The following is a 72,089-nucleotide window of genomic DNA, read 5'->3' on the forward strand; positions in this document are numbered from 1 at the left end:
ACAGTCCTCTTCCTCCTCCTGTTTCTCTCTGTACCTACCTGTCTCATACTCTATTTGATAGTTGATAACCTCAAGAAATATATCTCTTGTACATAATTAACCCCTCTCTCTCTCTCTCTCTCTCGCCCTCTCTCTCTCAGGTATGTGAACTGTGCTCGTAGAGAAGAAGAACAGAATCTGGTGGCCTTCCAGTACAGAGGAGAGATTCTATACCGCTGCTGTAAGCCTATAGCTGTTGGAGAGGAGCTATTGGTTTGGTACGGAGAGGAGTACGCCAGAGACCTGGGCATTGTCTTCGACTACCTCTGGGACAAAAAGAGCTCTGCTAAAGGTACTTGACTCTCTCTCCCCTCTTCCTCCTCTCTTCATCCCTCTCTCTTCCTCTGGAACATTAAGAGCACTGCCCTTACTAAACTCAGCAAAAAAAGAAATGCCCTCTCACTGTCAACTGCGTTTATTTTCAGCAAACTTAACGTGTAAATAATTGTATGAACATAACAAGGTTCAACAACAGACATAAACTGAACAAGTTCCAGACATGTGACTAACAGAAATTGAATAGTAACAGTCAGTATCTGGTGTGGCCACCAGCTGCATTAAGTACTGCAGTGCATCTCCTCCTCATGGACTGCACCAGATTTGCCAGTTCTTGCTGTGATATGTTATCCCACTCTTCCGATGCTGTGACACACTGCCCCAGACCATGACGGACCCTGCACCTCCAAATCGAACCCGCTCTAGAGTACAGGCCTTGGTGTAACGCTCATTCCTTCGACGATAAACGCGAATCCGACCATCACCCCTGGTGAGACAAAACCGCGACTCGTCAGTGAAGAGCACTTTTTGCCAGTCCTGTCTGGTCCAGCGACGGTGGGTTTGTGCCCATAGGCGACGTTGTTGCCGGTGATGTCTGGTGAGGACCTGCCTTACAACAGGCCTACAAGCCCTCAGTCCAGCCTCTCTCAACCTATTGCGGACAGTCTGAGCACTGATGGAGGGATTGTGCGTTCCTGGTGTAACTCTGGTAGTTGTTGTAGGCATCCTGTACCTGTCCCGCAGGTGTGATGTTCGGATGTACCGATCCTGTGCAGATGTTGTTACACGTGGTCTGCCACTGTGAGGACAATCAGCTGTCCGTCCTGTCTCCCTGTAGCGCTGTCTTAGGCGTCTCACAGTACGGACATGGCAATTTATTGCCCTGGCCACATCTGCAGTCCTCATGCCTCTTTGCAGCATGCCTTAGGCACGTTCACGCAGATGAGCAGGGACCCTGGGCATCTTTCTTTTGGTGTTTTTCAGAGTCAGTAGAAAGGCCTAAGTTTTCATAACTGTGACCTCAATTTCCTACCGTCTGTAAGCTGTTAGTGTCTTAACGACCGTTCCACAGGTGCATGTTCAGTAATTGTTTATGGTTCATTGAACAAGCATGGGAAACAGTGTTTAAACCCTTTACAATGAAGATCTGTGAAGTTATTTGGATTTTTAGGGTCCTGAAAAAGGGACGCTTCTTTTTTTGCTGAGTTTATATCCTCCTCTGTTCACTCCTCTTACATTGATTTTTTTTAACCTCCTATTACATAATTATTACTTATTTCTCAATTGAAAGTCATCATTGATGTTAAATATATTTTGTGTTGTGTATTATCATACTGGTCCTGCATTTTCTCTGTTCATGTCAAGTGGGCTGGAAAAATAATGATCATGCATGCACCTTGTGAACTTCATTTCTCTTATTTTAATTACTCTCTCTTTCTCTCTCCCCTCCATCTCTCTCAGATGTGAACGCTGAGTCGTCCCAGTTCCAGATCTTCTCGTGTTCTGGCTGTCCGTTCTCCTTCACCTCTCAGATCTTCCTCCTCAAGCACATAAAGAGATGTCACCATGATGAGTATGTCAGACTGTTGAGGAGTGGAGAGATCAGATCAGAGAATCTCATGTCCTCCAGCAGCTCACAACACCATGGAACCACATCAGGTTCCTCCAATCCAGCTCCCACCAGGAAACAGAGAGAGACGGACAAGCCACGACCACACCGCTGTTCTCAGTGTGGGAAGAGCTTCATTAAAGATCATCTCAGAACACACCAGCGCAGTCACACAGGAGAGAAGCCGTTCCACTGCTCCCAGTGTGGGAAGAGTTTCAGTCGGTCAGAACATTTAAAGACACACCAGCGCATTCACACAGGAGAGAAGCCGTTCCACTGCTCCCAGTGTGGGAAGAGTTTCAGTCAGTCAGAAGATTTAAAGACACACCAGCGCATTCACACAGGAGAGAAGCCGTTCCACTGCTCCCAGTGTGGGAAGAGTTTCAGTCGGTCAGGACAATTTAAAGACACACCAGCGCATTCACACAGGAGAGAAGCCGTTCCACTGCTCCCAGTGTGGGAAGAGTTTCAGGGGGTCAGGAGAGTTAAAGAGACACCAGCGCATTCACACAGGAGAGAAGCCGTTCCACTGCTCCCAGTGTGGGAAGAGTTTCAGTCGGTCAGAAGAGTTAAAGAGACACCAGCGCATTCACACAGGAGAGAAGCCGTTCCACTGCTCCCAGTGTGGGAAGAGTTTCAGTCGGTCAGGAGATTTAAAGAGACACCAGCGCATTCACACAGGAGAGAAGCCGTTCCACTGCTCCCAGTGTGGGAAGAGTTTCAGTCGGTCAGGAGATTTAAAGATACACCAGCGCATTCACACAGGAGAGAAGCCGTTCCACTGCTCTCAGTGTGGGAAGAGTTTCAGTCGGTCAGGAGATTTAAAGATACACCAGCGCATTCACACAGGAGAGAAGCCGTTCCACTGCTCCCAGTGTGGGAAGAGTTTCAGTCGGTCATACAAGCTAAAGAAACACCAATGTTCTAAAAAGAGTAAAGAACTTTAGAATTCTCTTGAAATTGGACGGTGATGTATGTAATGTTCTATCAAGAAATATAAATGAAAAGCATTCCAGGTGAGCTGGTTGAGAGATTGCCAAGAGTGTGCAAAGCATCAAGGCACAGGGTGGCTACTTGAAGAATCTCAAATATAAAATATTTTTTTATTTGTTTAACACTTTTGGTTACTACATGATTCCATATGTGTTATTTCATAGTTTATGTCTTCACTATTATTCTACAATGTACAAAATAGTAAAAATCAAGAAAAACCCTTGAAAGAGTAGGAGTGTCCAAACTTTTGACTGGTTCTGTACATAGACACTGTTGAATTATTTGTATATAAATTATATTCATAGAACTATCAACACCAATAATGTTTTCTCTCAATGTAATGTGTAATTGTAATATAATTTGATAGGCAGAATTGTATTTTATAGTATGAACATTAAAACAATGAACTCTTACATAAATTATGTATAAAAGTGTTTATTAAACTGAAACGTATACCTCCCAAGTTATAAACATGACAAGGTTTTAATCCAATTTTATGTTTAATAATAAAATACGTCTTTACTCTGGGTGAGTTGTTAATATCTGACACTAATTACACAAGATGAACACCAGAGGAGGATCCACTCATCTTCTACATCCTTATCATTCCATGAATTCACTGTTGATTTCCTGATGATGATGATGTGCACTCCATAAGTACATTTAAACTTTGATGATCCATGTTTACTAGAAGTCTCTCTTCAGCCTTGCAACATTTATCAACTGAGCAGGAATGGTCAATGAACTTACCTGTGTGTGACCCTGGATGGAGATAAAGTCATTTCATTTGACCATGAATTCAATTAATATAAACCATTTAATAACACCTTTCAGTTGTTTATAATATTTCAAATAAAAACCACTTGAATACACACTACAGGAGGACTGCTGCTTTATGGCAGATTAGCATTTGATTAGCTCCAAATAAAAACACACATTTTTGTTGTAGCCGAAGACAGAAACACCTGATTCAACTCATCGAGGGATTGATGATTAGTTGACAAGTTGAATTAGGTGTGCTTTTCCAGGGAGGGCTACAATTAAAATTAGTACTGTTTAAATCAAATTTGATTTGTCGCATATGATGAATACAACAGGTGTAGGCTTTACCTTGAAAAGATTGTTTACGAGCCCTTCCCAACGAAATCAGGCCACACCCGGCCATGATTATAGACACCTGTGTGTGTCCTTTGACACGATATAAACTTGTGACCCACAGTGTTTGTCACCTGATGAAGACAGCTTGTCTGTCAAAACGTTGGTTATAAAAATAAAAAAATTAATTGCTTACACACTAAAATTACAACTTTCCCACAATTAAAACCTTACACTCAAGGAGCAAAACACCGGCCTAGATTTGCACAACTAAGCACATTGTCAGCTTCACACTTTTTGCAAAACATTACACACAGTAATTTGCAAAACACTAAACACACTTGTATGCATTTGACACAGAAATGTATCATGATGTCATTTCCTTGCAATTTCAAAGCAAAGGCTTTCAAATGAACACACCCATGAACCAATTGGTTAAACACAGCCACCAGGTGTGCACACACACTGGTGCTTAATTGTAGACACACCAATCAGGTTTAAGCACTATAAAAAGGCAACAGGTAAGTTCACCTGTCTTCAAAAAAAAATGGACGGTGTCAGAGGAAGAGGAAGAGGGAGAGGAAGACCTGGAGGAGGGGTAGGACATGCACAAAGAAGAAGACAACCAAATCTGTGTAACGAAATTCGTGCTACAATTGTGGACCATGTAATAAACCACGGACTAACACTGAGAGTACAGCCTAACCTAAGCAGGTACACAGTGGCATCAATAGTTCAGACATTTCGCCAAGAGCACAGGTGAGAAACGTATCTTCTGTCAACAGAAAATCCATAGCTTACTGCATGTACTATATCAACAGTTTTGGTATTGTTGGGATCTATTTTCTTATAATTAGATGTGATGCCTAGCTTAAAAAGAATACATTAATGATCAAACATAATAGGTTTGTGCTGTACTGATATAGATTGTTTAACATAACAAGCTGTGACTAATGTGAGGAACCGTTAGGGGGGAGGCTGAGATAGACTTGTGACACACACACACACTGCCTCTTTGTTAAACCACTCAAGGACATGTGTACTGCAACAATGAAGAAGAGGAAACTATGTCTGTGGTTGCTGACTCTTGAGACAAGTTGCAAAAACAACTGATGCCCGGCAACCGTGAAGCGCCAAGAGGCTGTGACCAGCCTGTGCGCCAACGATAGGCTGAGTAAGTTTAAACCACGCTCAGCCTCTACTCTGACAGGCCCGCTTTGAGCGGGAACTATCTCTGTCAGAGTATTAAAGAATAACTTTGTGTTTGAGCAGTTAGTTCTCTGTTAGCCCTGTGAGGTGTTACAGTGAGCCCGTATATACGAAGATTGCATTTACCATTTATTCGCTTGACTAATTATATTAATAAAAAAGCTGAGAATATATTCAGTGACTTAGTGTTAAATTCTGTTCTGATACCAGATTCGAATGACACAACTTAACAATTGGTGACCCCGACGTGATCTGGTAGAAGGACTTCGCTGGAACTTGTCCGGCCGATTGGCCATTGCTGTCGTCGGACGGTGTGCCTCACAAATCCTGACCGGTCAGACAAAAAGGTAAGCAGACACCTATTGTGAATAACTAAAGTTCTGCATATTGGCATTATCCAAATTTATTTTGTGAGACACCTGTTTGATGTAAGCTACCAAATTGTATAATTCATAAAGTTGAAAACGTAATTAACAATTATTAGTTGAATGTATGAAGCGTGTATTGTGGTGAATGCAATTTTAAAACCGATCGATCGTTGATGATATAACGAGTGAATGAAATGTGCTAGGTAGTAACTACCAGTTGTGTATGTGGTTAGTCGGCGTACTTAACCGGAATGTGTGTGGGTAAACGTAGGTACAGTGGGGAGAACAAGTATTTGATACACTGCCGATTTTGCAGGTTTTCCTACTTACAAAGCATGTAGAGGTCTGTAATTTTTATCATAGGTACACTTCAACTGTGAGAGACGGAATCTAAGACAAAAATCCAGAAAGTCAATTGTATGTTTTTTAAGTAATTCATTTGCATTTTATTGCATGACATAAGTATTTGATCACCTACCAACCAGTAAGAATTCTGGCTCTCACAGCCCTGTTAGTTTTTCTTTAAGAAGCTCTGTTCTACATTACTTATTAACTGCACCTGTTTGAACTCGTTACCTGTATAAAAGACACCTGTCCACACACTCAATCAAACAGACTCCAACCTCTCACAATGGCCAAGACCAGAGAGCTGTGTAAGGACATCAGGGATAAAATTGTAGACCTGCACAAGGCTGGGATGGGCTACAGGACAATAGGCAAGCAGCTTGGTGAGAAGGCAACAACTGTTGGCGCAATTATTAGAAAATGGAAGAAGTTCAAGATGACGGTCAATCACCCTCGGTGGGGCATCAATGATCATGAGGAAGGTGAGGGATCAGCCCAGAACTACACGGCAGGACCTGGTCAATGACCTGAAGAGAGCTGGGACCACAGTCTCAAAGAAAACCATTAGTAACACACTACGCCGTCATGGATTAAAATCCTGCAGCGCACGCAAGGTCCCCCTGCTCAAGCCAGTGCGTGTCCAGGCCCGTCTGAAGTTTACCAAAGACCATCTGGATGATCCAGAGGAGGAATGGGAGAAGGTCATGTGGTCTGATGAGACAAAAATAGAGCTTTTTGGTCTAAACTCCACTCGCCGTGTTTGGAGGAAGAAGAAGGATGAGTACAACCCCAAGAACACCATCCCAACCGTGAAGCATGGAGGTGGAAACATCAATCTTTGGGGATGCTTTTCTGCAAAGGGTACAGGACGACTGCACCGTATTGAGGGGAGGATGGATGGGGCCATGTATCGCGAGCCAACAATCTTGGCCAACAACCTCCTTCCCTCAGTAAGAGCATTGAAGATGGGTCGTGGCTGGGTCTTCCAGCATGACAACGACCTGAAACACACAGCCAGGGCTACTAAGGAGTGGCTCCGTAAGAAGCATCTCAAGGTCCTGGAGTGGCCTAGCCAGTCTCCAGACCTGAACCCAATAGAAAATCTTTGGAGGGAGCTGAAAGTCTGATTGCCCAGCGACAGCCCTGACACCTGAAGGATCTGGAGAAGGTCTGTATGGAGGAGTGGGCCAAAATCCCTGCTGCAGTGTGTGCAAACCTGGTCAAGACCTACAGGAAACTAGAGTAATTGAAACAAAGGTTTCTGTACCAAATATAAAGTTCTGCTTTTCTGATGTATCAAATACTTACAGTGGGGAAAAAAAGTATTTAGTCAGCCACCAATTGTGCAAGTTCTCCCACTTAAAAAGATGAGAGAGGCCTGTAATTTTCATCATAGGTACACGTCAACTATGACAGACAAATTGGGGAAAAAAAATCCAGAAAATCACATTGTAGGATTTTTAATGAATTTATTTGCAAATTATGGTGGAAAATAAGTATTTGGTCACCTACAAACAAGCAAGATTTCTGGCTCTCACAGACCTGTAACTTCTTCTTTAAGAGGCTCCTCTGTCCTCCACTCGTTAGCTGTATTAATGGCACCTGTTTGAACTTGTTATCAGTATAAAAGACACCTGTCCACAACCTCAAACCGTCACACTCCAAACTCCACTATGGCCAAGACCAAAGAGCTGTCAAAGGACACCAGAAACAAAATTGTAGACCTGCACCAGGCTGGGAAGACTGAATCTGCAATAGGTAAGCAGCTTGGTTTGAAGAAATCAACTGTGGGAGCAATTATTAGGAAATGGAAGACATACAAGACCACTGATAATCTCCCTCGATCTGGGGCTCCACGCAAGATCTCACCCCGTGGGGTCAAAATGATCACAAGAACGGTGAGCAAAAATCCCAGAACCACACCGGGGGACCTAGTGAATGACCTGCAGAGAGCTGGGACCAAAGTTACAAAGCCTACCATCAGTAACACACTACGCCGCCAGGGACTCAAATCCTGCAGTGCCAGACGTGTCCCCCTGCTTAAGCCAGTACATCTCCAGGCCCGTCTGAAGTTTGCTAGAGTGCATTTGGATGATCCAGAAGAGGATTGGGAGAATGTCATATGGTCAGATGAAACCAAAATATAACTTTTTGGTAAAAACTCAACTCGTCGCGTTTGGAGGACAAAGAATGATGAGTTGCATCCAAAGAACACCATACCTACTGTGAAGCATGGGGGTGGAAACATCATGCTTTGGGGCTGTTTTTCTGCAAAGGGACCAGGACGACTGATCCGTGTAAAGGAAAGAATGAATGGGGCCATGTATCGTGAGATTGAGTGAAAACCTCCTTCCATCAGCAAGGGCATTGAAGATGAAACGTGGCTGGGTCTTTCAGCATGACAATGATCCCAAACACACTGCCCGGGCAACGAAGGAGTGGCTTCGTAAGAAGCATTTCAAGGTCCTGGAGTGGCCTAGCCAGTCTCCAGATCTCAACCCCATAGAACATCTTTGGAGGGAGTTGAAAGTCTGTGTTGCCCAGCGACAGCCCCAAAACATCAGTGCTCTAGAGGAGATCTGCATGGAGGAATGGGCCAAAATACCAGCAACAGTGTGTGAAAACCTTGTGAAGACTTACAGAAAACGTTTGACCTGTGTCATTGCCAACAAAGGGTATATAACAAAGTATTGAGAAACTTATGTTATTGACCAAATACTTATTTTCCACCATAATTTGCAAATAAATTCATAAAAAATCCTACAATGTGATTTTCTGGAGAAAAAAAATCCAATTTTGTCTGTCATAGTTGACGTGTACCTATGATGAAAATTACAGGCCTCTCTCATCTTTTTAAGTGGGAGAACATGCACAATTGGTGGCTGACTAAATACTTTTTTTCCCCACTGTATGTCATGCAATAAAATGCAAATTAATTACTTAAATATCATACAATGTGATTTTCTGGATTTTTGTTTTAGATTCCGTCTCTCAGAGTTGAAGTGTACCTATGATAAAAATTACAGACCTCTACATGCTTTGTAAGTAGGAAAACCTGCAAAGTCGGCAGTGTATCAAATACTTGTTCTCCCCACTGTATAACAACGAATGTAATGTACTAGATACCAGGTATCAAGTTTGATTGTGGTTAATAAGTCTGGGACTATTATTAACGAGACTGAGTGAAGTTTGGGAGGCTGTTATGTGAATTATTTAACAAACTATTTTAGTGTCTCTGTGCGTCTCCCAAAAGGTTGTAAGTCTTTTGGGATTTAAGTAACGGCCAGAGTCCCGGTCTGCATGGTCAGAGATATTTATTCATTGAGAATTCTGCCATCACAATTTCAGAGTCCATCTTTTATACTCATACTTCATACAAAAAGAAATCCCTTCCCTCTGTAGGCGGGCTGTAGTTTTCCACTCTAAAACTGCTCTACTGACCTTCAGTTCACACACACACACATATACACACATGCATACACACATACACACACACACACACACACATATCCTACTCCCTGCATTACTCAGTTATTGCCGTTCTCACAATATTCTGCACCATGTTTTCATAACAGTTTCTCCCCTCCCTAAATTGGGAGGCCTCTTTATCTTAGTTTCTCAGTTGTCTTTGTTGTCTGGCCTAACTCTTACTCACATTGCTTAATAGTGGCTCAATGCCATAGCCTTTACTGGTCCTACACTCACACATTTCTAACACATTATATACAGTTTCAGGGTGTAATAATTAGTCATTAATAATTAATCTATCAGAGGCCAACCCAATCGTGTGAATGAAGTACATTAGATATTAGTCGGCGCACTAATATCGGTTTGAATGATCCACGGATAATAAATACAGGCAAGGTCCCGTAGCTGTACGGGCTAGGTTCTCTCCAAGGCAAGGTCCCGTAGCTGTACGGGCTAGGTTCTCTCCAAGGCAAGGTCCCGTAGCTGTACGGGCTAGGTTCTCTCCAAGGCAAGGTCCCGTAGCTGTACGGGCTAGGTTCTCTCCAAGGCAAGGTCCCGTAGCTGTACGGGCTAGGTTCTCTCCAAGGCAAGGTCCCGTAGCTGTACGGGCTAGGTTCTCTCCAAGGCAAGGTCCCGTAGCTGTACGGGCTAGGTTCTCTCCAAGGCAAGGTCCCGTAGCTGTACGGGCTAGGTTCTCTCCAAGGCAAGGTCCTGTAATTGTGAACATATTACAGGCCAGGTTCTAGGTTATACTGAGGAGGTTTACTGAGTGTATGTAGTACATTTGATATTAGTCAGAGATCTAATATCGGTTTGGTTGACCTACGGGTAAATAAAAGGTCGGGGACCTGAGTTATATCATTCAATTCAGTGCTAAGGAAATAGATCACTAGGAGTAATAAATAAACTTGGATAGTTAGATCACCGTAGATTAACAATTAAATATGACCAACCAGGAGACCGAGAGGGTGCTGAAAGCATTGAAGTCAGCACTAGAAATGAATGGGGGTAAAGACGGTAAGGATTGGAAAGAACGGGGGGAGATTCGATGGGGATGTTCACCATAAAAGTGCTGCCAATAACCACCACCAGCCCCGACCGGATAGGGACAGATCCAGTCGAACCACCACCAAAGGTACCAAACCCCGTTCAGCAATACCAGTCCTGACGGGAGTATCTCTAAAGCCCTAGTTGGTTTAGATAAACTATCAGCTGAAATGAAGAGCATGGCTGGAGTGGAGGAAAACAGACTGTTTTCTTGGTTGGGTGAGTGGTTTGGTAAGTATGCTGCACTGGTGGTTACTGGATTTCTGACCTTAATTGTTATGTTTTTAATTTTGATGCTGTGCTGCCTGTATTATCCCTTGTCTGAGAAAGTCTGTTACAGATGTCGTGCACGTTGCTGGTATGATGTCGTGCATGCTGCTGGTATGATGTCGTGCACACTGCTGGTATGATGCCTTTGCTGGAGGCACAAGAAGGAGATGCAGACACTGAGTCTAGCTTTCGGAGGAAAATGGGGTTGACAAAGGATGACCCTTGGTTTGCTATTGGTGAGGTGGTGGAGTGACACCCTAGTGGGTGTCTAAAGGGGGAATCAAAATTCCCTGTTTGTGTTTTTATGTTTTAATCCATTTTAACTATTGTGAATGTTTGTCTTTCCTTAGGTGAAGGTTTGAAGTTCCTGGGTGGCCGGTAGCCAACCTAGTACAAGTTAGGTGTAGATGGAAGACTGAAGGCCTTTTTATTATCATTATTGCCTATTAATAAAAGTGTGATTATTTTTGTTTGTATTGTATTTTAATGAGTGAAACCCTAGTCGGTGTCAAAAGGGGGAATCCTAAATTTCCCTGAAATTTCTTATTTTGGGTTCACACTCAGCGGATGTGAAAAGGGGGATTGTGGGGATCTATTTTCTTACTAGATGTGATGCCTAGCTTAGAAAGAATACATTAATGATTAAACATAATAGGTTTGTGCTGTACTGATATAGATTGTTTAACATAACAAGCTGTGATTAATGTGAGGAACCGTTAGGGGGTAGGCTGAGACAGACTTGTGACTCACACACACACTGCCTCTTTGTTTAACCGCTCAAGGACATGTGTTCTGCTACAATGAAGAAGAACAAACTATGTCTGAGGTTGCTGACTCGAGACAAGTTGTAAAGATAACAACTAATGCCCGGCAACAGTGAAGCGCCAAGGGGCTGGGACCAGCCTGTGCGCAATCGATAGGTTGGGTAAGTTTAAACCACACCCAGCCTCTACTCTGACAGGCCCAGCAGGGAGCGGGAACTATCTCTATCAGAGTATTTAAAGAAGAACTTATAACAAAAGCTCAGTTCTCTGTCTGCCCTGCGTGGTTTTTCAGTGGGCCCGTATATACGAACATCATATTCACCATTCAAGTGTTTGCATTAATTAAAATACTAGTCTATTTTAGAAGACGTGTATTGACCTCTTTTTGTTCCTATACCAGATTTGAATTGACGCAACTTGACACTAGCTTCACTATTAACTAGCTAACTTTATCAGGCAGCTTTAGATGCGAAGGGAAAATGAATATATTTGCTAGTTAGTTAACCATCTGATTTGATGAAGTTGATTATAAATGCCATTTGCTAGCTAGATAGCTAAATTGAAACTACTGTGGGAAAGCTAGCTAACTCCCACCATCATCACTGCAGTGTAGCTAATGTTAGCTAGTTTTCTAGAAAATAAAAAATATATATTTGAAGCTATATTTTAAAGACTAGTTACTGACAAAATGGTTGGATTGTTGAGCAATGTGCAGTAAATGCTAACACTGCTTTGGTGGTGAAACGTACATCATGTATTTATTGTCATCTCCCTATCAGGCCACTGCATGCTGTAACAAGGACCTGGATGGTGACACACATCTGCTTCAAGCTGCCTGCCTGAATACTGGGGCATTCAGTGCCCTTTGATTACAGCACGTTTCCATATCTCTGTCTTGTAGCCATTTAACATGTACTGAATATACCCACTCAAATTCATAGGAACTGCTACGTACACAAGAACTGACTTATTCACTTGTCCCTAGCTGCGTTTTAGACAGGCAGCCCAATAGTGTTTTCCACTAATAGGTCTTTTGACCAATCACATCAGATCTGTTCACATCAGCTCTTTTTCAGAGCTGATCTGATTGGTCAAAATACACTTTTGTGAAAAGAAAGATCAGACTTGAGCTACCTATATAAATGCAGCCTATTTGTCCTATTCTTCAGTCTTGTCTGGGATATACAGTGAGGGAAAAAAAGTATTTAGTCAGCCACCAATTGTGCAAGTTCTCCCACTTAAAAAGATGAGAGGCCTGTAATTTTCATCATAGGTACACGTCAACTATGACAGACAAAATGAGAAAAAAATATCCAGAAAATCACATTGTAGGATTTTTAATGAATTTATTTGCAAATTATGGTGGAAAATAAGTATTTGGTCAATAACAAAAGTTTCTCAATACTTTGTTATATACCCTTTGTTGGCAATGACACAGGTCAAACGTTTTCTGTAAGTCTTCACAAGGTTTTCACACACTGTTGCTGGTATTTTGGCCCATTCCGCCATGCAGATCTCCTCTAGAGCAGTGATGTTTCGGGGCTGTCGCTGGACAACACGGACTTTCAACTCCCTCCAAAGATTTTCTATGGGGTTGAGATCTGGAGACTGGCTAGGCCACTCCAGGACCTTGAAATGCTTCTTATGAAGCCACTCCTTCGTTGCCCGGGCGGTGTGTTTGGGATCATTGTCATGCTGAAAGACCCAGCCACGTTTCATCTTCAATGCCCTTGCTGATGGAAGGAGGTTTTCACTCAATCTCACGATACATGGCCCCATTCATTCTTTCCTTTACACGGATCAGTCGTCCTGGTCCCTTTGCAGAAAAACAGCCCCAAAGCATGATGTTTCCACCCCCATGCTTCACAGTAGGTATGGTGTTCTTTGGATGCAACTCAGCATTCTTTGTCCTCCAAACGCGACGAGTTGAGTTTTTACCAAAAAGTTATATTTTGGTTTCATCTGACCATATGACATTCTCCCAATCCTCTTCTGGATCATCCAAATGCACTCTAGCAAACTTCAGACGGGCCTGGACATGTACTGGCTTAAGCAGGGGGACACGTCTGGCACTGCAGGATTTGAGTCCCTGGCAGCGTAGTGTGTTACTGATGGTAGGCTTTGTTACTTTGGTCCCAGCTCTCTGCAGGTCATTCACTAGGTCCCCCCGTGTGGTTCTGGGATTTTTGCTCACCGTTCTTGTGATCATTTTGACCCCACGGGGTGAGATCTTGCGTGGAGCCCCAGATCGAGGGAGATTATCAGTGGTCTTGTATGTCTTCCATTTCCTAATAATTGCTCCCACAGTTGATTTCTTCAAACCAAGCTGCTTACCTATTGCAGATTCAGTCTTCCCAGCCTGGTGCAGGTCTACAATTTTGTTTCTGGTGTCCTTTGACAGCTCTTTGGTCTTGGCCATAGTGGAGTTTGGAGTGTGACTGTTTGAGGTTGTGGACAGGTGTCTTTTATACTGATAACAAGTTCAAACAGGTGCCATTAATACAGGTAACGAGTGGAGGACAGAGGAGCCTCTTAAAGAAGAAGTTACAGGTCTGTGAGAGCCAGAAATCTTGCTTGTTTGTAGGTGACCAAATACTTATTTTCCACCATAATTTGCAAATAAATTCATTAAAAATCCTACAATGTGATTTTCTGGATATTTTTTTCTCATTTTGTCTGTCATAGTTGACGTGTACCTATGATGAAAATTACAGGCCTCTCATCTTTTTAAGTGGGAGAACTTGCACAATTGGTGGCTGACTAAATACTTTTTTTCCCCCACTGTATATCCAGAGAATGCCAGACTTTGACAAAGTTTGATGACAAAATTTGCCCACAAAGAACTGCCACGCCACCTTCCTGTTCAAGTGAGCACAGCACAACAAGGTGAGTCCAAAAAATAGTTATATTGACTACGTCCGTCCTAGCTCGCTCATTAATGTCTTAATCGAAATTACGGATTGCCTCTTATCCGCTCATCGTCCCCTTAAGCCACATTTTGTACATCTCAATTGTCAGTAGAAACCACATTTGTTTAAGCAAGTCAGCCATATCAGCTATGTTTTTTTTAAAGGCAGTAAATGAGGCTGATGAACTGTTTCGCAGACAGACAAGGCTCTGCTGATGTAGCAGTGGTAAGGTGTTGGGAGTGCGGTTGGGACAGCTTTATGTAGGTCCTAACAGTTTGTGGGCACCATTAGTCACCGTTATAGTGCAGTTAATGTATTGTTTAGTGTTGTGTAGTGGCTTTGCTGGCTTGCATAAAAAAAAAAAAAAATTGTTTGCCCCACCAAGATTGACATGCTAAAATCGCCACTGCATTTACCTCACTCATCCTCTCTTGCTCATGTGGGGAGCTACTTCCTGAGATTTGATTGATGCAACAATCCAGCCAATGGTTAGGTGGTTGTGGTTTTGGCAGAGGGAACTGATTGGTCAGGAGTAAAAGATCCTGCCCCCAGAGCTGCATAAATCAAATTTTTACTTGCAAATCTCTTTCTACAAATTTACAAAACATTTTACAAGTTCATGAATCTTTTGGTAACATGACAACAGTTACAGAACTCTGTGTGCGGCAGATTCAAAATCTGCAAGTGTATTTTTTTATTTACAGCAGAATATTCATACTCATAAATGGACCTGTAATAATTCTGAAAATAAATTATACTTGCAAATCTTATTGAATGTATGAACAAATGTCAAGTTACAAGTTTGCGACCATTGTTAAATCTTTCACATATGATACAAGCTTGCTAAATTAAATTACACATTTGCAATCATATTTGCAACCACGAATGTCAATGTACTACCACGAAATTCAAAATACATGCTCACATAGTTCTGTCATCATTATAATCCTATAGATTTGGAGCACAGTTGAAAGGTTAATGCGCTGTACTTTTTAAAGCATGAGATATAATGCCTTGAGAGCATGAGAATTTGGTCAAATGCATGTGACTCATGGCCAATGCTTGAGAGTTGGCAGCTCAGACTAAATGTATAATTCTACATAGAAAGAAACAGTCAACCATTGAGCTCTATCAGATAATGAAGAGACAGACTGGCTGGACTGTCAGCACCATGGGCAGACAACAACAGCAACACTGGCAAGTGGCAACTGGGCAGAGAGAGTTCAGTCAGTGATTTTCCACCCTCTTTCCCGCCGTTGTATGTTTGGCGCCAGAAGTTGTCTCGCGGACCAGTGGGCTTTGTTTGGCGCCAGAAGTTGTCTCGCGGACCAGTGGGCTTGTTCAATTGCTCGCGAAATTTACCTCAGTTTAGAGTGACTGAACTGTGGATGGTCGGATTATATTGGCTCGTTTTTCCAAACAACGGTTTCAAAAGGCAGGTAATTTAGCTAGCTAGAATACCAGGCTATAAATAGTAAAATATTGCTATGTTATTAGCTATATTGAGAATAATTTGTTAGCTCGGTAATGTACAGTAGCTAACGTTAGCTACGTTACCATAAACAAGTTTGCAGCGCTAAATTACAGAAGTACAGTACTGTAACGTAGCTAGCTAGCGAACGTTACTGTGTTAACTACTATATATGTACCTAGCTAGTGGTAGCTAGCTAGCTAAAAGACTAACGCTAACGTTAGCTAGTTAACCAAAATAGTCAAATTAGCTACCTGCTGCCAAATTAACACTTGATAATGATATTAACTATTTTCCTATATTTCGCACTTGTAGCTACAAGTTCAGGGGCAAAGAACTTCGAGGGAAGACAGCTAAAATGAGTTCTTCGGAAGAGGTGAGTTGAGAAATGCCTAGCAAGTTTATCAGCTAACAGTAGCTAACTAGCATAGACAAAGATACTGATGATGGGACTAGAGGACAGGGGAACAGGACTCCCACGGGTCTTGCGGGTCCCGCAGGATTCTGTCAGGAATGGGAGTCAAATTCTAGAGTCAAGTTCGGGACAGGATGGGACAGTATCAAACAGTCCACAGGAAAGGTCAGTACAGGAATAGTGTTAAACTATTTTGGGAGGAAATATGTAATGTATGTAGCATTTCATAAAAGAAAACCAACAATGTAGGCTAGGCCTAATATAGTTTACTTAATAGAAATCGATAACAAAATAAATTGTAATTTCTCCTCTCCCAGTTCGCTCGCTGTTAGGTCCAGTTGTAGCTTCTGTAGTTACTAGGCTACCTCAATTGCCAACCTACATCAGGTGCAGCCAAGGACCCATCACTAACATTAACATTAAACCCAAGGATAGATGTTTTAGCTCAATTTGATGGAGTTCAGTTGTCTTTGACAACAAAGGAACGAAGTACATGGCTTGTAAAAACACAATAGCCTACATATTTCTGCGCGCAACGGGATGGGAGTGATTTTTATCGGGAAGGGACAGTAATATTCCAGGGATATAGAACTGTTGCGGGATCAGGACAGCACAGGAAAACAAATTGCAGGACAAGATGGGACAGGAATTCATTTTCACTCCCATGTCAACCTCTAGATGGGACCACTTAAGATGGAGAGGTAGAATTTAGCCATCTATCTAGCTAGGTAGCTACTGTATCTGATATGGTGGTCCTCTGTAGCTCAGCTGGTAGAGCACGGCGCTTGTAACGCCAGGGTAGTGGGTTCGATCCCCGGGACCACCCATACACAAAAATGTATGCACGCATGACTGTAAGTCGCTTTGGATAAAAGCGTCTGCTAAATGGCATATTATATTATGTTATATGTTCAGGTGATTTCTGCTTGTGCCATTTGTACATGAGCCAACATTATAGCTACACCTGCACACTCCCATTAGGATGATTTCGATGATCTGAAGACCTATTTCTCAAAGATGGAATGGACCCATCTAGTGAAATGTGAGAAAGTTCGGTACAGAAACTTGAAGAGGAACCACCTGGCTATGCTTACTATAGGTAAGTGTCCCAGATGTAGCTGAACAGTGACAAAATGACAATTTTGCAAAGATATTTATAACTTAACCCACGATAGTTAATGTGTGTCGTTTATAGTGGGAGCAAATGACGCATAGTCAGGGTTGCCAGGTCTAGCTGAAATTTCTAGCCCAATGACCACTCAAACCCCGCCCACAAGGGCTGAATAGCAGGCCAAAAATGTTTTTCCATAATGTTATCGAGCGAATTATGAAGGAATATCGACGTAATATGTATCGACGTAGGCTAAGAAGAAAATTAGGTTTCCATTTAAATAATAGTTATTGTGAGCTTAAAAATAGATCGCAAGAGAAAATAGAATTTGCCCTTATTAAACTGGCCAGATCATTTTCCATCAATGGATGTTGATTTAACTTGTTTTGACTGCTATGATTAAGCAATAAGGCCCAAGGAGGTGTGTTATATGGCCAATATACCACGGCTGTTCTTAGGACGTATCCCTTAGCCGTGGTATATCAAAAATCAAATAAGTCGGAAGTTTACATACACTTAGGTTGGAGTCATTAAAACTTGTTTTTCAACCACTCCGCAAATGTCTTGTTAACAAACTATAGTTTTGGCAAGTTGGTTATGACATCTACTTTGTGCATGACACAAGTAATTTTTCCAACAATTGTTTACAGACAGATTATTTCACTTATAATTCACTGTATCACAATTCCAGTGGGTCAGAAGTTTACATACACGAAGTTGACTGTGCCTTTAAACATCTTGGAAAATTCCAGAAAATGATGTCATGGCTTTAGAAGCTTCTGATGGGCTAATTGACATCATTTGAGTCAATTGGAGGTGTACCTGTGGATGTATTTCAAGGCCTACCTTCAAACTCAGTGCCTCTTTGCTTGACATCATGGGAAAATCAAAAGAAATCAGCCAAGACCTCGGGGAAAAAAATGGTAGACCTCCACAAGTCTGGTTCATCCTTGGGAGCAATTTCCAAATGCCTAAAGGTACCACGTTCATCTGTACAAACAATAGTACGCAAGTATAAACACCATGGGACCACGCAGCCGTCATACCGCTCAGGAAGGAGACGCGTTCTGTCTCCTAGAGATGAACGTACTTTGGTGCGGAAAGTGCAAATCAATTCCAGAACAACAGCAAAGGACCTGCCATAAAAACGCCAGACTACGGTTTGCAACTGCACATGGGGACAAAGATCGTACTTTTTGGAGAAATGTCCTCTGGTCTGACGAAACAAAAATGGAACTGTTTGACCAAATCAAATCAAATTGTATTGGCCACATGCGCCGAATACAACAGGTGCAGACATTACAGTGAAATGCTTACTTACAGCCCTTAACCAACAGTGCATTTATTTTTTATAAAAAAGTAAAATAAAACAACAACAAAAAAGTGTTGAGAAAAAAAGAGCAGAAGTAAAATAAAATAACAGTAGGGAGGCTATATATACAGGGGGGTACCAGTGCAGAGTCAATGTGCGGGGGCACCGGCTAGTTGAGGTAGTTGAAGTAATATGTACATGTGGGTAGAGTTAAAGTGACTATGCATAAATAATGAACAGAGTAGCAGCAGCATAAAAAGAGGGGGTGGGGGGCAGTGCAAATAGTCCGGGTAGCCATCGTTATGTTTGGAGGAAAAAGGGGGTACCTTGCAAGCTGAAAAACAACATCCCAACCGTGAAGCAAGGGGGTGGCAGCATCATGCTGTGGGGGTGCTTTGCTGCAGGAGGGACTGGTGCACTTCACAAAATAGATGGCATCATGAGGAAGGAAAATTATGTGGATATATTGAAGCAACATCTCAAGACATCAGTCAGGAAGTTAGCTTGGTCGCAAATGGCTCTTCCAAATGGACAATGACCCCAAGCATACTTCCAAAGTTGTGGCAAAATGGCTTAAGGACAACAAAGTCAAGGTATTGGAGTGGCCATCACAAAGCCTTGACCTCAATCCTATAGAACATTTGTGGGCAGAACTGAAAAAACGTGTGCGAGCAAGGAGGCCTACAAACCTGACTCAGTTACACCAGCTCTGTCAGGAGGAATGGGGCAAAATTCACCAACTTATTGTGGGAAGCTTGTAGAAGGCTACCTGAAACGTTTGACCCAAGTTAAACAATTTAAAGGCAATGCTACCAAACACTAATTGAGTGTATGTAAACTTCCGACCCACTGGGAATGTGATGAAATAAATAAAAGCTTAAATAAATCATTCTGTCTACTATTATTCTGACATTTCACATTCTTGCAATAAAGTGGTGATCCTAACTGACCTAAGACAGTGAATTTTTACTAGGATTAAATGTCAGGAATTGTGAAAAAAAGAGTTACATGTATTTGGCTAAGGTGTATGTAAACTTCCGACTTCAAGTGTACGTCTATTTATTCTCAGAGGCTACCCGGAACATATCCCAGTCCGCGTGATCAAAACAATCTTGAAGCGTGGATTCCGATTGGTCAGACCAGTGTTCAATAGTCCTTAGCAGGGGTGCTTCCTGTTTGAGTTTCTGCGTATAGGAATGGGAGGAGAAAAATGGAGTCGTGGTCAGATTTGCCGGAAGGAGGTCCGGGGAGGGCGTTGTATGCATTGCGGAAATTAGTGTAGCAGTGAGCTAGTGTTCTTCCAGCCGAGTGCCACAGTCAATATGCTGATAGAATTTAAGTAGCCTTTTTCTCAAATTTGCTTTGTTAAAATCCCCAGCTACAATAAATGCAGCCTCAGGATATATGGTTTCCTGTTTGCGTAAAGTCCATTGAAGTTCCTTGAGGGTCATCGTGGTATCTGCTTGAGGGGGGATATACACGGCTGTAACAATAACCAAAGAGAATTCTCTTGGGAGATAATACGTCGGCATTTGATTGTGAGGAGTTCTAGGTCAGGTGAACAAAATGACAATTACACCATGAGTCGCTAATCATGAAACAACCCCCCCCCCCCCACCCTTCTTCTTCCCGGAGAGATGTTTATTCCTGTCGGCGCGATGTACTGAGAACCCAGATGACTGTATGGACGGGGACAGTATATCCCGAGAGAGCCATGTTTCCGTGAAACAGTATGTTACAATCCCTGATGTCTCTCTGGAAAGTAACCCTTGCCCTGATCTCGTCCACTTTGTTATCTAGGGACTGGACATTAGCAAATAATATACTCTGAAGTGATGGGCGGTGTGCGCGCCTCTCATCCCGCGGCGTTGTTTTGGGTCGGCATCTGGTATCAGTTCCAATGCCCTGGTTGGTGCGGACAAAGGATCCGCTTAGGGAAAGTTGTATTCCTGGTCGTAGTGTTGGTAAGTTGACGCTGCTCTGATATCCAATAGTTCTTCCCGGCTGTATGTAATAACACTTAAGGTTTTCTGAGCTAACGATGTAAGAAATAATACATAAAAAAACAAAATACTGCAAAGTTTCCTAAGGACAAGAAGCGAGGCAGCCCTCTCTGTCGGCGCCATTTCTACCATGGTGTGACGTCACGAGAGGCTACACAGCTTTCAGCGGGATTGCTCAAGTAGTGCAAGGAGGCAAGGTTCAAACAAAAAAAGTATTTTTATTATAGGTCTTGGGAAATTAACGAAAATATAACAAAATTCTGTTCTCTTGTGGCTCTTTAAGGGTTAACAGTTCAGGGATGTCTCTTCCACATCCAAAATCATAATTCTCACTCGCCCAGATAACTTTCCCCCAGCCTTACTGTAGTCCACGTTGCAGCTAGTGGCCAACCCAGCAAAAAGTCCTTCCAAATGTCTCTCACGTATTTCCACAGGTGCATATATCCAAAGGTGAGTATTTCCCAAAGGTAAGTATCTCCAAATCCTTATATTCCTCATGGAAGTGGACGTGCAGCACTCTTGTCCTCCAGAGAGCCCAGGTTGGAGACTGTGTCTCTTCCCTTCCCCCCACCTTCAGCTCATCAGCTCCTCATTTGTTTCAGCTGCGTGGGAAGATTGGCCATAGAGGGGTGGGAGTTCCCGACCATACCAGCAGATGGAGCCATAGCTGTCTGGGTTTGCAGCCACCTCAGGGGGATGTACCGTCCCTCCAGGACACAGCCTCTCGTGACATCCACATCCCCCTCCCTCGGGACCGACGTCCTCGTCGGGGTAAAGGCAGCGAAGAAGGCATCACGCCGGGAGAGGGCGTCCGCATTGCCGTGGTGCTTGCCAGACTGCTCTCTCTTCCACTCCTCCAACTCTAGGACCAGGGACTCAGCCTCCTGTTGTCTCTCCTTGAGTTTCTTACTGAACGCATCAGCCTTGGTTTTAGCAGAGTTTAGCTTCTGTTGAGCAGCTTTCAGTTCCTTCTCTCTCTCTGCCTCCGCATTCTTCATCTTGTTCTCCAACACCTTGTACTTCTCCTCTGCCTTCTTCTGGACCTCCTTACTACTGCGCAGGGTCTCCTCACACTCCTCGATGGTCCTGCGCAGCCTCTCCAGCTCCTCCTGTTGCTTAGGAAGGAGCTCTGTTGGAGTTTAGCCTGGAGGATATCTAACTCTTCTGTCTTCATGTCTAACTGTTGCTTTAACAAACGATACCTCTCAGCGGTCCCCTTCAGACCAGACAGTTCTTTGTCCAGATTCTGTAGCTCCGTCTCTGTGTCGGTCTGGGCACCTGCCATCCCTATCAGAGCCCGGGCGGGAGTGAGCAACTCGGAGGATTGCACCGGAGCCTTCCCAGGATGAGTCTTGCCTCTCCGTTTCCGAGGTACTCGGGTTATCCTCTCCTGAGACTCTCTCCAGAGTGGGTAAAAGGCTGGGCAGTCTCGTCCAATTAGGACAGGGACGGGAGGGAATCAACCACCCCGCCGTCGTGTGTATGGTTCCCCGTGTGCTGGTCATTGTAAGTTCAGTAATGGGGTATTCTCTGGTGTCCCCATGGACACAGGAAACTGGGAGGACTTTCCCCGGGGTCAGACACGTGGGGCCCACCAAATCCTTACGCACCAGGGTGGCCCGGCTACCAGAATCCAGTAAGGCCTCCACATCATGGTGATTCACAGTTACCGGGCAGGTGGGGGGGTCGATCTGGGCCGCCATCTACGACTCCCAAGAGCGAGGCAAAAGCGGTGTGTGGGTGCTGAGCTGGAGGACTCCGCAGTGGGCATAGGTTCATCGGCTGGTTTCCCACACTGCCAGGAGATATGTCCCATCTCCCCACACCGGTAACACTGTCGAGTTTCCCCCCTCCTGGTGTACTCTTCTTGGACCCGCCTGGTTTCTGGCTCCCCCTGGAGCCGGGATAAGTCCTGACGTGGCTGGGTTCGAGACCTTGGGGTCCTTTGGACGGGTTCTTCCCATTTGTGGTGGGGGCCGCACTCCTGGGGTCTTTTTCGGGAAGCATTCAGCATCTCCGCTGTGGCCTGGTACTTTTCCACAGCTTCCACGGTCAGATCAGCCGTGGTCAAGGCCTGTTGACTGATGAACCGTTTTGCCTCATAAGGCAGGGCGCGTGAGTAACGATCCACCACAACGGCCTCCCCACCACCGCCGCTGCTGTATTCCTCTGCGGATCCAGCCATTTCCTTGCGATTCGGACAAGTTCATGCATCTGCGCCCGAGGAGGTTGGTCTGGTTGGAAGGTCCAACTGTGAAAGCGCTGGGCCATACCAAACTTTGTGAGTCCATATCTGCTGAGGATCTCAGACTTCAGGGCATCATAGTCAGTAACCTGGTCAGGGGCCCAGGTCCCGGACAGCATTCAGCGATTCCCCGGTTAGAAAGGGGGCTAACAGACCAACCCACTGTTGCTTGGGCCAGGCTTCCCTAGTGGCCGTGGCCTCAAATGCATGCAGGTATGCCTCAATGTCATCGGTAGCTCCCATCTTAGATATAAAGTCACTTGCCTTTATTGGGCGGGTATTTTGGACAACCCTCTGTCTCTGCAACTGCAATTCCTCTGCCTTCAGAAGGTTGGCTTTCTTTTGCTCCTCCAAGAGAGCCACGTTTGCTTGCATCTGGGCTTGCTGGCCAGCAACAAGGGCTTTCAATATGTCCTCCATTTCAGTCGGCGGGAGCCTACGGCCAACTTGGAAAACTGGGTGATCAAACCTTCGGTATCCTCCTCTGACATGCACTATTAACGCTTGAGCTTGCCTGTATTCTCCACCATCTGTGACGTCACGAGAGGCTACACAGCTTTCAGCGGGATTGCTCAAGTAGTGCAAGGAGACAAGGTTCAAACAAAACAAGGATTTTATTATAGGTCTTGGGAAATTAACGAAAATATAACAAAATTCTGTTCTCTTGTGGCTCTTTAAGGGTTAACAGTTCAGGGATGTCTCTTCCACATCCAAAATCATAATTCTCACTCGCCCAGATAACTTTCCCCCAGCCTTACTGTAGTCCACGTTGCAGCTAGTGGCCAACCCAGCAAAAAGTCCTTCCAAATGTCTCTCACGTATTTCCACAGGTGCATATATCCAAAGGTGAGTATTTCCCAAAGGTAAGTATCTCCAAATCCTTATATTCCTCATGGAAGTGGACGTGCAGCACTCTTGTCTCCAGAGAGCCCAGGTTGGAGACTGTGTCTCTTCCCTTCCCCCACCTTCAGCTCATCAGCTCCTCATTTGTTTCAGCTGCGTGGGAAGATTGGCCATAGAGGGGTGGAGTTCCCGACCATACCAGCAGATGGAGCCATAGCTGTCTGGGTTTGCAGCCACCTCAGGGGGATGTACCGTCCCTCCAGGACACAGCCTCTCGTGACATCACAATGGCCATATACCACAAACCCCGGAGGTGCCTTATTCAGATTCAGAAATCGTGAATGTCCTCAGAGGCAATTCACATATAAAAAAGTATACTTTTTTAAATAGCAAAGGATGTTTACAATGAAGTAGGCTGGGTAAGTGCAATTTCATAGTTAAAGTGCAAGTGATAAAGGGTAATTAGTCCAACATTTTGTTAAGTTGCAGAATTGCATTCGGAATAAAAGAGTACCTGTGGCCAGGAGCTGGAATTCAGGGTGGAGTGGGTGGGAAGAGTCAACCGCTATTTTATTTGCCTTCTGGAGGGCTCTGCCCAGGCAGAGAGATGACAGTTCTTGCTGTTGCTGCCCCATGATTTTTCTGCGAGTCCTGACTATCCTATTCTATCCACGTAGTCTTCAGATATACTATATATTCTATCCACATACTGTCCATAATGTCTATACACCCATCACATATATACAGTACCAGTCAAAAGTTTGGACACACCTACTCATTCAAGGGTTATTTGTACTATTTTCTACATTGTAGAATAATAGTGAAGACATCAAAACTATGAAATAACACATATGGAATCATGTAGTAACCAAAAAAGTGTTAAACATATAAAAATATATTTTATATTTGAGATTCTTCAAAGTAGCCACCCTTTGCCTTGATGATGGCTTTGCACACTCTTGGCATTCTCTCAACCAGCTTCTCCTGGAATGCTTTTCAAAGGAGTTCCCACATATGCTGAGCACTTGTTGGCTGCTTTTCCTTCACTCTGCGGTCCAACTCATCCCAAACCATCTCAATTGGGTTGAGGTCGGGTGTTTGTGGAGGCCAGGTCATCTGATGCAGCACTCCATCACTCTCCTGCTTGGTCAAATAGCCCTTCCACAGCCTGGAGGCGTGTTGGGTCGTTGTCCTGTTGAAAAACAAATTATAGTCTCACTAAGCGCAAACCAGATGGGATGGCGTATCGCTGCAGAATGCTGTGGTAGCCATGCTGGTTAAGTGTGCCTTGAATTCTAAATAAATCACAGTGTCACCAGCATAACACCATCACACCTCCTCCTCCTCCTCCATGCTTCACGGTGGGAACCACACATGCGGAGATCATCTGTTCACCTACTCTGCGTCTCACGAAGACACGGAACTAAAAATCTCAAATTTGGACTCATCAGACCAAAGGACAGATTTCCACCGGTCTAATGTCCATTGCTCGTGTTTCTTGGCCCAAGCAAGTCTCTTCTTATTATTGGTATCCTTTAATAGTGGTTTCTTTGCAGCAATTCAACCATGAAGGCCTGATTCACGCAGCCTCCTCTGAACAGTTGATGTTGAGATGTGTCTGTTACTTGAACTCTGTGAATCATTTATTTGGGCTGCAATTTCTGAGGCTGGTAACTCTAATTAACTTATCTGCAGCAGAGGTAACTCTGGGTCTTCCATTCCTGTGGCGGTCCTCGTGAGAGCCAGTTTCATCACAGCGCTTGATGGTTTTTGCGGCTGCACTTCAAGAAACTTGACTGACCTTCATGTCTTAAAGTAATGATGGACTGTCGTTTCTCTTTGCTTATTTGAGCTGTTCTTGCCATAATATGGACATGGTCTTTTACCAAATAGGGCTATCTTCTGTATACCACCCCTACCTTGTCACACCACAACTGATTGGTTCAAACGCATTAAGAAGGAAATCAATTCCTGTTAATTGAAATGCATTCCAGGTGACTACCTCATGAAGCTGGTTGAGAGAATGCCAAGCATGTGCAAAGCTGTCATCAATAAATATATTTTGATTTGTTACTATATCATAAAAATAAAGAAAACCCTTGAATGAGTAGGTGTGTCCACAAACTTTTGACTGGTACTGTATATACTGTATATTGATACTCCGACATTGCTCGTCCTAATATTTATATATTTCTAATTCCATTATTTTACTTTTAAATTTGTGTGTATTGTTAGATATTACTGCACTGTTGGTGCTAGGAACGCAAGCGTTTTTTGCTACACCCGCAATAACATCTGCTAAACGTGTGTGCGACCAATAACATTTGATTTGATTTGACTATCTTGCCCAATCTATTTTTCTGTGCAATGTTGATATTCCCAAACTAGCAGGTCAAGCAGTAGAACAGAATGCTCTCAATTAATGGTTTATAAAAGATAACTATGATGGTTAGATCAACATAAACAAAAGTGCAGTTTCCATAGGAAATACAGTCTGTTGGCCTTTCTTAAAAGTAGTGTCAGGACACTGATCCCAGGACAGCTTGTTGTCAATGACTAGCCTAAGGTATTTTTACTCCTCCACTATTTCGATGGGCTCACCTTCTATAAGTGATGGTGTGTACATGGTAGTGTTCCTTCGAAAGTCAATCACCATATCCTTTGTTTTTGATGTGTTTAATTTTAGATGGGATGACTCGCACCAGACAGTAAAGTCATACAGAGCCTGTCCGTGCTTGGTCTCATCCCCTTCGAGGAGACTGACCAAAGCAGTGTCGGCAGCATATTTGACCAGGTGGTGCCCTGGGAACTGGCTCCGGCAGCTGTCTGTATACAATATTAATGCTATTATAAACTTGTTACCAAAGTAATTAGTAAAAAAACAGTAAAAAAATATATGTTTTTATCATACCCTTGGTACACCGTCTGATGATATACCACGGCTTTCAACAAATCAGCATTCAAGGCTCAAACCACCAAGTTTATAATTAAGCAATAAGGCCTAAGGTTTTGTGGTATATGGCCAATATACCACGGCTAAGGGCTGTTCTAAAGCACGACACAACTTAGAGTGCCTGGATACAGCCCGTAGCCGTGGTATATTGGCCATATACCACAAACCCCTGAGGTGCCTTATTGCTATAATAAACTGGTTACCAACGTAATTAGAGCAGTAAAAATAAATGTTTTGTCATACCTGTGGTATGTGGTCTGATATACCACGGCTGTCAACCAATCAGCATTCAGGGCTTGAACCACCCAGTTTATGAATGGAAATAAATCCCATTTGCTCATGTGCACAACTATAGATAAATCCGACAGGAGAGTTTGAGTGATGAAGTTGGACATAGGATCTCGAAATCTGTGCAAGAAACACTTAGACGAATTTCAAAAAATGAATGTTAGGCTATTTCCTGGCAATTGTGCTGTTAATATGTGCCAGATGTTAAGACTACAAACCGTTATAAATGGCATATTTGCAAGATTTACTTGTTATTTCAATAGGCATAGGCTGCTGACAAAAATCTGGTTTATAATTGCAATTCAATGTTGCCATGGTTTGCTGAGCTAGATGCAGGTAGCCTATAGCCAACATCTAATTTCAGGGAAAAGTCCACAATGAAACTGACATTAAATGTGGAGAATGATACATTTGCGAAAGAGCTGTAACCATGGTCACAATTGATAACTTCAAATTTAATTAACTAAACATGGCCATTAATAATTGCATAATAACACAAGGCTACAACAAACTGAAGTTATAGAATATTTATTATCTATCCATTTGCCAGCTCCAGGTAGGCTACACAAGTGGCACAAATTGATTTGGTATTACTCCAGTGATATCGTAATTTCAACATAAACTCAGCAAAAAAAGAAACGCCCTCTCACTGTCAACTGCGTTTATTTTCAGCAAACTTAACATGTGTAAATATTTGTATGAACATAACAAGATTCAACAACTGAGACATGAACTGAACAAGTTCCACGGACATGTGACTAACATACATGGAATTATGTGTCCCTGAACAAAGGGGGGGTCAAAATCAAAAGTAACAGTCAGTATCTGGTGTGGCCACCAGCTGCATTAAGTACTGCAGTGCAGATTTGCCAGTTCTTGCTGTGATATGTTATCCCACTCTTCCGATGATGCTGTGACACACCGCCCCAGACCATGACGGACCCTGCACCTCCAAATCGAACCCGCTCTATAGTACAGGCCTTGGTGTAACGCTCATTCCTTCGACGGTAAACGCGAATCCGACCATCACCCCTGGTGAGACAAAACCGCGACTCGTCAGTGAAGAGCACTTTTTGCCAGTCCTGTCTGGTCCAGCGACGGTGGGTTTGTGCCCATAGGCGACGTTGTTGCCGGTGATGTCTGGTGAGGACCTGCCTTACAACAGGCCTACAAGCCCTCAGTCCAGCCTCTCTCAACCTATTGCGGACAGTCTGAGCACTGATGGAGGGATTGTGCGTTCCTGGTGTAACTCGGGCAGTTGTTGTTGCCATCCTGTACCTGTCCCGCAGGTGTGATGTTCGGATGTACCGATCCTGTGCAGGTGTTGTTACACGTGGTCTGCCACTGTGAGGACAATCAGCTGTCCGTCCTGTCTCCCTGTAGCGCTGTCTTAGGCGTCTCACAGTACGGACATGGCAATTTATTGCCCTGGCCACATCTGCAGTCCTCATGCCTCTTTGTAGCATGCCTTAGGCACGTTCACGCAGATGAGCAGGGACCCTGGGCATCTTTCTTTTGGTGTTTTTCAGAGTCAGTAGAAAGGCCTAAGTTTTCATAACTGTGACCTCAATTTCCTACCGTCTGTAAGCTGTTAGTGTCTTAACGACCGTTCCACAGGTGCATGTTCAGTAATTGTTTATGGTTCATTGAACAAGCATGGGAAACAGTGTTTAAACCCTTTACAATGAAGATCTGTGAAGTTATTTGGATTTTTACGAATTATCTTTTAAAGACAGGGTCCTGAAAAGGGGATGTTTCTTTTTTTGCTGAGTTTATTTATTGTATCAAATGGTAGGCTACAGTAGCCTACAATGGCATCGAAATTAATAGCCTTCTTGATGGCCAACAGATGCAAATATATCATTCTCCACAGTTTCATTGTGGACTTTTTCCCATTACAGAAGGATGGGAGGGATTTCCATCATTTCCATTTCAAATTTCCACTCGTGCAGCGCTCAAGACCGAAGAACTGAGAAGGCGTAAAACACTTAACTTCTCTTGATACGGTTTTCCATAAGAAAAGTCGACATTAGAATGCATTTTACTTTAAACCACCTCTGAGCGAATGTATCTAAAGCGCTCTAGTGTGCCTAAAGTCGTTTTCCAGTGCTTTGTCGCCTTTATATCAGTTCTAGCGCGCTAATATGTTTTTTGGAAATAGGTGTCTCCATAATGACCAATCTAAATAGCCTGCCTGCAACTGGTAAAAAGCTGTCACGATGTCCGTCTCTGTGACTCCGCTGCCTGCTGCAGCACTCTGTCAACCAGTGCTCTCAACACACACACCCCTCTGGCCCTCCCCCTCCCCACTCACTCACTCACTCACTCACTCACTCACTCACTCACTCACTCACCAGTAACAGCCTGCCTCACTGCCTGATAGTCAGCAGCAGCAGGTCACAATGAATATATTTAAACAAAAAAATTACCTTGAGAGAGAAATGCCATCGTGGCCGTGGTGCAATTTAGAAGTAGCCCAAAAACCCGCAACCCGCAGCCAATACATTTTCACCTGCGACATAGTTTTAAAAGTAGACCAATTTAGCGGGAAAACATGGCAACCCTGAGCATAGTGGGCAGAACAAGCAAGGAGGTGGGCAAAGCCAAGCAAGAGCTAGCGAGATCCTATTGGCTTGTTGTAGCATGTATTTGCATATTTCCGTTAGGGAACGCCTCCTCTGTGAATTATGGGTGTGTACAAACTCAATTACACTTTGCACTCCTTCTAAACAATGCATTTTTTTTTTTTTTGCCAAAGCGTCAAGTCTATACAACTTAGTGCACTGTGTTTGTAACAGATTCTAGATTTGGGAACAGAAACATTTATTGAGATCAGATGTTTCATCGATGAGACAATGAGCAGAATGTGGGCCCAGTTTCACCTAATTCAATCCTCTCCCTCTAGACTGGACTTCCTCTCACTACCATATTTGGTGGTGAGAACGTTCTAAACAGACGCTTCATCGTTATAGCCCCTGTGATGTGTCTGGTTTACCCCTTCTGTCTGTGATTTTAGATTCATCACTATTATTATTATATATTGTTTACTCCTGTATTGCGCCATGTCTCTACTGTGTGTGTTGTATAGAGCAGAGTGTCTCTACTGTGTGTGCTAATGTGTCCCTCAGGGCTGAACTCCCCGGTACCTGCGTTTATGAGGAGAGGCAGACCTAAAATGGTAAACACTGCTCCGCTTCTCGCACCCAGCGACTCCGAGGAGGATGAGTGGACCCCTCGACTGGAGAGATGCCCACCAGGTAGAGCAGTAGTAGTAAATTAGGATGTTATAAGAAGTATCGTGTTAGTAGAACGATAGGACCTACCCAGATACCACTAGGCTAGTAGACTGGTAGGACCTACCCAGATACCACTAGGCTAGTAGACTGGTAGGACCTACCCAGATACCACCAGGCTAGTAGACTGGTAGGACCTACCCAGATACCACTAGGCTAGTAGACTGGTAGGACCTACCCAGATACCACTAGGCTAGTAGACTGGTAGGACCTACCCAGATACCACTAGGCTAGTAGACTGGTAGGACCTACCCAGATACCACTAGGCTAGTAGACTGGTAGGACCTACCCAGATACCACCAGGCTAGTAGACTGGTAGGACCTACCCAGATACCACTAGGCTAGTAGACTGGTAGGACCTACCCAGATACCACCAGGCTAGTAGACTGGTAGGACCTACCCAGATACCACTAGGCTAGTAGACTGGTAGGACCTACCCAGATACCACCAGGCTAGTAGACTGGTAGGACCTACCCAGATACCACTAGGCTAGTAGACTGGTAGGACCTACCCAGATACCACTAGGCTAGTAGACTGGTAGGACCTACCCAGATACCACTAGGCTAGTAGACTGGTAGGACCTACCCAGATACCACTAGGCTAGTAGACTGGTAGGACCTACCCAGATACCACCAGGCTAGTAGACTGGTAGGACCTACCCAGATACCACCAGGCTAGTAGACTGGTAGGACCTACCCAGATACCACTAGGCTAGTAGACTGGTAGGACCTACCCAGATACCACTAGGCTAGTAGACTGGTAGGACCTACCCAGATACCACTAGGCTAGTAGACTGGTAGGACCTACCCAGATACCACTAGGCTAGTAGACTGGTAGGACCTACCCAGATACCACTAGGCTAGTAGACTGGTAGGGCTAAAGGAGTGGAAGGTATGCTAAAATAAGTGAAATGGTCTGTGTTACGTTTAGGGCAAACCCGTTTTGTTGATATCTGGTATATCATGAAAATAAATTAAATAGAGCATGTTTTTGGACTCATTCAGCATTTATATTACTAAAACTTAAATTTAAAATGATGCTGTTGCTGCTTCCTGTTGACAAGACATATTGAGAAATGGCCCAATGTCAAAACACAGTTTGTGATATATTGAAAACATAAACTTTACTATCTACACATACATTTACAACAATAGTAATCATGTTACTTGTATTGTTTTAAACAAGCAGCTAATAAACTGCACACGCACCAAAACCCCTGTTTTGACAAGTGGCAATAAATTACTCATCGATATGGGGGGAGGGGAGATATGCTCTGTGGAAACTACCACAACTCAAAAACCACATGGAGCTGGATATATTTTTAGATCACTGGTTAGAAGACAACCTGCAGAACACATTCAGCTATATTTTAGAATGTTTCATTTTGATATGGGGGTCACCAAAACAGAAAGAGAAACGCAACACTGTTCTGTCAATCACTCATTGACTATCACAGGGAGATGAGGTTGCACGTCCTGTTAAAAATAACAGCTCAAAAACCACACAGAATCTAGGAATAACGTGGTAATCACTGGTTAGATAATTTGTAGAAGACAGCTAGCTACATTTTGAAGTGTTGCATTTTGATTAAAGTGGTTTGCCAACACGGTAAGTGTAACGCAATGCTTTTTTTTGTTAATCACTTCCATCGATATCACGCTGTAATCAATAGAAAAAGGGGCAAACGCTTGGGTTGTAGCACTGTTAAAACGAACACTATTCAAAGGCCACACGGAAACTTGGCAGGTAGCCTAGCTGTTAAGAGCGTTGGGCCAATAACTGAAAGGTTGCTAGTTCAAATCCCCAAGCAGACTAGGTGAAAAATCTGTTGAAGTCGCTCTGGATAAGAGTGTCTGCTAAATGACCCCCCAAAAATATATACATGGTTGGTTAGATGAGAACTTTTATAAAGCTTCTATCTAGATTTTGAATTGGTGTGGCCGCTCCGAATTGTTGGTGCCATTTGAGAAAGAAAATGATAGCGAACCCCAGTGCGTATAACAAAACCAAAGATATTCATCTGTTTTAAGTAATTGATCTTTTGTCATCGTGTTGACTATAAATATTTATACTAACATCACCAATCTGAGGTAAAAAAAAAAAAGGCATGTAATTCCCCCCAATTCGATGTGGTTGTATAAAGTACCGTATTTTCCGCACTATAAGGCGCACCGGATTATAAGGCGCACCTTCAATGAATGGCCTATTTTAGAACTGTTTTCATATATAGGGCGCACCGGATTATAAGGCGCATAGAATAGAAGATACTGTAGTCAAACAAATTGACTGGGGTTGCGTTATGCATCCACTAGATGGAGCTGTACTAAAAGGAATGTCAACAAAACAGTCAGATAAAGTCAAACTTTATTAAGCGTTCTGACAACTCCGTTCACTCCCATGGTAATGTTGTTCAAACGTTAATGTGCATATTAACAATATCTCCCAGCCTTGCTCACTCTTCTCCCAAACGTGGAGGGGAACCTTTCCCTGATTCAGTAAACACGTAGTAAAAGAAACAGTCTGATACCACTAAATCAAACGTTAGTGCATAACTCAACATTGTTCAGTTACATATAACACGTAAAGCTCACTTTTTTCAGTTCATTCCCCATCCACGAACCCCTCGAATTCTTCTTCTTCAGTGTCCGAATTGAACAGTTGGGCGACTACGGCATCCAACCTGCCCGGCTCCCTCTCGTCATTATCCGAGTCAGTGTCGCTGCTGTTGCCTGGCAGTTCAGAGATTATTCCTGCCTTCGTGAAAGCTTTGACCACAGTTGAGACCGATATATCAGCCCAGGCATCCACGATCCATTGGCAGATAGTGGCGTAAGTCGCCCGGCGCTGTCTCCCCGTCTTGGTGAACGTGTGTTCGCCTTCTGTCATCGACTGCTCCCACGCAGCTCGCAGTCTAGCTTTGAACGCCCTGTTGACACCAATATCTAGCGGCTGGAGTTCTTTAGTTAATCCACCCGGAATGACGGCAAGCTCCGAATTAGTTTGCTTCACTTGTTTTTTGACAGCATCGGTGATATGGGCGCGCATTGAGTCGTAGATCAATAGGGACGGAGCTGTGTGGAAAAAGCCACCCGGTCTCTTGATGTAAATTTCTCTCAGCCACTCACTCATCTTTTCCTCATCCATCCATCCCTTCGGGCTAGCTTTGATGACGACGCCGGCTGGAAAGTTCTCTTTTGGCAAGGTCTTCCTCTTGAAAATAATCATGGGTGGAAGTTTCTGGCCATTAGCCTGGCAGGCGAGAACTACAGTGAAGGATGACTTCTCATTCCCTGTGGTGCGTACAGACACCGTACTGGTCCCCGTTTTCTCCACAGTGCGGTTCATGGGAATATCAAAGGTGAGTGGAACCTCGTCCATGTTGGTGATGTGCTCTGGCCGGATCTTCTTTTCAGTGATCTTCTTTTTGCAGTTTGCGCGGAAAGTGACCAGCTTTTTCTTGGTAATCTTTTGGCAGTTGCTGCGACGGTAGTTCGTGTGCGGATGGAGAGATTACGTCTTTTCATAAAACGAAAGCACCAAGAAGGACCGCCTCGAAATTCACCGATTGTCATGTCCCGTGCTAGCGCTGTTGCCTTCATTCGAATAGTGACTGTAGAGACGCTTCTACTTGCTGCTCTCTGTTCAACAACCCACTGTTCGAGTTTGTCCTCTAACTGTGGCCATCTCGCTTTGTTCCCTCGGAAACTCTGTTTAGTCTTCTTTACTTGGCGCAGGTCATCTTCTTGCTTCCTCCACTTCCGTACCATTGATTCATTAATGTTGAATTCTCTCGCTGCTGCTCTATTCCCATATTCTACTGCATGACCGACAGCCTTGAGCTTGAACTCTGCGTCGTAAGCGTGTCTCTTGAAAGGTGCCATTTTGGGGTCTTTATACACACACACAAGTGGTGTGGGACTGTGAGTAAGCACATTACCGGTGTGTACTGGCTACCGTAATGCTGCAAGTGGTGCGGCTTTGTAGTTTACCAGTCGTACTGAAACATTTCATTATTATTAAATTGTTTTTATTGGTTTTTCATACTGAAACATTTTGACAGAGCACCTTGAGGGCCGTGTACAACCAGTATGGATCAACCAGTTAACCAATTGATCCATATATAAGGCGCTCCGGATTATAAGGCGCACTGTCGTTTTTTGAGAAAATTAAAGGCTTTTAAGTGCGCCTTATAGTGTGGAAAATACGGTAGTAACACATACTGTCCTCTTCATGGAAAGTAGTGTAATACATTAATTAGATATGGCAAAATCATTCAATATCTTATGTTAGGATGATAGTAAATGAAACAAACTCACAGATTTCTTAAAATAATCACAGATATCTCACTAGTTTAACCATTTAGAGATAAAAAAATAATAATTCCTAAGCACAATTCAACCAGGCGCTTTAGACTAGAGCGTCCATAGGGTCTGTGCAGCAGACTGAACGTTTGACGTCCCTAATAGAAGAAGTCTTAGTAGCCAGGTAGGGCTTATATGAATCTGTCCTCACAGCACCACGGAGCTTCCGACCCCCAACCAGGAGACCAGCAGCGTCTCAGGGAGTCTCTCAGCTTGACAAATCTGCCACATCTGCCACACCTACAGTACAGGTAAATCTTTGTTTAAATACCTGCACAGGTAAGTGTTTTTTAAAATACCTTCACAGGTGCATATTATACATCTGGGGGGTTTTTGTTTCTCTTCAGCACTACACTAGCAGATACTTGTGCTCTCAAGGACTGGAGCTATGAAGTGTGAACCAATTAATTAAATGATGATGCCTTCAGAAAGTATTCATACCCCTTGACTTATTCCACATTTTATTGGGTTAGAGCCTTCATTCAAAAATGATTCAATATATTTTTTTCTCACCCATCTACACACAATATCCCTTAATGACAAAGTGAAAACATGTTTTTAGAAATGTTAGCAAATTTATTGAAAAGGAAATACAGAAATATTCTATTTACATAAGTATTCACACACCTGATTCATCACATGTTAGAATCACCTTTGGTAACGATTACAGCTGTGAGTCTCTAAGAGCTTTGCACACCTGGATTGGACAATATTTGCACATTATTCTTTAAAAAATTCTTCAAGCTCTATCAAGTTGATTGTTGATCATTGCTAGACAGCCCTTTTCAAGTCGATTTAAGTCAAAACTGTAACTAGGCCACTCAGGAACATTCAATGTCGTCTTGGTAAGCAACTCCAGTTTAGATTTAGCCTTGTGTTTTAGTCTATTGACCTGCTGAAAGGTGAATTTGTCTCTGTTGGAAAGCAGACTGCACATGGTTTTCCTTTAGGATTTTGCCTGTGCTTTGCTCTATTCTGTTTCTTTTTATCATAAAGAACTCCCTAGTCCTTGCCGATGACAAGTATACCCATAACCTGATGCAGCCACCACCATGCTTGAAAATATGGATAGTGGTACTCAGTGATGTGTTGTGTTGGGTTTGCCCCAAACATAATGCTTTGTATTCAGGACATAAAGTTAATTTCTTTGCCACATTTTTGGGAGTATTACTTTAGTGCCTTGTTGCATGTTTTGTAATATTTGTCAATCTGTCATTTAGGCTAGTATTGTGGAGTAATATAAAATATGAACGCAACATACAACAATTTCAAAGATTTTGCTGAGCTACAGTTCATATAAAGAAATCAGTCAATTTAAATACATTGATTAGGCCCTAATCTATGGATTTCACATGACTGGGCAGGGGCGCAGCCAAGGGTAGGCCAGAGAGGGCATTAGCATCTGGCAACGGTTTTGGTGGATATTCCTGCAATCAGCATGCCAATTGCACGCTCCCTCAAAACTTGAGACATCTGTGTCATTGTGTTGTGTGACAAAACTGCAAATTTTAGAGTTCCCTTTTATTGTCCCCAGCACAAGGTGCACCTGTGTAATGATCATGTTGTTTAATCAGCTTCTTGATATGCCACACTTGTCAGGTGGATGGATTATCTTGGCAAAGGAGAAATGTTCAGTAAGAGGGATGTAAACAAATTTGTGCCAAACATTTTAGAGAAATTAGCTTTTTGTGTATATAGAACATTTCTGGGATCTTTTATTTCAGCTCATGAAACATGGAACCAACACTTGTTACGTTTATATTTTTGTACAGTGTTGTTGGTCCATCCTCAGTTTTCTCCTATTACAGCTATTAAACTGTAACTGTTTTAAAGTCACCATTGACCTCATGGTGAAATCCCTGAGGGGTTTCCCTCCTCTCCAGCAACTGAGTTAGGAAGGATGCCTGTATCTTTGTAGTGACTTGGTGTATTGATAGACCATCCAAAGTGTAATTAATAGCTTCACCATGCGCAAAGGGATGTTCAATGTCTGTTTTTTGTTTAGTTTTTTTACCCATCTACCAATAGGTGCCCTTCTTTGCGAGGCATTGGAAAACATCCCTGGTCTTTGTAGTTGAACACTGCTCGACTGAGGGACCTTACAGATAATTGTATGTGTGGGGACAGAGATGTTAAACACAGAGTGAGTCCATGCAACTTAATATGTAAGTTGTTAAGCACATTTCTACTCCTGAACTTATTTAGGCTTGCCATAGGAAAACTGTTGAATACTTATTGACTTCTCATTTTTCGTTAATTTGTAAACATTTTCAAAAACGTTGACATTATGAGGTATCGTGTATAGGCCAGTGACCAAAAAACACCACAAAATGGTGAAATAGTCAAGGGGTGTGAATACTTTCTGAAAGCACAGTATATCATGTGCTGTATGTAATTGCCACGCTGTAGATGAAGAGGGCTGACAGCTCTGTCTAGTCATCATTGTGATATTTGTCATAACACTCTGGAACCCCCCTCCTTTGGTCCTCAGCAGCCCCCCAGCAGTGAGGAGGCAGGACCCAGTAATATGAGGACAGAACCACCCCAGCCATTCCTGGAGGTGCTGACTGAAGAAGTGGCCTTCCTCAGAGACAGCAGCACAGCAGACACACACAGTGGAGGACAGGAGGCGCTAGGAGACAAGGTGTGTGTGTTACTGTCATACACATAACACAACACACAATATATTTTAATTAATGATGCTACTAAACAAAGGTAAAGTGATGATGACACACAGACCCAGTGGTCAGTTTGAACTCTCCTCTGGTCTCTTTCCAGGAGGGTCAGAGTGAAGTGACCCCCAGCACCAGTGGAGGGAAGGCAGGGAGATCCACTCAGGGAAGGGGGGCAGACACCCCAGCTGTCACTCAGAGAGGGGCTCCCTTGTTGTACTCCAAACCATCAACCTCAGGTAACAGAGACAGACAGGAATAGACTGTTAGTTTGATATTGTGATTTTATTTGGTCTGAGAGAAAAAAGATGAGGCACATTGACTGTTTCTGGAGTAATACATTCTATTACGTGTGTGTGTGTGTACCAGGCCTGTCTAAGAGAGAGTGTCTGGAAATGCAGAAAGCAGAGCTGAACACATACAAGCGTGGCAGAAACCTGAGAGACAGACCAAGAATCACTTACACGGAAGAGGAGGTCCCCAAAGATGACCACTACCTCTGTGAGTCTTTCGCTCTCTCTCAACCAGTGAAATAATCACAACTCGCACATGTGCTCATACTTTACTTTTGACTCTGTTTTTATTTGCGAATGTAATGCTCACACTGTAGAGTCAATGTGGTTGGTGAAATAGACATTCTTACCCGCCAATACCTAAATCTACCCGCATTTTTCGGGTGGCGTGTCTTAATTTTATGGCCTGGTCATTTAGCGGACGCTCTTATCCAGAAATGTATCATTCCTGTTTGTTCCTCTTGTTCTTTTCCTCTCTCTGGCTCTCTCTCTCTACCTCTCTGCATGTCTTCATCATCATCATCATGATAACTGACGTTTAACATATTCTATTTATCTTTCTCTCTCCCAGACTGTGAGGACTGCAAGTCTTTCTTCATGGAGGAGTGTGAGCTCCATGGTCCTGCTCTCTTTGTCCCTGACATCCCTGCCCCTCTAGGAGCCCCTGACAGGGCCAGACTCACCCTGCCGTCCGGCCTGGAGGTCAGGACATCAGGCATCCCTGAAGCAGGACTGGGGGTATTCAACCAAGGAAACACTGTGCCTGCAGGAGCCCACTATGGACCTTATGAAGGAGAGATCACAGACAAGGACCAGGCCATGGAGAGTGGATACTCCTGGGTGGTGAGAGGAGTGTGTGTGTGTGTCATCGCGCTGTGCTTACATTTTGTCCAACCTGATCAAAACTGTAAATATGAATTGTTGTTTTCCTCAGATCTACAAGAGCAAACACTGGGACGACTACATTGATGCTGGGAGAGACACTCACTCCAACTGGATGAGGTAAGCAACACTGTGAAGTACAGAGGAAGTCTCAGTCCTCTTCCTCCTCCTGTTTCTCTCTGTAAGTACAGAGGAATTCTCACAGTCCTCTTCCTCCTTCTGTTTCTCTTTATAAGTACAGAGGAAGTCTCACAGTCCTCAGTCTCCTCCTGTTTCTCTTTGTTAAGTACAGAGGAAGTCTCAGTCGTCTTCCTCCTCCTGTTTCTCTCTGTAAGTACAGAGGAAGTCTCTCAGTCCTCTTCCTCCTGTTTCTGTCTCTGTCTCTCTCCTGTTTCTCTCTGTAAGTACAGAGGAAGTCTCACAGTCCTCTTCCTCCTCCTGTTTCTCTTTGTAAGTACAGAGGAAGTCTCACAGTCCTCTTCCTCCTTCTGTTTCTCTCTGTACCTACCTGTCTCATACTCTATTTGATAGTTGATAACCTCAAGAAATATATCTCTTGTACATAATTAACCCTCTCTCTCTCTCTCTCTCGCCCTCTCTCTCTCAGGTATGTGAACTGTGCTCGTAGAGAAGAAGAACAGAATCTGGTGGCCTTCCAGTACAGAGGAGAGATTCTATACCGCTGCTGTAAGCCTATAGCTGTTGGAGAGGAGCTATTGGTTTGGTACGGAGAGGAGTACGCCAGAGACCTGGGCATTGTCTTCGACTACCTCTGGGACAAAAAGAGCTCTGCTAAAGGTACTTGACTCTCTCTCCCCTCTTCCTCCTCTCTTCATCCCTCTCTATCTTCCTCTGGAACATTAAGAGCACTGCCCTTACTAAACTCAGCAAAAAAAGAAATGCCCTCTCACTGTCAACTGCGTTTATTTTCAGCAAACTTAACGTGTAAATAATTGTATGAACATAACAAGGTTCAACAACAGACATAAACTGAACAAGTTCCAGACATGTGACTAACAGAAATGGAATGGAAGTAACAGTCAGTATCTGGTGTGGCCACCAGCTGCATTAAGTACTGCAGTGCATCTCCTCCTCATGGACTGCACCAGATTTGCCAGTTCTTGCTGTGATATGTTATCCCACTCTTCCGATGATGCTGTGACACACCGCCCCAGACCATGACGGACCCTGCACCTCCAAATCGAACCCGCTCTAGAGTACAGGCCTTGGTGTAACGCTCATTCCTTCGACGATAAACGCGAATCCGACCATCACCCCTGGTGAGACAAAACCGCGACTTCGTCAGTGAAGAGCACTTTTTGCCAGTCCTGTCTGGTCCAGCGACGGTGGGTTTGTGCCCATAGGCGACGTTGTTGCCGGTGATGTCTGGTGAGGACCTGCCTTACAACAGGCCTACAAGCCCTCAGTCCAGCCTCTCTCAACCTATTGCGGACAGTCTGAGCACTGATGGAGGGATTGTGCGTTCCTGGTGTAACTCGGGCAGTTGTTGTTGCCATCCTGTACCTGTCCCGCAGGTGTGATGTTCGGATGTACCGATCCTGTGCAGATGTTGTTACACGTGGTCTGCCACTGTGAGGACAATCAGCTGTCCGTCCTGTCTCCCTGTAGCGCTGTCTTAGGCGTCTCACAGTACGGACATTGCAATTTATTGCCCTGGCCACATCTGCAGTCCTCATGCCTCCTTGCAGCATGCCTTAGGCACGTTCACGCAGATGAGCAGGGACCCTGGGCATCTTTCTTTTGGTGTTTTTCAGAGTCAGTAGAAAGGCCTAAGTTTTCATAACTGTGACCTCAATTTCCTACCGTCTGTAAGCTGTTAGTGTCTTAACGACCGTTCCACAGGTGCATGTTCAGTAATTGTTTATGGTTCATTGAACAAGCATGGGAAACAGTGTTTAAACCCTTTACAATGAAGATCTGTGAAGTTATTTGGATTTTTAGGGTCCTGAAAAAGGGACGCTTCTTTTTTTGCTGAGTTTATATCCTCCTCTGTTCACTCCTCTTACATTGATTTTTTTTAACCTCCTATTACATAATTATTACTCATTTCTCAATTGAAAGTCATCATTGATGTTAAATATATTTTGTGTTGTGTATTATCATACTGGTCCTGCATTTTCTCTGTTCATGTCAAGTGGGCTGGAAAAATAATGATCATGCATGCACCTTGTGAACTTCATTTCTCTTATTTTAATTACGCTCTCTTTCTCTCTCCCCTCCATCTCTCTCAGATGTGAACGCTGAGTCGTCCCAGTTCCAGATCTTCTCGTGTTCTGGCTGTCCGTTCTCCTTCACTTCTCAGATCTTCCTCCTCAAGCACATAAAGAGATGTCACCATGATGAGTATGTCAGAGTGTTGAGGAGTGGAGAGATCAGATCAGAGAATCTCATGTCCTCCAGCAGCTCACAACACCATGGAACCACATCAGGTTCCTCCAATCCAGCTCCCACCAGGAAACAGAGAGAGACGGACAAGCCACGACCACACCGCTGTTCTCAGTGTGGGAAGAGCTTCAGTCAGTCAGAACATTTAAAGACACACCAGCGCATTCACACAGGAGAGAAGCCGTTCCACTGCTCCCAGTGTGGGAAGAGTTTCAGTCGGTCAGAACATTTAAAGACACACCAGCGCATTCACACAGGAGAGAAGCCGTTCCACTGCTCCCAGTGTGGGAAGAGTTTCAGTCGGTCAGAACATTTTAAAGACACACCAGCGCATTCACACAGGAGAGAAGCCGTTCCACTGCTCCCAGTGTGGGAAGAGTTTCAGTCGGTCAGGAGATTTAAAGACACACCAGCGCATTCACACAGGAGAGAAGCCGTTCCACTGCTCCCAGTGTGGGAAGAGTTTCAGTCGGTCAGAACATTTAAAGACACACCAGCGCATTCACACAGGAGAGAAGCCGTTCCACTGCTCCCAGTGTGGGAAGAGTTTCAGTTGGTCAGAAAATTTAAAGACACACCAGCGCATTCACACAGGAGAGAAGCCGTTCCACTGCTCCCAGTGTGGGAAGAATTTCAGTCAGTCATACAAGCTAAAGAAACACCAATGTTCTAAAAAGAGTAAAGAACTTTAGAATTCTCTTGAAATTGGACGGTGATGTATGTAATGTTCTATCAAGAAATATAAATGAAAAGCATTCCAGGTGAGCTGGTTGAGAGATTGCCAAGAGTGTGCAAAGCTGTCATCAAGGCACAGGGTGGCTACTTGAAGAATCTCAAATATAAAATATTTTTTTAGTTGTTTAACACTTTTGGTTACTACATGATTCCATATGTGTTATTTCACAGTTTATGTCTTCACTATTATTCTACAATGTACAAAATAGTAAAAATCAAGAAAAACCCTTGAAAGAGTAGGAGTGTCCAAACTTTTGACTGGTTCTGTACATAGACACTGTTGAATTATTTGTATATAAATTATATTCATAGAACTATCAACACCAATAATGTTTTCTCTCAATGTAATTGTAATAGAATTTGATAGGCAGAATTGTATTTTATAGTATGAACATTAAAACAATGAACTCTTACATAAATGATGTATAAAAGTGTTTATTAAACTGAAACGTATACCTCCCAAGTTATAAACATGACAAGGTTTTAATCCAATTTTATGTTTAATAATAAAATACGTCTTTACTCTGGGTGAGTTGTTAATATCTGACACTAATTACACAAGATGAACACCAGAGGAGGATCCACTCATCTTCTCCATCCTTATCATTACATGAATTCACTGTTGATTTCCTGATGATGATGATGTGCACTCAATAACTACATTTAAACTTTGATGATCCATGTTTACTAGAAGTCTCTCTTCAGCCTTGCAACATTTATCAACTGAGCAGGAATGGTCAATGAACTTACCTGTGTGTGACCCTGGATGGAGATAAAGTCATTTCATTTGACCATGAATTCAATTAATATAAACCATTTAATAACACCTTTCAGTTGTTTATAATATTTCAAATAAAAACCACTTGAATACACACTACAGGAGGACTGCTGCTTTATGGCAGATTAGCATTTGATTAGCTCCAAATAAAAACACACATTTTTGTTGTAGCCGAAGACAAACACCTGATTCAACTCATCGAGGGATTGATGATTAGTTGACAAGTTGAATTAGGTGTGCTTTTCCAGGGAGGGCTACAATTAAAATTAGTACTGTTTAAATCAAATTTGATTTGTCGCATATGATGAATACAACAGGTGTAGGCTTTACCTTGAAAAGATTGTTTACGAGCCCTTCCCAACGAAATCAGGCCACACCCGGCCATGATTACAGACACCTGTGTGTGTCCTTTGACACGATATAAACTTGTGACCCACAGTGTTTGTCACCTGATGAAGACAGCTTGTCTGTCAAAACGTTGGTTATAAAAAAAAAAATTAAATTGCTTACACACTAAAATTACAACTTTCCCACAATTAAAACCTTACACTCAAGGAGCAAAACACCGGCCTAGATTTGCACAACTAAGCACATTGTCAGCTTCACACTTTTTGCAAAACATTACACACAGTAATTTGCAAAACACTAAACACACTTGTATGCATTTGACACAGAAATGTATCATGATGTCATTTCCTTGCAATTTCAAAGCAAAGGCTTTCAAATGAACACACCCATGAACCAATTGGTTAAACACAGCCACCAGGTGTGCACACACACTGGTGCTTAATTGTAGACACACCAATCAGGTTTAAGCACTATAAAAAGGCAACAGGAAAGTTCACCTGTCTTCAAAAAAAAATGGACGGTTTCAGAGGAAGAGGAAGAGGGAGAGGAAGACCTGGAGGAGGGGTAGGACATGCACAAAGAAGAAGACAACCAAATCTGTGTAACGAAATTCGTGCTACAATTGTGGACCATGTAATAAACCACGGACTAACACTGAGAGTACAGCCTAACCTAAGCAGGTACACAGTGGCATCAATAGTTCAGACATTTCGCCAAGAGCACAGGCGAGAAACGTATCTTCTGTCAACAGAAAATCCATAGCTTACTGCATGTACTATATCAACAGTTTTGGTATTGTTGGGATCTATTTTCTTATAATTAGATGTGATGCCTAGCTTAAAAATAATACATTAATGATCAAACATAATAGGGTTGTGCTGTACTGATATAGATTGTTTAACATAACAAGCTGTGACTAATGTGAGGAACCGTTAGGGGGGAGGCTGAGATAGACTTGTGACACACACACACACACTGCCTCTTTGTTAAACCACTCAAGGACATGTGTACTGCAACAATGAAGAAGAGGAAACTATGTCTGTGGTTGCTGACTCTTGAGACAAGTTGCAAAAACAACTGATGCCCGGCAACCGTGAAGCGCCAAGAGGCTGTGACCAGCCTGTGCGCCAACGATAGGCTGAGTAAGTTTAAACCACGCTCAGCCTCTACTCTGACAGGCCCGCTTTGAGCGGGAACTATCTCTGTCAGAGTATTAAAGAATAACTTTGTGTTTGAGCAGTTAGTTCTCTGTTAGCCCTGTGAGGTGTTACAGTGAGCCCGTATATACGAAGATTGCATTTACCATTTATTCGCTTGACTAATTATATTAATAAAAAAGCTGAGAATATATTCAGTGACTTAGTGTTAAATTCTGTTCTGATACCAGATTCGAATGACACAACTTAACAATTGGTGACCCCGACGTGATCTGGTAGAAGGACTTCGCTGGAACTTGTCCGGCCGATTGGCCATTGCTGTCGTCGGACGGTGTGCCTCACAAATCCTGACCGGTCAGACAAAAAGGTAAGCAGACACCTATTGTGAATAACTAAAGTTCTGCATATTGGCATTATCCAAATTTATTTTGTGAGACACCTGTTTGATGTAAGCTACCAAATTGTATAATTCATAAAGTTGAAAACGTAATTAACAATTATTAGTTGACTGTATGAAGCGTGTATTGTGGTGAATGCAATTTTAAAACCGATCGATCGTTGATGATATAACGAGTGAATGAAATATGCTAGGTAGTAACTACCAGTTGTGTATGTGGTTAGTCGGCGTACTTAAGCGGAATGTGTGTGGGTAAACGTAGGTACAGTGGGGAGAACAAGTATTTGATACACTGCCGATTTTGCAGGTTTTCCTACTTACAAAGCATGTAGAGGTCTGTAATTTTTATCATAGGTACACTTCAACTGTGAGAGACGGAATCTAAGACAAAAATCCAGAAAGTCACATTGTATGTTTTTTAAGTAATTCATTTGCATTTTATTGCATGACATAAGTATTTGATCACCTACCAACCAGTAAGAATTCTGGCTCTCACAGCCCTGTTAGTTTTTCTTTAAGAAGCCCTCCTGTTCTCCACTCATTACCTGTATTAACTGCACCTGTTTGAACTCGTTACCTGTATAAAAGACACCTGTCCACACACTCAATCAAACAGACTCCAACCTCTCCACAATGGCCAAGACCAGAGAGCTGTGTAAGGACATCAGGGATAAAATGGTAGACCTGCACAAGGCTGGGATGGGCTACAGGACAATAGGCAAGCAGCTTGGTGAGAAGGCAACAACTGTTGGCGCAAATATTAGAAAATGGAAGAAGTTCAAGATGACGGTCAATCACCCTCGGTGGGGCATCAATGATCATGAGGAAGGTGAGGGATCAGCCCAGAACTACACGGCAGGACCTGGTCAATGACCTGAAGAGAGCTGGGACCACAGTCTCAAAGAAAACCATTAGTAACACACTACGCCGTCATGGATTAAAATCCTGCAGCGCACGCAAGGTCCCCCTGCTCAAGCCAGCGCGTGTCCAGGCCCGTCTGAAGTTTACCAAAGACCATCTGGATGATCCAGAGGAGGAATGGGAGAAGGTCATGTGGTCTGATGAGACAAAAATAGAGCTTTTTGGTCTAAACTCCACTCGCCGTGTTTGGAGGAAGAAGAAGGATGAGTACAACCCCAAGAACACCATCCCAACCGTGAAGCATGGAGGTGGAAACATCATTCTTTGGGGATGCTTTTCTGCAAAGGGGACAGGACGACTGCACCGTATTGAGGGGAGGATGGATGGGGCCATGTATCGCGAGCCAACAATCTTGGCCAACAACCTCCTTCCCTCAGTAAGAGCATTGAAGATGGGTCGTGGCTGGGTCTTCCAGCATGACAACGACCTGAAACACACAGCCAGGGCAACTAAGGAGTGGCTCCGTAAGAAGCATCTCAAGGTCCTGGAGTGGCCTAGCCAGTCTCCAGACCTGAACCCAATAGAAAATCTTTGGAGGGAGCTGAAAGTCCGTATTGCCCAGCGACAGCCCTGAAACCTGAAGGATCTGGAGAAGGTCTGTATGGAGGAGTGTGCCAAAATCCCTGCTGCAGTGTGTGCAAACCTGGTCAAGACCTACAGGAAACATATGATCTCTGTAATTGCAAACAAAGGTTTCTGTACCAAATATAAAGTTCTGCTTTTCTGATGTATCAAATACTTATGTCATGCAATAAAATGCAAATTAATTACTTAAAAATCATACAATGTGATTTTCTGGATTTTTGTTTTAGATTCCGTCTCTCACAGTTGAAGTGTACCTATGATAAAAATTACAGACCTCTACATGCTTTGTAAGTAGGAAAACCTGCAAAGTCGGCAGTGTATCAAATACTTGTTCTCCCCACTGTATAACAACGAATGTAATGTACTAGATACCGGGTATCAAGTTTGATTGTGGTTAATAAGTCTGGGACTATTATTAACGAGACTGAGTGAAGTTTGGGAGGCCAACCCAATCGTGTGAATGAAGTACATTAGATATTAGTCGGCGCACTAATATCGGTTTGAATGATCCACGGATAATAAATACAGGCAAGGTCCCGTAGCTGTACGGGCTAGGTTCTCTCCAAGGCAAGGTCCCGTAGCTGTACGGGCTAGGTTCTCTCCAAGGCAAGGTCCCGTAGCTGTACGGGCTAGGTTCTCTCCAAGGCAAGGTCCCGTAGCTGTACGGGCTAGGTTCTCTCCAAGGCAAGGTCCCGTAGCTGTACGGGCTAGGGTTCTCTCCAAGGCAAGGTCCCGTAGCTGTACGGGCTAGGTTCTCTCCAAGGCAAGGTCCCGTAGCTGTACGGGCTAGGTTCCCTCCAAGGCAAGGTCCCGTAGCTGTACGGGCTAGGTTCCCTCCAAGGCAAGGTCCCGTAGCTGTACGGGCTAGGGTTCTCTCCAAGGCAAGGTCCCGTAGCTATCGGGCTGGGGTTCTCTCCAAGGCAAGGTCCCGTAGCTGTACGGGCTAGGTTCTCTCCAAGGCAAGGTCCCGTAGCTGTACGGGCTAGGTTCTCTCCAAGGCAAGGTCCCGTAGCTGTACGGGCTAGGTTCCCTCCAAGGCAAGGTCCTGTAGCTGTACGGGCTAGGTTCTCTCCAAGGCAAGGTCCCGTAGCTGTACGGGCTAGGGTTCTCTCAAGGCAAGGTCCCGTGGCTGTACGGGCTAGGGTTCTCTCAAGGCAAGGTCCCGTAGCTGTACGGGCTAGGTTCTCTCCAAGGCAAACATATTGCGGGCTAGGTTCTCTCCAAGGCAAGGTCCCGTAGCTGTGCGGGCTAGGTTCTCTCCAAGGCAAGGTCCCGGTGCTACGGGCTAGGTTCTCTCCAAGGCAAGGTCCCGTAGCTGTACGGGCTAGGTTCTCTCCAAGGCAAGGTCCTGTTGTGATACGGGCTAGGTTCTCTCCAAGGCAAGGTCCCGTAGCTGTACGGGCTAGGTTCTCTCCAAGGCATATTACAGGCCAGGTTCTAGGTTATACTGAGGAGGTTTACTGAGTGTACATTTGATATTAGTCAGAGATCTAATATCGGTTTGGTTGACCTACGGGTAAATAAAAGGTTGGGGACCTGAGTTATATCATTCAATTCAGCGCTAAGGAAATAGATCACTAGGAGTAATAAATAAACTTGGATAGTTAGATCACGGTAGATTAACATTAAATATGACCAACCAGGAGACCGAGAGGGTGCTGAAAGCATTGAAGTCAGCACTAGAAATGAATGGGGGTAAAGACGGTAAGGATTGGAAAGAACGGGGGGAGATTCGATGGGGATGTTCACCATAAAAGTGCTGCCAATAACCACCACCAGCCCCGACCGGATAGGGACAGATCCAGTCGAACCACCACCAAAGGTACCAAACCCCGTTCAGCAATACCAGTCCTGACGGGAGTATCTCTAAAGCCCTAGTTGGTTTAGATAAACTATCAGCTGAAATGAAGAGCATGGCTGGAGTGGAGGAAAACAGACTGTTTTCTTGGTTGGGTGAGTGGTTTGGTAAGTATGCTGCACTGGTGGTTACTGGATTTCTGACCCTAAAAGTCTGTTACAGATGTCGTGCACGCTGCTGGTATGATGTCGTGCACGCTGCTGGTATGATGCCTTTGCTGGAGGCACAAGAAGGAGATGCAGACACTGAGTCTAGCTTTCGGAGGAAAATGGGGTTGACAAAGGATGACCCTTGGTTTGCTATTGGTGAGGTGGTGGAGTGACACCCTAGTGGGTGTCTAAAGGGGGAATCAAAATTCCCTGTTTGTGTTTTTATGTTTTATAAATCCATTTTAACTATTGTGAATGTTTGTCTTTCCTTATGTGAAGGTTTGAAGTTCCTGGGTGGCTGGTAGCCAACCTAGTACAAGTTAGGTGTAGATGGAAGACTGAAGGCCTTTTTATTATCATTATTGCCTATTAATAAAAGTGTGATTATTTTTGTTTGTATTGTATTTTAATGAGTGAGACCCTAGTGGGTGTCAAAAGGGGGAATCCTACATTTCCCTGAAATTTCTTATTTTGGGTTCACACCCGGGTGAAATTTAGGGAAATTCCCCTTTTGAGTGACTTAGTGTTAAATTCTGTTCTGATACCAGATTCGAATGATGCAACTTAACAGTATCTATTCCTGCATAATGTTACAGTAAGCTACATGTATTTTGTTTGGGGGGGTGGGGGGGGGCATATTCACACAGGAGCAAGAGAGAGAGATCATAAACCAGTTTTGGCCAATAATGCAATCAGACTTAGAGAAATTCAAGCCCATATTGTCAATGATCACTGAATTTTCAATAATGTCCAACAGGTCTCTCTGTCAACAATAGCCCGTATCCTTGAAAAAACAAAATTCTGATGAAACAACTGTATAAAGTGCCATTTGAAACAAATTCAGACAGGGTGAAAGGCCTGCGGCGTGAATATGTGGTGGTACGATTTGTTCACTGACTGTAGTATTGTGTACTGCACACATAACCTTTTTACTGTACATGTAATTTTACTGTATAGCCGACCTACAGTAAATTGATCTACACAATGTGATCTTTTGCTGTATTTCAGAGAGTTTTGCAAATGGATGCGGAGGAAGTCCCGCATGAGTTTATTTACATTGATGAGGCTGACAACAGTAAGAAGGGGAAGAAACATCATTGGCCACAGGGCTATTGTCAATGTACCAGGGCAACGTGGGGGTAACATTACCCTTTGTGCTGCCATTACACAGAATGGGGTCCAACACTGCCATGCCAACTTGGGTCCTTACAACACTGACCTCATTCTTACATTTTTAGACAGATTACACAATATTATCACAGCAGCAAACCAAAGGGACCAGATGCAATATATTGTCGTCTGGGACAATGTAGCTTGCCATCGTTCTGCTCTGGTCCAAAACTGGTTTCATCAACACCCGCAATTTACAGTTTAATACCTTCCACCATACTCCCCCTTCCTAAACCCCATCGAGGAGTTCTTCTCAGCATGGCGGTGGAAGGTTTATGATCTCCGGCCCTATGTCCAGAAGGCCCTCATTCAAGCTATGGTGGAAGCATGTGATCAAATTGAAGCAGCATCCATACAAGGGTGGATTCGTCACTCCAAAAGATTCTTCCCACGCTGTCTTGCAAATGGAAATATAGCCTGTGATGTTGACGAGGCCCTGTGGCCAGATCCAGCTAGGCGGAATGGAAATATAGCCTGTGATGTTGACGAGGCCCTGTGGCCAGATCCAGCTAGGCAGAATGGAAATATAGCCTGTGATGTTGACGAGGCCCTGTGGCCAGATCCAGCTAGGCGGAGAGATGGTTAGGTTACTGAACTGGACATGTAATTTATGTTACAGTATTACTGTAAACTTACAGTACAATGGTACGTTCAGTAATACTGTATGAAAACTAGAAAATGTTTTGTTATGAATGTTTTGTTGAAATGTTCAGTATTGACTGACTTGAGTACATGAAAATAAATACATATTTTCATTAGTCTGCACAGTTGGTGTCATGTGGTGTTGGTGAATTTATTTTTACACTTTCTCTGTGTAAATGCTAAAAGTGTTTTAGGTTGAGCACAGGAGTGTTTAACTGATTCAAACAGAATCAGGCCATATGATGGTTGGGTTTATGTTATGACAACAAAATAAGGTTTTTATAAGACATTGTATAGTTTTGACAAAAGTGTTCCATTTTGCAAATGATCTGAGGTGTTGTGCTACTTTGGTGTAGTGTTGTGCTAATTGTGTGAAGGGGTTTGAAAAACCGGGCCCTGTTTTCAAAATTGTACTTAAGCAATTGAAGAAAACTGTAAATTATTGCATCTGAGCTCCTTGAGTGTGCGGCTCACCTTTTTATTTTTCAAGTGTTCTACTCCGTTAGCCAGAACCTCGTCTAAACAGGTGGGCGTTTCTTTCGCCTCCACATGGAGCGGAATGAGTAAAATGGTAACAAATCCATAAAACACATGGCCGTCCTCCCCTCAGTAGCCTCCTGTGACAGAGAGTACCAGTACCAGATCAATGTGCAGGGGTACGAGGTAATTGAGGTAGATATGTACATAAAGGCAGAGGAAAGTGACAAACGCATCAGGACAGATCATAATAAGGAGTAAAAGGAAGAACAGCAACAGCATATGATGTCGTCCAGGGTAGGGGAGGGAATGGCCGGCAGGGATGTAGCTCAGTTGGTAGAGCATGGCGTTTGCAACGCCAGGGTTGTGGGTTCGCTTCCCACGGGGGGCAAGTATGCTTTTTTAAAAAATAAAATAATGTATGCACTCACTCACTCTGGATAAGAGCGTCTGCTAAATGACTTAAATGTAAACGTGTGTGTTGTGTCAGTATGCATGTGTGTGTTGTGTCAGTATGCATGTGTGTGTTGTGTCAGTATGCATGTGTGTGTTGTGTCAGTATGCATGTGTGTGTTGTGTCAGTATGCATGTGTGTGTTGTGTCAGTATGCATGTGTGTGTTGTGTCAGTATGCATGTGTGTGTTGTGTCAGTATGCATGTGTGTGTTGTGTCAGTATGCATGTGTGTGTTGTGTCAGTATGCATATGTTTGTGTGTGTATGTGACTGTGTGTAGTATATCTGTTGGGGGCATTCGAGGAGTGAGGAAACACTTTGTAACAGTTTTGACTTAAGGTTATTGTTTGTTAGAGGTGCCAGGTAGGTTGTGCCTACCAGAGAAAATATTGATTTGCCTAGTGGAAAATCACAGCACATACACCTCATTTCCTAACAGGATTGGCTCCTGTTCTGTGGCCATATATCAAGTGTCTCAGAGTAGCAGTGCTGATTTAGCATCAGTTTAGTCTTTTAGATCATAATGAATATGACTACGTGGACAGGTGGAACTGTATCTAGCATGCTTACTGTGTTATTGTTCTACCTTATGTTATTTTTTTGTATTACATTGTTATTGATTACTGCATTGTTGGGTTTAGAGCTCGCAAGAAAGGCATTTCACTGTACTTGTGCACGTGACATTAAAACTGGCAAGTTGAAACCTGATCCTAGACCAGCACTCTTATTCTGAGATGCTTGATACATACAGTATGGCCCCTGGTCAGGAATGGGTCCAGGGTGTGAAAAAATGTATGCACTCATTAACTGTAAGTCGCTCTGGATAAGAGCGTCTGCTAAATGACTAAAATGTAAAATGGGTAAGCCTGTATTGAGCCTGGAAGAGAGGGAACGGGAGATAGATACAGGGCAGAGAAAGGACAGAGAAGGAATGAGAAAGTAAAGGAATAAGAGATTGGGGAGAGAGAGGAATTGACAGAGAACCAGAGAGATGAGAAAGAGTAACAATGTTGGAGAAATAACAAGGTGTTTCAGTGTTGCTCCAGCAGGGCTGTCTGCTGAGCTGGGTGGGTGGCGTTATGGTACCATGGCTGGATTGGACTGGGCTATAGCAGAACACAGACATACAGGGCCAAGGTGTGTGTGTCTCGCCCTGTCCCATCTTGCCATGGTTCATCTGAGTGACGTCTGCCATTACTGCTGTGTCTGAGGTTTTCAGGTTACGTCCCAAATGGCACCCTATTCCCTACATAGTGCACAACTTTTGACCAGAGCCCTATGGGACCTGGTTAAAAGTAATGCAGTACATATAGAATAGGATGCCATTTGAGACACAAGACTGGCATTGTGTCAACATGATTTATCCCTATATTTAGACTGTATGAATCACAGCAACCTCCTAGCATGATCCCTCTCATTCAACCTTATTGGTTTTGCATTTAACAGCAGGTTATGCATTTAAATGAGATAGGGAGGGAGAGAGAGAGGGTTGAGATTGAGAGAGATAGAGGGGAAGCGACAGAGGGGAGAGAATGAGAGCGGGAGAGAGGAAGAGAGAGGGACAGAATAAGAGAGATAGAAACAGACAGAGGGTGGCTGGGAGACAGATAAGGGAGAGAGATTTAGCAACACAAATCAATTGTGTTTTGACGTGATGACATTGGAAGAGTGGGTTCTCGTGAATGAAAATTAATGAGGGAGCGACACAATTATTTTATATTACCATAATCCTCCCCCTCTCTCTCTCTCTCTGCCTCTCCCACCCCATATCTATCTTCCTTTCTCCCTCTCTGTCTGTCTCTCTCTACTCCCTCCCCTCCTCTCTCTCTCTCCCCTTTTGCTGATCCTCTCACTCAATATTATTGAAAGAGGGAGAGAAGAAGAGGGGGAGAGGGAGACAAGAAGAGGGAGAGAAGAAGAGGGGGAGAGGGAGAGAAGAAGAGAGAGAGAGAAGAAGAGGGAGAAAGGAAGAGGGGAAGAGGGAGACAATAAGAGGGAGAGGGAGAGAAGAAGAGGGGCAGAGGGAGAGAAGAAGAGGGGGAGAGGGAGAGAAGAAGAGGGAGAGAGGGAAAGAAGGAGAGGGAGAGAGGGAGAGAAGAAGAGGGGGAGAGGGAGAGAAGAAGAGGGAGAGAGGGAGACAAGGAGAGGGAGAGAAGAAGAGGGGGAGAGGGAGAGAAGAAGAGGGGGAGAGGGAGAGAAGAAGAGGGGGGAGGGGGAGAGGAGAAGATGGGGAGGGGGAGAGGAGAAGAGGGAGAGAGGGAGAGGAGAAGAGGGAGAGAGGGAGAGAAGAAGTGGGAGAGAAGAAGAGAGGGAGAGGGAGAGAAGATGAGGGAGAGAGGGAGAGAAGAAGAGGGAGAGAGGGAGAGGGTGAGAGGGAGAGAGGGAGAGAAGAAGAGGGGGAGAGGGAGAGAAGAAGAGGGGGAGAGGGAGACAAGAAGAGGGAGAGAAGAAGAGGGAGAGAGGGAGAGAAGAAGAGGGAGAGAGGGAGAGAAGAAGAGGGAGAGAGGGAGACAAGGAGAGGGAGAGAAGAAGAGGGGGAGAGGGAGAGAAGAAGAGGGAGAGAGGGAGACAAGGAGAGGGAGAGAAGAAGAGGGGGAGAGGGAGAGAAGAAGAGGGGGAGGGGGAGAGAAGAAGAGGGGGAGGGGGAGAGAAGAAGAGGGGGAGGGGGAGAGGAGAAGAGGGAGAGAGGGAGAGGAGAAGTGGGAGAGAAGAAGAGAGGGAGAGGGAGAGAAGAAGAGGGAGAGAGGGAGAGGGAGAGAGGGAGAGAAGAAGAGGGGGAGAGGGAGAGAAGAAGAGGGGGAGAGGGAGACAAGAAGAGGGAGAGAAGAAGAGGGAGAGAGGGAGAGAAGAAGAGGGAGAGAGGGAGAGAAGAAGAGGGAGAGAGGGAGAGAGGGAGAGAAGAAGAGGGAGAGAGGGAGATAAGAAGAGAGAGGGAGAGAAGAAGAGGGAGAGAAGAGGGAGAGAGGGAGAGAGGGAGAAGAAGAGGGAGAGAGGGAGAGAAGAAGAGGGAGAGAAGAAGAGGGAGAGAGGGAGAGAAGAAGAGGGAGAGAAGAAGAGGGGGAGAGGGAGACAAGAAGAGGGAGAGAAGATGAGGGAGAGATGGAGAGAGGGAGAGAAGAAGAGGGAGAGAAGAAGAGGGGGAGAGGGATAGAAGAGGAGGTGGAGAGGGAGAGAAGAATAGGGGGAGAGGGAGAGAAGAAGAGGGGGAGAGGGAGACAAGAGCGAGGTCCATACAGAAATAGTTTGTCGAAATCGTTGTGGAAGAACTTGACTGGCCAGCACAGAGCCCTGACCTCAACCTCATCGAACACCTTTGGGATGAATTGGAACGCCGACTGCGAGCCAGGCCTAATCGCCCAACATCGGTGCCCAACCTCACTAATGCTCTTGTGGCTGAATAGAAGCAACCCCCGCAGCAACGTTCCAACATCTAGTGGAAAGCCTTCCCAGAAGAGTGGATGCTGTTATAGCAGCAAACGGGGGACCAACTCCATATTTATGTCCATGATTTAGGAATGAGCTGTTTGACGAGCAGGTGTCCACATACTTTTGGTCATGTAGTGTACCTTAACTATACTGAATGTGATTGGAATCAACATAAGTTGTCTCCACACTCCCATATTAACTGATGAAATTAATTTCACAATAACCATAATGATAGAAGAAACAGCTCTAACAATAAGAGTGGGCTATCCCCATGTTACTGTGGACATGTGTTCACACACAGAGCTGCTGTGCAGTGTTTAATGATGAAAGGGCCATTGTTTTCACTCTAACACAATAGGGTCCCAAAATGGCACCCTATTCCCTATATAGTGCACTACTTTTGACCAGAGCCCTACGAGTAGTGCACTAGGGAATAGGGTGCCAGACACACCCTGTGAGTTAATGGACTGGATATTTCTATTGGAATTACTTAATTAGCAGAAACCGGCGCTGATCACTACGGGAGAAACCAACATTATCACTACGGGAGAAACCAACATTATCACTACGGGAGAAACCAACATTATCACTACGGGAGAAACCAACATTATCACTACGGGAGAAACCAACATTAAAGCATTAACTAAACAGGCTGATATGACTACACAAAATATTTCCTCCTAATTCTATGTGATCATATCTAATACACCCTCCACCTCTAAAGCCATTCCCTGCTTGGTGACAATGGTTCTGTGTTTAGGAAAAACCCACCCATTACAGAAGCAAATTCCTTAAATATGTGGGTGAACTTGAGGAGTAATTTCAGCTGATTGCCGGCTTTAATGAACTTATGTGCTCAGATAATGAAGGATTTAAACAATTGATTGATTGCATGTTTTCCTTCTTTCTCGTGAAGCCCAGGGGAAGAGGCGGTTTGAAGCAGAACTTTGAGAATCATAATAGAGTTTTTAGAAGGACACTGTGTTCTAGACTAATTCCCAGGGGAAGAGGCGGTTTGAAGCAGAACTTTGAGAATCATAATAGAGTTTTTAGAAGGACACTGTGTTCTAGACTAAGTGAACCCCAGAGAGTTCAGATCAAAGTAAAACAACAGCACTTGGCAGAAAGGGAGAGGTCTCCAATAAAACTCATAGCAAAGTTCAGGTCTTGGTGATAAAAACAAATTATTTTGAAAATGTTTTATACAAAATAGTTTTCTCCCTTCAGGCTGAATAGAGCAATTACCCAAAGTGAATAAAGCCCAAAACCTGGATGGAGATGAGATCTGAAAGCAGAAAGGTATCTTAGTAAGTGACAGGATATAAGACAGATAGTGGATAGAAGACATATAGTGGATAGAAGACAGATAGTGGATAGAAGACATATAGTGGATAGAAGACAGATAGAGGATAGAAGACAGATAGAGGATAGAAGACAGATAGAGGATAGAAGACAGATAGTGGATAGAAGACAGATAGTGGATAGAAGACAGATAGAGGATAGAAGACAGAGAGTGGATAGAAGACAGAGAGTGGATAGAAGACAGAGAGTGGATAGAAGACAGATAGTGGATAGAAGACAGATAGTGGATAGAAGACAGATAGAGGATCGAAGACAGATAGAGGATAGAAGACAGATAGTGGATAGAAGACAGATAGAGGATAGAAGACAGATAGTGGATAGAAGACAGATAGAGGATAGAAGACAGAGAGTGGATAGAAGACAGAGAGTGGATAGAAGACAGAGAGTGGATAGAAGACAGATAGAGGATAGAAGACAGATAGTGGATAGAAGACAGATAGTGGATAGAAGACCGATAGAGGATTTTCCACACTGCAACGGGACTGTGGATTCCTAAATCAAGTGGCATGTCCCTCTGTCCGGGACACAAATAAAAAAACAAATTAAACTGAAATGCACTATTTGCAAAGACTGTGTTCCCCTGGTCTGCTGTGTGATTAGTTTCCAACCACAAACAGGGTATTCAGGAGGCTTATCAAACTAATTCAAATCAATTCATCATTGATTGCCATGATGCTCATACCCCTATAAGCCAGTGATGAGAAATCAAGTCACATCAACCATAGTGGGCCGAACTCAAGATATCTGTCCACTTTCTGCCATGATTGTAAATGTAGTGGGTGGAGATGTGACTAGATGGTAATTGCCACTGAGGCAATGCTTGTATGTGTGTGTGTGTGTGTGTGTGTGTGTGTGGTACATCATGGATCTGTGTGTGCGTGGTACATCATGGATCTGTGTGTGCGTGGTACATCATGGATCTGTGTGTGTGTGGTACATCATGGAATATGTGTGTGTGTGGTACATCATGGATCTGTGTATGTGGTACATCATGGATCTGTGTGTGTGTGTGATACATCATGGATCTGTGTGTGTGGTACATCATGGATCTGTGTGTATGGTACATAATGGATCTGTATGTGTGTGTGTGGTACATCATGGATCTGTGTGTGTGTGGTACATCATGGATCTGTGTGTGTGTGTGTGTGGTACATCATGGATCTGTGTGTGTGTGTGGTACATCATGGATATGTGTGTGTGTGGTACATCATGGATCTGTGTGTGTGTGTGGTACATCATGGATCTGTGTGTGTGTGTGGTACTTCATGGATCTGTGTGTGTGTGTGTGTGTGGTACATCATGGATCTGTGTGTGTGTGGTACATCATGGATCTGTGTGTGTGTGGTACATCATGGATCTGTGTATGTGGTACATCATGGATCTGTGTGTGTGTGATACATCATGGATCTGTGTGTGTGGTACATCATGGATCTGTGTGTATGGTACATCATGGATCTGTGTGTGTGGTACATCATGGATCTGTGTGTGTGTGTGGTACATCATGGATCTGTGTGTGTGTGTGTGGTACATCATGGATCTGTGTGTGTGTGTGTGGTACATCATGGATCTGTGTGTGTGTGGTACATCATGGATCTGTGTGTGTGTGTGGTACATTATGGATCTGTGTGTATGTGGTACATCATGGATCTGTGTGTGTGTGATACATCATGGATCTGTGTGTGTGGTACATCATGGATCTGTGTGTATGGTACATCATGGATCTGTGTGTGTGGTACATCATGGATCTGTGTGTGTGTGTGGTACATCATGGATCTGTGTGTGTGTGTGTGGTACATCATGGATCTGTGTGTGTGTGTGTGGTACATCATGGATCTGTGTGTGTGTGGTACATCATGGATCTGTGTGTGTGTGTGGTACATTATGGATCTGTGTGTGTGTGTGGTACATTATGGATCTGTGTGTATGTGGTACATCATGGATCTGTGTGTGTGTGTGGTACATCATGGATCTGTGTGTGTGGTACATAATTGTTATGTGAATTATTTAACAAACTATTTCAGTGTCTCTGTGCGTCTCCCAAAAGGTTGTAAGTCTTTTGGGATTTAAATAACGGACAGAGTCCCGGTCTGCATAGTCAGAGATTTATTCATTGAGAATTCTCCCATCACAATTTCAGAGTCCATCTTTTATACTCATACGTCATACAAAAAAAATCCCTCCCCTCTGTAGGCGGGCTGTAGTTTTCCACTCTAAAACTGCTCTCCTGACCATCAGTTCACACACACACACATATACACACATACATACACACATACATACTGTGATGTCACGAGAGGCTGTGTCCTGGAGGGACGTTACATCCCCCTGAGGTGGCTGCAAACCCAGACAGCTATGGCTCCATCTGCTGGTATGGTCGGGAACTCCACCCCTCTATGGCCAATCTTCCCACGCAGCTGAAACAAATGAGGAGCTGATGAGCTGAAGGTTTGGGAAGGGAAGAGACACAGTCTCCAACCTGGGCTCTCTGGAGGACAAGAGTGCTGCACGTCCACTTCCATGAGGAATATAAGGATTTGGAGATACTTACCTTTGGGAAATACTCACCTTTGGATATATGCACCTGTGGAAATACGTGAGAGACATTTGGAAGGACTTTTTTGCTGGGTTGGCCACTAGCTGCAACGTGGACTACAGTAAGGCTGGGGAAAAGTTATCTGAGCGAGTGAGAATTATGATTTTGGATGTGGAAGAGACATCCCTGAACTGTTAACCCTTAAAGAGCCACAAGAGAACATAATTTTGTTATATTTTCGTTAATTTCCCAAGACCTATAATAAAATCCTTGTTTTGTTTGAACCTTGTCTCCTTGCACTACTTGAGCAATCCCGCTGAAAGCTGTGTAGCCTCTCGTGACGTCACAGATGGCCGCCCGGGCTCTGATAGGGATGGCAGGTGCCCCGACCGACACAGAGACGGAGCTACAGAATCTGGACAAAGAACTGTCTGGTCTGAAGGGGACCGCTGAGAGGTATCGTTTGTTAAAGCAACAGTTAGACATGAAGACAGAAGAGTTAGATATCCTCCAGGCTAAACTCCAACAGAGCTCCTTCCTAAGCAACAGGAGGAGCTGGAGAGGCTGCGCAGGGTCTCCTCACACCTCGATGGTCAGTGGTTGAGGAAGGAGCTCTGTGGGTAGTGGAGGAATTCTGAAGAACCTTGCGGTCCCTCAGACCAGACAGTTCTTTGTCAGATTCTGTAGCTCCGTGTTCGGTCTGGGAGGTCCAGAAGAAGGCAGAGGCTACACAGCTTTCAGCGGGATTGCTCAAGTAGTGCAAGGAGACAAGGTTCAAACAAAACAAGGATTTTATTATAGGTCTTGGGAAATTAACGAAAATATAACAAAATTATGTTCTCTTGTGGCTCTTTAAGGGTTAACAGTTCAGGGATGTCTCTTCCACATCCAAAATCATAATTCTCACTCGCTCAGATAACTTTTCCCCAGCCTTACTGTAGTCCACGTTGCAGCTAGTGGCCAACCCAGCAAAAAGTCCTTCCAAATGTCTCTCACGTATTTCCACAGGTGCATATATCCAAAGGTGAGTATTTCCCAAAGGTAAGTATCTCCAAATCCTTATATTCCTCATGGAAGTGGACGTGCAGCACTCTTGTCCTCCAGAGAGCCCAGGTTGGAGACTGTGTCTCTTCCCTTCCCAAACCTTCAGCTCATCAGCTCCTCATTTGTTTCAGCTGCGTGGGAAGATTGGCCATAGAGGGGTGGAGTTCCCGACCATACCAGCAGATGGAGCCATAGCTGTCTGGGTTTGCAGCCACCTCAGGGGGATGTAACGTCCCTCCAAGACACAGCCTCTCGTGACATCACAATACACACACACACACATGCATACACACACTCATACATACATACTTTCTTATCATAGCATACTCCCTGCATTCCTCAGTTAACGCCGTTCTCACAATATTCTGCACCATGTTTTCATACTCATCAAAAAGCCTAACAGTTTCTCTCCTCCCTAAATTCCTCAGTTATCAGTTGTCTGTAGCCAGCTCTCCTTGTCCTTTGTTGTCTGGCCTAAGTCTTACTCACATTGCTAAATAGTAGCACAATGTCATAATCTTTACTGGTCCTACACTCACACATTACCAGGTAGTAGATTCTAACACATCTCACACAGTTTCAGAGTGTAATAATTAGTCACTACTAAGAAAGTACTAATCATACTTAAAACAAAGGTTATTAGGAAGGTGTTCTTAATGTTTTGTACACTCAGTGTATAGTGTGACTATGGCTGTGTCTGAAATGGCACCCTATCCCCTATATAGTGCACTACTTTCGAGCAGGGCCCATAGGGTTCTGGTCAAAAGTAGTGCACAATATACTGTAGGAAATAGGATGCCATTTGGGATGCACAATACGTCTTTCTTCAGAAGGATTGCATGTATGCAGAATGATTCTTACAGTAATGCGCTCCAGCAGTTCTGAATTAAAATGAATCCAGAGGAGGAATGACATGTGTCAAAAAATCCCCATCAAAATCAATCAGTCTAAGCTAGAGATATCTTGCATGGGCTGCGTCTCAATCCACCACATCCGTCTATGTCAGCCTTCCGCATCAGCGGTGGAAGGTTGCCGAGCTACAGTGGTGTTTGTCAGACCATGAGACATCCCGAAAATCGGTCTTCTCACAAAAACGTCTGTTGCCTCCGAAAGATGAGACTCTCACAAACACTACGACGCCCACAAGCCCCACGGGACTCGACTGAAGTCGCTGATGTGCCAACTTCTGTCTGTAACGTCCGAACCGTTTTGACTACAAACTAATATCACCAACACCATGGTGTTCTCCGTTTTGCTCTACGACCCCCAAAAGTGTCACGGGACTCGTCTGAAGGTAACCCATAGAAATTAATGGAAGTATGGAGGTATAGTTTTGTGCCAACAAAAATAAGAGGTTAAATGGAAATTAAACATTTCCTGATCTTTCTTATATCTCCTAGATACAGGAGAGACACTTCAAAAACACACTCCTTAGTCCTTCTTTATTAACTGTCTTATAGAGGGAATAGGGTACCATTTGGGATGCATCCAAAGTCTCCTCCGGAGTGTGGGCATCAGGTAGCCAAGCAGTTAAAAGCGTGGGGCTAGTAATAAAAAGGTTGGTGGTTCGAATCCCAGAGATGACTAGGTGCCCTTCAGCAAGGCACTTAACCCCTAATTGCTCCTGTAAGTTGCTCTGGATAAGAGTGTTTGTAAAAATGAGTGCCAAGTGGTTTATTCTGTTGCCAAAAGTCTATCTGGTGTTATGCTACCAATTAGACAGTTTGTTCATTGGGAATTCACTATCATGTTGGGAATGTGGATTCACAATACCATATAATTGACCTTAAGTTTTAAGATGGGCCAAAATATGTGTATTTACTCATGCTGTAGGCTCTTTGTCTTATGCCGTGTGACCAGGTTACTCAGAAGCAAAGAGAAATTGAAACAATACAGGTCTATCTGTTCTTCAAGTTTATCTCCATCCCATGTCCTTGACTGCACGCCCAGACCAGCTGCAGGGAGCTAGAGGGAACCATCCTTATGAAAAGCACAGCATTGGTACTAAAGACATGTCTTTACTATTGCTAAGCATATTCATTGTTAACTATTAATATTAAACAAATTAGGTAAATACGAGTTTTTTTTCTCAAACTGGTTATATCTGATTCTGATTGACTCAGTGTAAGGTTCTGTATTTATTTTCTTAGTCAACCTTGTGTTCTTGAACGTAGCCCTGTTTCTTTGTGTTCTTGAACGTAGCCTTGTTTCTTTGTGTTCTTGAACGTAGCCCTGTTTCTTTGTGTTCTTGAACGTAGCCCTGTTTCTTTGTGTTCTTGAACGTAGCCCTGTTTCTTTGTGTTCTTGAACGTAGCCCTGTCTTTCATTTGTGTTCATTGATTTCACCTGTGTTAGTTACTCACCTGGTCTCATCAGCTCCTTATTTAGTTCAGTTCTTTCTTTGTGCCTTGTGAGGTATTGTTTGTTTTGACTCTACTAAGCCTTTTCCTAGCTCGTTTGTGAGAACCAGGTTTAGCCTTCAGTCCTAGTTTTGTTTCACCTGCCTGTTTGCCTACCTGTGTATGACCATTGCCTGCCTGTGACCACGATTCCTGCCTTCTGTGAAGGTGAAATAAACACCTGCTGCGCTCTGCGCGTGAATCTACACCTTTTTCTCCCTGAGTATTCATTACACTCAGACTGGTTCCATCTGGCTCTGATTGTCTCAGACTGGTTCTATCTAACTCTGATCAGCTCAGACTGGTTCCATCTGGCTCTGATCAGCTCAGACTGGTTCTATCTAACTCTGATCAGCTCAGACTGGTTCCATCTGGCTCTGATCAGCTCAGACTGGTTCCATCTGGCTCTGATCAGCTCAGACTGGTTCCATCTGGCTCTGATTGTACAAAGTAGCAGGACATTGACTGGAAGAGGAAAACATCCACAATAACAGCAGTATTTACTCATCAGAACCACTCTGTCCATTAAGCCTGTTTCCTGGTGGGGCTACCGTCATTCTCTATCCCTACATCTTCCCATACACATATTTCTTTCCCCCTCTAACATGTCTTATTGCTACTCTGATGTGTCTTTTCAGGCTCAGTAAAACATATGACCCATTATTAGCTAATGGCTGGCTGGATGCTTACTCATGTTGGAGTTGTTTGTGGCATCTAGACAGTGAAAGTGCACATTTCCAAATACTTTTCCTGGTGTTTGTGGACATTTTCCACTGTTAGAACAGCAGTAGAGAATGGGTTTAAACATTATTTCTAAGGGTGTATCCAAAATGTAATCCTATTCCCTATATAGTGCACTACTTTTGACCAGAGCCCTATGACTGAGGTTCAGCTAAAGGCCAGATTGTATGGCCAGCATATACTAATGTAGGCAGCCTTGCTTGCACTAGCATAATTGGCTGGTTCAACCCCTGACCTCTTCCCTGCTACCCTTCCCAGGGTCATGTTGAGTTGGGTTCCTCTCTGTATCCTTCACAGTGCACAACTAACAGTGGCAGAGACAGCAGTGGCAGAGGTCTACAGGAGAGTGACCCAAACAGCACCCTATTTACTATGTAGTGCACTACTTTTGACCAGAGCACTATGGACCCTGGCCAAAAGTAGTGCACTAGATAGGGAAAAGAGTGCCATTTGGGAGGAATCCCTGATTCTGAAAAGACCCAAATTGTTACAGGTGTTTGTCTTCATTAACCCTCAGTACCCGCTCAGACCCCACGTGAGTACTGTAAAACACCATCCAAATTACAGCTAAAACTTTCCCCATTCTCATACACTCACCTTCAACTTAATCACGTATTTCTCCTCTCTTCTTTGTTAGGAGGAAAATACTTTTTGGGGAAATACAATTATCTTTGAGGAAGATACAGATCTAACACTGGCTGGCACAGTCCACTGGTTCTCAGCATTAATTATATTCACATTTAATATTTTACTCTCTGTTCTCTCTCTCTCTCTCTCCCTCAAGCATGCACACACACACACACACACACGCACACACACACACGCACACGCACGCACGCACACAGACACACACGTTTCCAGGGAATTTATTGTGGTGACACCAGAATTGATCCGAGACTAAATTAACTGGAAGTCATAGATAGAGGGGTTACATTTATTTATTTTTCTATGCAGAGTAATATGAATCTCCTATTCAAAAATAGCTAATTATTTCCTGAGATAAGAGGGCACCTTTGAATGTCATTTTATTTTAATGTGCTATCTGCATGGGAAACATGAGCTAGCAGTCAGCAGCCTAGTCGACACGATAACTAGGATTCCCTAACTCTCATTAGAACATGTGACAATATAATAATATATTTAGAGGGCGCTTTTATCCAGAGCGACTTACAGTCATGTCTGCATACATTTTACATACGGGTGGTATGAATGAAAAAGTCTTCAAAATTCTTGATGAAGGTTCTCTTTAACTGCATTCCTCATTCCAAAGGTTCCATCTGTTCCTGTATTCCATGTTTAAGATGCATGAGAAGCCTCTGAATGACTCATTCATACCAGGGCTGCTGCTCCTGTATCCCACTAGATGATAGAGGGGGTGAGATCAGTCACTTACAGACGATTTACTGGCAGCAGAATTAGAGGAGATGTTTGCACCTCTCCCATTAGGGCTTCATTTACAAAGTGTCAGCCAGTTCCTGTCCACTTCCTCCTCACCAGTGTAGAAGAAGACAACAAAAACACCCCAAAATATCAGGCTCCAAAAATAACACATAACAACACATCTAACCCTAGAGATCCTTGGCTGCCTGCCATGTCTCTCTCTCTCTCTCTCTCTCTCTCTCTCTCTCTCTCTCTCTCTCTCTCTCTCTCTCTCTCTCTCTCTCTCTCTCTCTCTCTCTCTCTCTCTCTCTCTCTCTCTCTCTCTCTCTCTCTCTCTCTCTCTCTCTCTCTCTCTCTCTCTCTCTCTCTCTCTCTCTCTCTCTCTCTCTCTCTCTCTCTCTCTCTCTCTCTCTCTCTCTCTCTCTCTCTCAGAGTTGTTTGTAATAAGAACAGCATAAAGTTTCCTCTCTGAAGCCAACTAGAGACACCACTACATGATCTCTGTTGTTTTTTTACCTTTACCCAGAAACCTGGTTATAGTGTTTGATTGAATAGGACCCCAAGCGTTGTGTTGTGTGTGTGTGTTTTAGAGTGTTAGCGACACCCACTCCATCAGTCATGTGTAGAGAGCGGGAAAGATATTGCTATTGTAGCGTGTCTGGGCTCAGGTGGGACAGAGGCTATAATGTTAATACAACCCATCTCTCAACAGAACGTCAGTGTTAATACAACCCATCTCTCAACAGAACATCATAACGTTAATACAACCCATCTCTCAACAGAACATCATAATGTTAATACAACCCATCTCTCAACAGAACATCATAATGTTAATACAACCCATCTCTCAACAGAACATCATAACGTTAATACAACCCATCTCTCAACATAACATCATAGGGTTAATACAACCCATCTCTCAACAGAACATCATAGTGTTAATACAACCCATCTCTCAACAGAACATCATAGGGTTAATACAACCCATCTCTCAACAGAACATCATAGTGTTAATACAATCCATCTCTCAACAGAACATCATAGTGTTAATACAACCCATCTCTCAACAGAACATCATAGTATTAATACAACCCATCTCTCAACAGAACATCATAGTATTAATACAACCCATCTCTCAACAGAACATCATAGTAATAATACAACCCATCTCTCAACAGAACATCATAGTAATAATACAACCCATCTCTCAACAGAACATCATAGTAATAATACAACCCATCTCTCAACAGAACATCATATAGTGTTAATACAACCCATCTCTCAACAGAACATCATAGTATTAATACAACCCATCTCTAAACAGAACATCATAGTGTTAATACAACCCATCTCTCAACAGAACATCATAGTAATAATACAACCCATCTCTCAACAGAACATCATAGTATTAATACAACCCATCTCTCAACAGAACATCATAGTAATAATACAACCAATCTCTAAACAGAACATCATAGTAATAATATAACCCATCTCTAAACAGAACATCATAGTAATAATACAACCCATCTCTCAACAGAACATCATAGTAATAATACAACCCATCTCTCAACAGAACATCATAGTAATAATACAACCCATCTCTAAACAGAACATCATAGTAATAATACAACCCATCTCTCAACAGAACATCATAGTAATAATACAACCCATCTCTCAACAGAACATCATAGTAATAATACAACCCATCTCTAAACAGAACATCATAGTAATAATACAACCCATCTCTAAACAGAACATCATAGTAATAATACAACCCATCTCTCAACAGAACATCATAGTAATAATACAACCCATCTCTAAACAGAACATCATAGTAATAATACAACCCATCTCTCAACAGAACATCATAGTAATAATACAACCCATCTCTCAACAGAACTACCTTTTGTCAAGTCCTGCACCTGCAGCGCTATTCCTTCTGTCTGGTCAGGTGTCTGTGGATATACCCTGTTGAAGATGGTTATATATAAATAGACTATGTCGTTAGAGTAATGTCTAGGATTATGATGTCTGTACACAATCCGGATACGTTGAACGATTCAGGTGGTTAAATACTTACAAGTAGGGTTACGTTTTCTCTTCTGTTCCGTCTCCTCTGCCCTCCTCCCTCTCCTCTGAGCCAGCCAGGATTGAGGCTCATTTCAGTGCCGTCTCCATTGTCAGGGTGTCTGAGAGGGGCACAGAGTCGGCCTTTGACAGTAATGTGATTATGACGTGTAGGGTTGAATAGTAACATAATGAGCAGAGTGCAGAGCCCTGCAGCATTTTATCATGGCCCCAGACCCTGCCTGGGTTATACTCTCATCTCTGGGCCAGGGGAAAGAAACAGCGGGCGTGTACATGCACTGACAGCAAAAACAATCTGTCAAATGTACCCTAATGTGTCCTATTTGATTGTCTGGAAGGTGGAGGTTGAGGAGGAGAGAAGAACATATGTCATAGCAGACTGATAGAGCTGTTTACATGCAGACTGATAGAGCTGTTTACATGCAGACTGATAGAGCTGTTTACATGCAGACTGATAGAGCTGTTTACATGCAGACTGATAGAGCTGTTTACATGCAGACTGATAGAGCTGTTTACATGCAGACTGATAGAGCTGTTTACATGCAGACTGATAGAGCTGTTTACATGCAGACTGATAGAGCTGTTTACATGCAGACTGATAGAGCTGTTTACATGCAGACTGATAAAGCTGTTTACATGCAGGTGACTTCACAAGCTACTTTCTCTCTCACACACTTCTACTGTAGCTAACTACCTCTCTTCCTACCCTCTCCTCCCTCCCTGTGTTGGTTTAACCTTGTGCTCTGTATGTGAGTCCTGTGTGAGGTGTGTGTGTATATATATGCCCAGCAGATAATGGCCATGTCAGTGGGAGCCTCTGACTTCACATCTGCTGTTGGCCAACTGCTGAGGGACAGACGGACAGAGGGGCAGACGGACGGACAGCTCCATTCAGGTCTGCAGGTAAGGATATAGGTTTGTTGATCGCTCTCTCTCTCTCTCTGTGTGTGTGTGTGTGTGTGTGTGTGATAGCAGGTCTGCTGCTAATGAAGATGCTTGTCCAGAGTGTGGTCATGCAGAGTCACACAGAAACACACACAGCCTTAACATATTACATTACATTTTAGTCATTTAGCAGACACTCTTATCCAGAGCGACTTACAGTTAGTGAGTGCATACATTTTTTCATACTGGCCCCCCGTGGGAATCGAACCCACAACCCTGGCGTTGCAAACGCCATGCTCTACCAACTGAGCTACACTGGGACCTTTCAATCAGTAGTGTCTCCTTCAGGCTTTCTGCAGAGAGAGAGAGAGAGAGAGAGAGAGGAGTTACTTGCAGCAAATAATAAAAAATACATTTTAGTGATTAATACACCTTTCTCTCAGCCTGTGAAAAACTGACACCCACACTCAATCAAGAGCTGAATCTATAAGAAATTATTGATTCATAGACAAAGAGACACAGAGAGACAGAGACAGAGTGAGAGAGATAGGATGACAGAGAGAGACAGAGAGAGCAGAGAGAGAGAGAGAGAGAGAGAGAGAGAGAGAGAGAGAGGTGGGATTTACAGCAGCCAATTACTGCGGAACAAGAGAGAGCGAGAGAGGCAAAGGAAAGAAACAATGGAATCTTTGATAACTATTCTCAGAAACTAAGAGGCAAAACAAGATAACTAATGTAAAGCATACTGTGTCCATAATAAGTATATAGGTTATAGAGCTTTTGTGAAAGAGCACAGTTGGAAAGATATGGCATATAGAAGCAAACCGGATGGACATCATGAAAATGATCGGAGAGGTTGAGGGTAGAGGAAGTTCAGTAGTAAAAACAAACTTAAATAGAATTATTGTAAAATTGACTTTGTCCATAAAATGTATAAGCTGGAAGTAGAGGCCTAAGCGTTGTTGTTCACTAGTTTACTCCAATTAGGGAAGGGGTCGTGGTTTTTTATTTATTTTTTATTAAACCTTTATTTAACTAGGCAGGTCAGTTAAGAACAAATTCTTATTTACAATGGCGGCCTACACCGGCCAAACCCGGACGACGCTAGGCCAGTTGTGCGCTGCCCTATGGGACTCCCAAGCACGGCCGGTTGTGATACAGCCTGGAATCGAACCAAGGGGTCTGTCGTGACGCCTCAAGCACTGAGATGCAGTGCCTTAGACTGCTGCACCACTCGGGGTTGGAAAGTAATAAAGGGAAATATATATATTTTTAAGGATATGTATATATATGTATGTATATGTATTTATGTGTATATGTATGTGTATGAATGTATATGTATGTATATATATATATATATATATATATATATATATTTGCGAGAAAAAACAAACATATGGGGGATTGTAAGTGATGCAGACAATTACATTGATGGAAGTTACAATCTATCTGCAATATTAAAGCTTATCTCACCCCCGCCCCCCCCCAAAAAAAGAACAAAAACAAATAAAACAAATGAAATAAAAGAGGCAAAACGCCACTCTGAAGCACAAGTCTTACCTCTCTGCAACCCCTGACAGCAACCACTTCTGTGTCAGCTAGGGCTTTGTGTTCAGCACCATGGACAGCAATGACTACTGCAGCAGTTTGCGCTATGTGTTCAGCACCATGGACAGCCCCCCCTACTGCAGCAGTTTGCGCTATGTGTTCAGCACCATGGACAGCAACCACTACTGCAGCAGTTTGCTCTATGTGTTCAGCACCATGGACAGCAACGACTACTGCAGCAGTTTGCGCTATGTGTTCAGCACCATGGACAGCAATGACTACTGCAGTAGTTTGCTCCGTGTGTTCAGCACCATGGACAGCAACGACTACTGCAGCAGTTTGCTCTATGTGTTCAGCACCATGGACAGCAACGACTACTGCAGCAGTTTCCTCCGTGTGTTCAGCACCATGGACAGCAACAACTACTGCAGCAGTTTGCGCCGTGTGTTCAGCACCATGGACATTACCAGCTCATAGTCCGACGTTGAGTGCAGTCAGCGTGAAGGTGATGGATGTCGACAGACAGTAGAGTAGTGGAGGGGTTCACTGGCATCATGATACAGTCTGCAGTTGAATCGAGCAAGACCAGGATGGTGAGGAATTCAAAGTGTATATGGATTGACATTATATATCAATGTGTTGTGTGTGTGTGATATGAATACATATTTTGGACAGAAAAATATAGGACTCCTTCACCTCTTCCTCTTCCTCCTCCTCTTCCTCCTCCTTTCTGCCTAGTTATATGAAGACGTTAATGACTGCAGACAGAGACGGGTCTTCACAGTGAGGGGACAGTGGCACTTTGTGTGTTGACTCATTACAGATTTAATGCCGGCGGTGAGAGGAGACTGATGTCGCACGTCTGACACCCACAGACTCTCCTGTCTCTCCCAGTCTACTCCGAGTCTCCTGTCTCTCCCAGTCTACTCCGAGTCTCCTGTCTCTCCCTGTCTACTCTGAGTCTCCTGTCTCTCCCTGTCTACTCCGAGTCTCCTGTCTCTCCCAGTCTACTCTGAGTCTCCTGTCTCTCCCAGTCTACTCCGAGTCTCCTGTCTCTCCCAGTCTACTCCGAGTCTCCTGTCTCTCCCTGTCTACTCCGAGTCTCCTGTCTCTCCCAGTCTACTCTGAGTCTCCTGTCTCTCCCAGTCTACTCCGAGTCTCCTGTCTCTCCCAGTCTACTCCGAGTCTCCTGTCTCTCCCTGTCTACTCCGAGTCTCCTGTCTCTCCCAGTCTACTCTGAGTCTCCTGTCTCTCCCAGTCTACTCTGATTCTCCTGTCTCTCCCTGTCTACCCTCCTGTATGTTACTGCTCTGACACAAATAGACCTGGGGACTTCATTGCACTACATCCTCAATCAGTGTCTAGCTGACATTAAATACCATAGTCAGGATATCATGGTGCAACTACTCAAGTGATGATTCAAGGACATCCGTTCAAATCCACACTTAGTTCAAACATTTTAGCAAACAACTTAACAATACCCTGCAACCCTGTTTAGGGGTCAAAACTCTAACAATACCCTGCAACCGTGTTTAGGGGTCAAAACTCTAACAATACCCTGCAACCGTGTTTAGGGGTCAGACCTCTAACAATCCCCTGCAACCATGTTTAGGAGTCAGACCTCTTTGTAATGCTGGCTAAAGTGTTGGGTTATCAACTAATGTGTCCTTAGTAGGGACATCTCACCCAGCTCTCCTCAGCAATGCCCTGATATATTTAAATACCAAGAGGTCTTCAGGGACGGAATGCGCATTGGTTTTGGCTAGAACGTCAGACAGAGGCTGCGTCCGAAATGGCCCTATGGGCCCTGGTCAAAACTAGTGCACTACATAGGGAATAAGGTGGCACTTAGGATGCACCCAGAGAGAGGATAGTTGACCACAGTGCCAGGAGATTGTGTGCCCAGCCTGGGTCTCTCTACCAGTGGGGGGGTGTGAGTCCCTGCCTGGACCCAGATAACACACATTTAACATGGCTGTCTGTGTCTAGGGTATTTCCCACTGTCTCTCCTCTATCCCACTCCATCCATCAATCCATCCCCAAGCAGCCTCCTGTCCAGACCCAATGTTCTCTCCTCAAGGCTACATAACAGGGGCAGGCGCTGTTAGGACTCAGTCAGATCAAGAATATAAGCGTTCTGAGCTTTGATCAACGCTGGGAGCAATATTTAGATGTTGACCCTTAATTTATTTTCTTCATTGTGTACAAAAAAACTATCAAATTAGAAGAAATTACTGAGGTCCAGACCTCGGTGTCCTCATATGTAGTTACGGCCATGGGCGCTGCCAAACCTAAACCCACTGTGACCAGGCCAGCACTGCCAAACCTAAACCCACTGTGACCAGGCCAGCACTGCCAAACCTAAACCCACTGTGACCAGGCCAGCACTGCCAAACCTAAACCCACTGTGACCAGGCCAGCACTGCCAACCCTAAACCCACTGTGACCAGGCCAGCACTGCCAACCCTAAACCCACTGTGACCAGGCCAGCACTGCCAACCCTAAACCCACTGTGACCAGGCCAGCACTGCCAACCCTAAACCCACTGTGACCAGGCCAGCACTGCCAACCCTAAACCCACTGTGACCAGGCCAGCACTGCCAACCCTAAACCCACTGTGACCAGGCCAGCACTGCCAACCCTAAACCCACTGTGACCAGGCCAGCACTGCCAACCCTAAACCCACTGTGACCAGGCCAGCACTGCCAACCCTAAACCCACTGTGACCAGGCCAGCACTGGCAACCCTAAACCTACTGTGACCAGGCCAGCACTGCCAACCCTAAACCCACTGTGACCAGGCCAGCACTGCCAACCCTAAACCCACTGTGACCAGGCCAGCACTGCCAACCCTAAACCCACTGTGACCAGGCCAGCACTGCCAACCCTAAACCCACTGTGACCAGGCCAGCACTGCCAACCCTAAACCCACTGTGACCAGGCCAGCACTGCCAACCCTAAACCCACTGTGACCAGGCCAGCACTGCCAACCCTAAACCCACTGTGACCAGGCCAGCACTGCCAACCCTAAACCCACTGTGACCAGGCCAGCACTGCCAACCCTAAACCCACTGTGACCAGGCCAGCACTGCCAACCCTAAACCCACTGTGACCAGGCCAGCACTGCCAACCCTAAACCTACTGTGACCAGGCCAGCACTGCCAACCCTAAACCCACTGTGACCAGGCCAGCACTGCCAACCCTAAACCCACTGTGACCAGGCCAGCACTGCCAACCCTAAACCCACTGTGACCAGGCCAGCACTGCCAACCCTAAACCCACTGTGACCAGGCCAGCACTGCCAACCCTAAACCCACTGTGACCAGGCCAGACCACACAAACACTGCTGAAGAGCTACAATGGCTTATAGTGATGGACTACTTATACTTAACCTGTGTCATTGTACTAGAATATATAATCATATTAATGTCTTTAACTAACAATTATATAAAGACACAGTGTTAATACCAATACCATGCAGCTATGAAGACTGCTTATGGCAGAATAAATACAGCTTGATAAACAAGGGGTTTGAATACACTGTTGCTCATGTTAGTGAATCCAGCATGCCATATAGAATATTTTACTGAGGCCAGGAGGGTCTGTTGGTGGGATTTCATATGAATCAGAGACAGATGGTGTGTGTGAAGAGGGACAAGTGTGTGTGTGTGTGTGTTTAGTGTGGCCAGCTGTGTGTGTCCCTCAACTCTCAGATGAACACACTGGAACCAACCACCAAGAATGTCTGAATGCAGTTGATATTCGTGTCCCCCCCTCTATCTTTCTTCCTCCATTATATGATATTTTTCTCCATCTACCTTTCTCTCTATTCATTTTGCTTCCTCCCTCTTCATCCCGCTTCATCCCTCTTCCTCACTCCCTCCCTCTTCCTCCCTCCCTCTTCCTCCCTCTTCCTCCCTCCCTCTTCCTCCCTCTTCCTCCCTCCCTCTTCCTCCCTCTTCATCCCTCCCTCTTCCTCCCTCTTCCTCCCTCCCTCTTCCTCCCTCTTCCTCCCTCCCTCTTCCTCCCTCCCTCTTCCTCCCTCTTCATCCCTCCCTCTTCCTCCCTCT

General features: G+C 44.0%; 1 protein-coding gene, 1 long non-coding RNA gene and 1 pseudogene across 2 annotated transcripts in view; 2 read left to right on the top strand and 1 right to left on the bottom strand.

Moving 5' to 3' along the window:
* Positions 1-2,999, top strand: part of LOC123481799 (histone-lysine N-methyltransferase PRDM9-like) — an 11,684-nt gene extending 8,685 nt beyond the window's left edge. The window contains 3 exon segments of the mRNA XM_045206832.1: positions 141-331; positions 1,777-2,318; positions 2,320-2,999. Of these exon segments, the coding sequence (XP_045062767.1) occupies positions 141-331; positions 1,777-2,318; positions 2,320-2,871 (1,285 nt within the window). The 3' untranslated portion in view covers positions 2,872-2,999.
* Positions 3,000-15,676: 12,677 nt separating this feature from the next.
* On the top strand, positions 15,677-41,759 carry LOC121539659 (annotated as a pseudogene).
* A 21,290-nt stretch (positions 41,760-63,049) lies between these two features.
* LOC121539695 lies at positions 63,050-65,667 on the bottom strand. Its single transcript, XR_005995401.1, has 3 exons — positions 65,580-65,667; positions 65,403-65,467; positions 63,050-63,475 (listed from the first exon to the last, which is right to left on the bottom strand). It is a non-coding gene; the product is annotated as an uncharacterized LOC121539695 (long non-coding RNA).
* Between the last annotated feature and the right edge of the window lie 6,422 nt (positions 65,668-72,089).

Source organism: Coregonus clupeaformis, chromosome 3 (genome assembly GCF_020615455.1).
Source record: "Coregonus clupeaformis isolate EN_2021a chromosome 3, ASM2061545v1, whole genome shotgun sequence".
Taxonomy (NCBI): Eukaryota; Metazoa; Chordata; class Actinopteri; order Salmoniformes; family Salmonidae; genus Coregonus; species Coregonus clupeaformis.